We start from the raw sequence: 72,089 nt of genomic DNA, 5'->3' as shown, positions 1-72,089 counted from the left end.
TGGGGAATCCTTTTACTTTGATCATCCTTTGCATGTGCCTCATTGAATTGTAATGTGAGCTGGTATTTTTCTGCGTTGCAGCTTCTTTTTCCTGTGCTGAGTTCTTGTTACTTAGTTATGTTTAAATCAGTATATAATTCATCACTTACTCATGAGAGTCCATGCTTAATTTTTAAAACCCCTGGAAATAGCTTTTAAAACACTGCCAAAGAGATTGTTGGAGCCAGAAGATTTGATTCACTAATGCCAATTTTAAGGTCCTCACAGTGGCTTCCTTTAAAGAACTGGATTATTTTTACATTAGGCTGTCTGACCTTTAAAGATCTTCATTTAGGCACCTTATATTTCTGAATATGTGTGTATTTTGGGTAGAAGTGAGAACCCCCAAAATAAAGCTGAGCTGATATTTTGCAGGCACAAAAGGCTGAAACAAAATAATATGCATTCTCGATTGCTGCCCCAATCTTTTTGATGTCTCTTCCAAATCACATTCATAAAGGTGATTCTCTATTGCAGTTTAGGAAGCTGTTCAAAACAAACCTATTCTCTAGAAATTAATGTGTGCTCATATTCAAGCTTTTGTCGTTTTTTTACTTGAATACTTCCAATATTTTTAGTGTGTTTTTATTAGAATAGTTTTTTTAACCATATAGTGTATTGATATGTATTTTGGTATGACTTTTTCCTGTGCTTACATTAATTGTAAATCTACATCAAATAATGCAATGTTGTATGAATAATCTGTTGGTAAGGTCCTGCTATCAGCCTTCAAATCATGTTGTTTTTATTTTTCTTGAAAATTGTATTTCATGTATCCTTGGACAGAGCTCTAGTATAAATACAAATAATAATAATACTACTACTACTACTACTACTACTACTACTACTAATAATAATAATAATAATAATAATAATAATAATAATAATAATATAATAATGCTCAAATTCAGCCTGTGAATTTACATTTGTCAGAATAGGTTTTGCTAATTTCTCTTTGCTCTCTTTCAATTGCATTTTCAATAAGCCATGTGTGTAATATGAAGTATCATGAGTAAAAGTCAGACACAGTGGCATGTCAGTTGATTGTTATAAGCTTTTTTATTAAAAGAAATGGTTTGGAGAAAAGTCTATATTTCCCTAACTCTAGGAGCGGTTTCACTGTGTCAACACAAATAACTATGGTCTCTATCAAGATCTCCAATGTAAAAGACTTCCCTCCTATTTGCAAAACCCTACATTGACCCTCACATGCTAGACCTATTATAAAGTGCACAAGTTTGACTCACAGTTCCAAAAGGCTGTCAAAGAAATAAACAACTAAAGGTTCCCGCATCATTGGAATGGGGTTCCCTTCCCCTAAATTTCTTAGTTCTTTCACAGTTCACAGTCTCATAAGCGCCAAGAAGGTATGTTCCTCCTCTCAGCCTATCCTCAACTTTTAAGTATGTGGTAAGGATTTCGTATAAAGAGATTGGGCCTCATTACACGGTAGGCGGTAACCATGGCGCTATTAGCGCCATGGTTGCCGCCGGTATTTTACCGTGTCTGCCTTGGTGGATGGCGGAATTACCGCCTTACTCCAAGGTGAGCGGGGGCGGTAATTCCCCATTCACCAAGGCACTCCCCCATTCCCATGTTTGCCCCCATAGGGCTCAATGGGAATGGGGAAGGCGCTAATTACGGTACCGCAAATTGCGGTACCGTAATTAGCATCAAGGTCCCTTTGCGGCACCCTACTTTAACGGCTGGTAAAACCAGCCGTTAAGGTCGGGTCCCGCAAAGGGAACTCGTAGTAAGGCGGTAAGGGTTTACCGGTACCGGTGCCCTTACCGGTAAACCCTTACTGCCTACCATGTAATGAGGCCCATTGTCTTTTCTTCTCCTTACAATCTCTTCCTTCCAAGGGACTTGTGCTCCACCCCCCAGGTATCACACAATTGCAATGTTCTTTACTTTCTCCTCTTGCTTGTTTTCAGGACAGTGGTTTACAAGTTTAACCCAAAAATGTCAAGAAAGTATTTCTATCCTTTTGGTCTTTCAATTACTTTTACATGATTGGAAATGGCTTGCCTTGTGGAGAGATTTCCCCCCTCTCTTGGTAGAACGAGTTTCTCTCTCTCCAAGTTCACAACAAAGAAAAACAGACCAAGAAGTTGCTTCTTCCCTGCTTGGTCTTTCCAATCCTTCACATGACTTGCTTTCTTGCCTAGTTTGTATTAAATAAAACACGGGTGTGTCTACTGACTCACAAACAAAAGTGGTCTTGTGTACTCTCCTGCAAGGACAAGGTTAAGACTTGACTACTTGTATTTTGGGTGTGGGTACAAGACTCGCATTCAAATTCTCTGGTATACTTTCCTGCCAGGACTTTATCCGACTTATTTATTTTCCTTATTTGGGTTTGTGTCCCAGACTCGCATTCTGGTTGCCTGGTATACTCTCCTCCAATGTTGTAACACTCTAGTATTCTCATATTACTTTCCATTTGCGTACTTGGCCTTTACCCACCTTTCATTCACAACTTCACATGCTTGCCAGGTTCCCCCAGCAACACTTCTGGGGTTCGGCAAGGCTTTCCAGTTACTATCAATTGGTGTATGGTGTACGGCTCGAAGTGCCCCTGTGCCCCAATCTCCTTGTGTGGACTCACCAGTCTCTCCTGGCTGCTTCGGCATTCTCCACGGTCTGCACTTTGCCCAGCAGTAAGCTTTGTCTTCTGGCCAGCGTTGCACAGAATGCCCGGTACTTGCACTGCAGCGGCTCTCCTAGTAGAGTGTCTCTTTCTCAGTACTTCTGTGCAGCAGACCTCTGGTCTTCGAGCCTCCTCTTCCGACACTGCCATGATCTCACCTGCTCTCCAGTCTGCTTGGCATCCCTCCGGTTTCCCAATCAGCCTTGAGTATGGTGCATGTCCATCTTCCTGGCTTGTTGGGTGTTTTAAAGTTCACAGCATTGGTCAGCTGGACAACTGGACTGCATTGAGTGGTTCTCGGTGTACATGATCTTCATTACTCGGGCCTTCTTCCTCGTCCTAATAGGCCCATAGGAACAAGTATGTGTTTGTCTTTGGGACATGGCGGTATGACAGTTCTTCTTCTAGTGAGCCATCTTCACCCCACCCAGGTTGATCTCCCTCATGTGGTCCTCCAGCTGATAGCCACCCTTGGGGTCAGAGACGGGTAGCTTTTGCCTTTCCCTGGCCACATGAGGGGAGATTGTCCTTGGGTCTCTGTGACGACTTTGCTAGATTCATCAACATAGGCAATGGCTATGACTATGATTAGGTTCTAAATGTTAGTATTCTTGGCTTTGCTTGGCTTCTCTGCACACTTTCAGTTTGTATTACACTATGGGGTTTCTCTAATAACTCTTTCTTGGTATTTGATTATTTTATCTCCTTCATATGATGATCCCTAGTTTTCTGCATGAGTACCAAATTCTGATGAGGTCTTTTGAGCATTTTTTGTAGCATATGCAAGATTTCAGCCACCAGACTAAGGTGAAAGAAGGTATTGGCAGAAAAGCTCATAATTATTTGTTTCTCCTCATTAGCTACAGAGGTTAGGTACAATTTTTGTAAGTCATCATCTAGCGGACCTTCTGGTTCACAAATATATATTTCCACATTTTGCACAATTCCTTACATTTTGTTTTAAAACCAATCGATTGTGGTATTTTAGTAAGAATACCATGTAAGCATAACACAAATTCAGTTCAGATATTATGATTAAGAGCCAACAGACCACAATACCAAATATATAGTGTAAATAACACAGTTCATGTTACAATGTTATTTGTTCCTATAAAAATTCATGACACATCATATAACAAGTCCTAAGAAAACAGCACTTTGTTTAGCCTTTTCTCAACATCTGATGCAGAAAACATGTGGTCAAGGCATGGTCAAAAGTCACGTTCAACTAAGCCCTAATGCCCTGTGATGAAGTATGGCTTAATTCATATGAAAATTAGCAATCCTGTAACCAAATAAACAATCTATCTGAAATATATATCTCCCTTCAATAATCCACTACTTTTCAACTTACATTTCAAACACATTTCAATTTGCAATCACAACATATATACTCAAATAAGACCATACAACAGGCAAAACATAATTCCACTCACTGATGCAACTTCACACACACCTGTGATCTTGGTCACATTCTGTGGTACTTAATGCTCGAGTGTGCCAACATCAGTGATGCCACCTACTTAATGGCACTCATTCCGAGGTTGGTGCTAGTCATGGCACTATTAGCGCTATGACTAGCACCAATACCGGTACCGCCACCGACTTGGTTGTATGGGGATTTACCGATCTATTCCGACCATTGCGGGACCAGTAAGTCCCCATTTGAAAAGCCATTCCCCATTCCCATTTGAGCCCCCATAGGGCTCAATGGGAAGGGTGAAGGTGTTAATAACGGTACCGCAAATTGCTGTACCGTTATTGACCCCGGTATCCCTTTGCGGGTCCCGTCCATAACGCCTGGTAAAACCAGGCATTAAGGGAGGGACCCGCAAAGGGACCTTGGAATAGGGCACAAAGTGATTACCGGCACCAGTGTCATTACCGGTGCCCGGTATCCCTTTGCGCCCAGGTCGTAATGACCCCCAATGTTTTAGCAATTGACCCCCATTATTGTTGAAGATATTAACAAATATGCATTGGTTTGTTTCACTAAAAGGGCACCCCAATATAATGCCCCCTGACGTACAATCCCACCCCACTCTTCCAAAAAAAGAAGCATGCTATTTTAGGGATCAACCTTTCGTTTTATTAAAGTAAAAGCAATGCAAAGATGGTCCCCATGCTTTATGCCACAATATTACACCATCAAAGGCAGCTTGTCTAAATGAACAAAAATAACCTGCCTTCGTGAATCTCACTATTTCTTAAGCATTTATTTCCATAATCAAATATATATATATATATTAGCTTAACTACCCGGCTTCAACCCAGGATATCCATTCTCAGATTTGTTTTCATATTCCACCAAAAACGATGAACAAATGTTGTTGTTTGCCACAAAGGAAAAATGTGATACATGTTAATTTCACTTATTAATTGAACACCACATTTTCATTTTTCTCACATGAATATCATATTTGTATGCTTACTCTGATTATTTGCAGTGTTGTTCGCAGTGGTGGCCATTTTCACTGCTAAACACACACTGCAAATAATCAGAGTAGGCATACAAAAATGATATTCATGTGACATATTTAAATCAGAGGTAAATAAAAATGTGGTATTCAATTAATTAGTGAAATTATCATGTATCAAATTTATTGCAAAACAAATCAATGAAAAGAAAGACACACTAACTTTCTTTAAAAAAATGTGAAAACAAAAAAAACACAAGAACAGTTTAGCACAGACAGCGCGATCATGAGCACGTTCTACAACTGACCTGTAAATGGCACGCAGAACACCACAAAACATAATGCTGAAAATCCCAAAAAATAATTATCTCGGTAATGGGATGACCTATCGAGCTAGAAATAGTTGCATTAATCTGGCAATGAAATAAAGAATATGCCATGCAAAACTCATGATGCCAGACCTCACCATTCATGAGGCGTTACGTCCCCAATATCAATGCCATATACAAACCCAAAAACAAACACAACTTTGTTTTATATATATATAGATAAACATATATATAATTCTGACTACCAATATGAATTCTCCTTGTAATTATGCTGTTTGTCGGACACTGTATCAACATTCTCTATACTTCAAAAATGTATAAATAATAAATGAAGTTACTTTACAATCCCATGTAAATATGGTGCTGTGGGTTGCTAGTATGTGTGCACAATTTCAAAGTATGTTTACACTGAGTTGCCTCAGAATTTTGGGTTATGGATGCAGTGTTATTGATTCAGAATACACAGAGGTTTTGTTCCCCCACCTCACCTAGGAGAATACTTTTAGGATATTCTGATAGAAGTATGAGTGCCCCTCCCCTTCATTAGGATATTAATCCCATGGGTGTGGCATCATTTTATCTACTGTATAAAGTCAAGAGTGAGTGGTTGCATGGGATTTACATTTGCAATGTTGTCTATGGGAGTTAACTTAATTCCGAACTTCAGTTTGAATCTAGGGCCTTCACAGATTAAAAAAAAGAAAATCTAGCTAATCTTCATTGGGCTATGGTACAGATGTCTTCAAATGATAACCCAATGTTAACTACCTCTTTAAAAATGCTTTGAGTACAATTTAGTGAGATGATTATTTACAAAAATCACAGGAAATTCAAATGTAACTCCTCAGATAAAGAGAAGTCTCACAATTGCAACAACCCTGTTCATTTGTTTGTAAGTATTATGATTGTGGACCTCTGTTAAACAATGTTTCTAAATACTGATTTTAATGGCCCATGGATTCCTAAGGAGTTCTAGCCTTAGTTGTGTTTCTGGGGTAATGAAACCAATGCTAGGAGGCCTCTCAGATGATAATTAAACTGGACCTAACTGACACAGGGACTTCATTGTTTGGGTTTCCATTAATTAAGCTGTATCTGGTCAGCATGATTTCCTTCAATAATATGAAAAGTTGAACATTAATGGCAGTAATATCTTTTTGAAGCTTGGACTTGGGATACCTGGCCTGATGGTTATCAGCCAGTAGACCGTAGGAAGTCCATTTTTAAAAAAAATTAAGCTGTGTTAGTACGTGGTGGGGGTTGGGGTGGGAGGTGGCAGTTTCTCAGCCAATAATGAGGCTCAGAACAGGGGAATTACCAGTGGTAATCCCCCGCTCCATTCCACCTCATGACAGGAGGCCACCATCTTCCCCTGCCGGGGGAGCGAGGTAAGTGTGATAGCCATGTCTCCTCCCCATCCACAGAATTCCCTCCCTGACCCACAACCCCACTTACCTTCTTTTCAGTCCATTTCCGGAACGGACGTGCTGGGAACACTTCTGTCCCCAGTGTGTTCACTCCCGATCTGTGACAGGTGGTCATGGAAAGGAAAAAGAGACTACACATAGTCCCTTCTCTCCTTTCCATGTCAGCCATCTTTTGTTTAATTTTTTTAATGGATGTCATGGAAAGAGAGAAGGGACTACCTGTAGTCCCTTCTCCCATTTCCATTTTGGTCATTTTTTGTTGTTGACTTTTTTCTATTATTTTCAATTGCCATCACGGAAAGGGAAAACTGACTTTGCTCGGGTCTGTAACTATGGGCCCCTAGAGTGGCAATGCCCCCTCCCTGCTCAGGGCTTATTGCTTAATTCCTAATTGTATGTTCTCCCTTGTGATAAATTCACAAAGGTGCAGGGCTTCTCTCTAACTCAAAGGGCTTGTTTACTGAGCCTTTTCTTGTGGAAGTCTAATGGGCAAACAGAGGTTATTCATTTCAGAAATTAAAGGCAGGGCACATGGGAGTCTGAACCTGACCCATGTGGGACCCGGCATGCAGGGCTGAAGAGATTAATTGAGTTTCTCAGTGATTTCACTAGAACACTAACCAGCATTGCCCCAACCAGGTGAATGGTATCTTATATTTCTGTAGGCCAGAACAGCCTAGTAACTTCTACTATTATGACAAAGGGTGCGCCAATATAAAAGACATTATTTGCCATTTACATACAAGGTATTTTTAACTCTAATCACATCCAAAGTTGCTGGTTTAAATAAAACATCATCTTTTACGCATATGTTCAATGGTGTAACATTTAGAATGTTCATTTGGGGTTAATTCTTCATATTCAGCAAAAATGTGCTTCTTTAGAAAACAAGGCAACATCCTATAACATTGCATGTTAATTAACTAGAATTGTATGTACAGTTCCATGATTTGTAGGGAATGAATCATCATTTGATGAAATGTAATGCTTTTACGTATCTCACCAATACTTTGGGTTCCACTTCTCGAGGGCTAATTATTCCATAAATACAGAGAGTGTGTTCCTTCTGTTAATTTCAAGTTATTCAAAATGTAGTGTTTGGTCATTGTGAAACTTCCATGAGAGACTGACTGCATCTGTCAAAGTACACTTAAGTCATTTGAACTGAAAAAAACATATTTATACATATGGGAGTACGCTTCTGGTGCCTCTCAACTTTACATTCAGGCCGTCTCCATTTAATTTTTTATCCCTGCAGAAGACAACCTCACACAGGTGGAGGTTTCTGAAATAATTAAGTAGTGTTTTTACCCTGGGAACATCAACAAGTAATTTCGAACACTTTACCGAAGAGGGAAGAGGTTTGTTCATCTCAAATGGTGGCACTCATACCATAAGTGAAATTTCCATGGCAAGATCTTTTGTTTTTAACCATCAAATCCACTAACAGTTGGGAAGCCCAACTCTGTATGTATACTATATATAAATGATATGCAGCTCAATCAGTTATTAATAATCTTTAACACCTGGCTGTTCATGCAATGGACATTTTTATATAAGAACAGTATCCAGTGACTAAACAGAAAATTCTGACAATTTGATAATACCCTTGTTGGGGTCATGAGGATTTAGTTCACAATTGTATGTATCAATATGTCAACTTTCTAACCATTATTCACTATGAGAAAGCACTTGAGTTGATGGAATACATGTGTGTTTAAGTGTTCAACACTTCTAAACATAAAGCAACCATCTAGGTCCTCACCACACGCATGGCCATTGATTCAACAGTACTGCAGTGGTTCACTCCCTACCTCTAAATACGAGACCACCTCATCCAGTTTGGCAGAGACCCATCCCAGTGCTGCCCGCTAACCTTCAGAGTTCCACCAGGCTTTTATGCCACCTTTGGGCTTCAATATCTACGTGAACATCCTCTCAGAACTCTGCTTCCTCCTCAAGTTCAAGATACACCAATACACACATGACATGCATCTTTACCTAAAGATTATTTGCATCATTTGGGCAGATGGGAGCAGGTGCAAGTGGATCTAGGTCACCTTGTCTAAGCATCACCCACCTGGTGCCTTCCTGCCTGCCACTCTTTTTCACCACTTAGCAAGCCCCGCCCACCTGGTGCCTTCCTGCTTGCTGCTCTTTTTCCCTACTTAAGGAGCCAACCAGCTTCTTTTCCTTTGCAGATGGGGAACAGGTGCAAGTGGATCTAGGTCACCTGGCCTAAGCCCCGGCCACCTGGTGCCTTCCTGCCTGCCGCTCTTTTTCACCACTTAAAAAGCCCCGCCCACCTGCTGCCTTCCTGCTTGCCGCTCTTTTTCACCAGTTAGTAAACCCCACCCACCTGGTACCTTCCTGTTTGTCGCTCTTTTTCACCACATAGCAAGCCCCGCCCACCTGGTCTGGAGCCTTCCTGCTTGCCGCTCTTTTTCACCACTTAGCAAGCCCCGCCCACCTGGTACCTTCCTGTGTGTCACTCTTTTTCACTACATAGCAAGCCCCTCCCACCTGGTCTGGTGCCTTCCTGCTTGCCGCTCTTTTTCACCACTTCCGCCCACCTGGTGCCTTCCTACTTGTTGCTCTTTTTCCCTACTTAAGGAGCCCTTCAGCCTCTTTTCCTTTGCAGATGGGGAGCATGTGCAAGTGGATCTAGGTCACCTAGCCTAAGCCCCGCCTACCTGGTGCCTTCCTGCCTGCCGCTCTTTTTCAGCACTTAGCAAGCCCCGCCCACCTGGTGCCTTCCTGCTTGCTTCTCTTTTTCCTTACTTAAGGAGCCCTTCAGCCTCTTTTCCTTTGCAGATGGGGAGCATGTGCAAGTGGATCTAGGTCACCTGGCCTAAGCCCCGCCCACTTGGTGCCTTCCTGCCTGCTGCTTTTTTTCACCACTTAGCAAGTCCCGCCCACCTGGTGCATTCCTGCTTACCGCTCTTTTTCCCTACTTAAGGAGCCCTCCAGCCTCTTTTCCTGCTCTTAACTATTAGATCAAGGGCGCCTCTCGCCCCGGGCATCCTAAGCGAAGGGAAGGCAAAGAAAAGGGCAATTCCTGTTTGGACCTGTTCGAAAAAAGCAGGAGGAGCCAGGGCCCGACCCCCTGCTCAGACAGCAGGTAAGAATGCACCAACATGTGTTACTCCCTCTCCCCACCCCCTCTGGTCCCGCGTGATGTTCCCTTGTGACCCCACCATTCTTGCACACAGGTGTTGCCTGTTTTGCGTGATTCTTCTATCCTGCTCCGAGCTCACCCCCATCATGCCTACTTCTGCAGGCGTATGTCCTGATAAGTTCTGGTTTCACCATCACCGTCTTGTGGCCAATGCTGGATTTGACTTTTATGGACTTCATTCATTCACGGTGCGTCACCCTTTCTCAACTCTTATTCTGGACTTCCTTTGCATCTTGTACTTATGGTGGCCCTGAATCATGCTGTTCCCATCTTCATCTTGTATCCTGGCTTGCAACATCATGTTTTACTACTGACTTCTGCAATTGTATTCACTCTCCCCTCTTGCTTCCCCACTCTTTTGACTGCTAACTCTCTGTTCTCTCCTCCATTCCCTTCTCCCTTTTCCTATTTCCTCCCCTTACTTTCTTCTATGCACTTACCCTATCAGAATTGCCCCTGGACCTAGTATGATAGCAACCTCGTCTGTCTCCTCCCCCTCCCCTTACTTGTTTTTTCCTCCCCATACCCACCCAGCACTATCTGAAAGGTCGTCAGGCCTAGTATGATAGTTGCTTGTTTTGTTCCTCCCCTACCTTTCTGCACCCCTCTCCCTCACCTCTTGTTTTTCTCCAGCTCTACCAGAAATGTCATCAGGCCTAGTACGGTAGTCTCTTGTCTGTTTCCATTTCTTTCCCACTCTCCCCCTCCCTTCCTTATCTACGTCTAAGCTCTTGCACTATCTGAAATGTCGTCAGGCTGAGTACGGTAGTTAATTTCACATCTTTACTGTTCATGGCCGGTAAGAATGTCATTGTATTTTCCCTTGTTCCCTCCCTTGCCTTAAGGTGCTTTGAAACGCATTGTGTATAGGCGCTATATAAATAATCTATCATATCATATATCAGTGATGTTCATTGGCACAAGCACTGTCTGTCCACACCCAAGCCTGAATCTGAACTGCTTACCCGAAGTTCAACCTGACAAAAAGTGAGTTAATTCACCTAGGAAACCCGAACAATCAAGCCGAAGACCAGAATTGGCACACATAGACAAGAAGACTCTAAGAACATGATCCCTACTCACAATACCTTCAAAATCAATTGTTTAATACTTGCACCAAGATAATTTCAGAAAAAAGTGTCCAAGATCTGGTCATCTGTTATTCGGATGGTGGCAACACCCTCCTTACAGGTGTCTGAGGTGCCACCTTGGCAGTTCTGGAAGCCATCCCATATGCCACAGCATGCCTCATCATAAGTCTAAGAAAATACAACCAATGCATACCCATCCTAAATGCAATGAGGCAAAAAGAGAGGAAATAGGCATTTTCCTTATGCACACCCTGGGCCTGATTTACAAAGCATTTTTCAATGATATTGCACAATTGTAAAACACTATTGTACATCAGACCCCCTGTCTCTGGAACAAATTACCAAACGAGATAAGACTGAGCCTGTTTGTCCCACATCACTACGGGAAGGACCTGAAGACCTTACTCTTCACAGAAACTCTAGCTAATAAATTAAATTCCACTCAACCCTAATTCTTTCCTTACTGTACTTCTCCCCCTCAGGGACTTGCCCCCACCTCCCTGTACAAACTCCAGCTACGTCAGTCAGCTCCCTCGCCCCTGCCTACTGTAACCTAATGAGTGTGTGTCCTTTTTCTTTTTGGGTTCCAGGCAGGTTAGTGCTTCATATATCTCATGTATACATCCCATACATGCATAGATTACATTATCAGCAATGCACATGAAATTACAAGAAAACTTTAAATAATGGGCAAGATTGTATGAATAAAGTGAATATATATTTTTGAAGTACATTGCTAGAAAAGCAACATCACACTCTTTTACTTCTTACAAATGGTGAACTATTCATTTCTAAGTGCTCTGCCTCAATATACACTTCTAAATGTGGGTTAGTTAACCACAATGGACTGTGCTGTGAAGTAGAAATATGGGAATTTGTTGCTATTGAAAATCTTCATATATTTAATGTAATTATAACAAGTTTCACTAAAGAAAATGTGACATGGTGGGGGTGTTATACGACTCGATACATTGTTATATGAAGACATTATAAAAGAAATCAGAGATGATTATTCTGATATGGATTATGGGTAATTTGACTTTTTAAATGGGTTTGCAAGATAGAAGATTACCTAGACAAAGAATGTGTTGTAAAAACAGAGATTGGTGTTAAGTATTTTAGCAGCATCCTGAATTAAGCTGTTCTTTTGTTTCTGAAATATACTTTTTTGGGACATCACCTCCATGGTATGTGAGGGTGTTTTATTGAATATTTGCAAATTGTGTTCCTGTAGTAGTTGCTGCTATCTTGTTTTCTGTTATATACATTGTTCCTGGAAGGCAGGTGATGATGATTTTGGATATAGAAGCTGCTCAGACAAAATTTGGCAGTGAGATGTCAATGCAGAATCTGTCTGGATTTTCAGGAATCATGGACACCAACCATCCGGCACATTTTTAGGATTCCTTGGAAAATGTGCTATGCCACCTGTTGCTTATCATGTATGTAAGACCACTGGGGTTGTCATCTTAGGACACACGGCTATTGTTTTATTAGCATGCGTATGACACACAATATACACATGTCTTGTTCAGAAAACGTTGAGCATAGCTTCCAACAGCCTTACTGGGTTCATCATTTTGATGCAAAGACAATGGCCCAATCTGTGTCAAGATAAGAAATGCAATAGTATGATCTGACCTCTGAGCTGAAATGCACCAGGGTAATTGTTATATTCTACTGCTGTAGTCTGACCCTGTACGTTTGGCATCCTAGAAGGAATTGTACTGCATTCCTAATATACCATCATAGAGTGCCATTATGGACACATTAGGCTATCAGCCTCTTAGTGCACCCAAAACTCTAAACATATCTCATATTGTAAATTGATTTATGAAACACCTATATCTCCTGTTGGTCTAGTTCTGGTTTCTTAGGTAGAGGAGTGACCGTGGCTGTTTTGATTATGGTGGGTACAGTTTGGTCCCTAAAGGATGCGTTAACCATTCTTCTAAAAAATGGAGCAAAAGATGTCTGGGTTTTCTAGGATGAGTTTTGGTGACAATACGTTTTCTAAGCATGAAGTGCATTTTATGTTTGAGAGCGTTTTCTTCATTTCTTCTAGTGTTATGGGCCTGAATTGAAATTTGGAATTTACTAAATCAGGCTTCTTTTGAGAAAATGGCCTAATGTTTAGAGGTTTAGGAAATTACTTAAAACTGTACTATAGCTAACACCCACACATTGGAGGGTGTACAGGGCCAGTAACGGTCTACCAGTTGAAGCCTAGGTAGGCTCAAGCGAAGTGAAGGCCTCAGCAAGAGCTCATAGCCCTCACCAGCCCCTATACACCCCCCACAACAAGGAGTTTCTAACTATTCAACATTCTGGACCTTTGTCCGTGGTATGAACAGGTTTTTTTTGGGATGGGAGATGGACTGCCCATGTCTTGCACATGCCCAGTCGCCCATAGAAAAAGGAAAACACAATGGCTGTCCACATAGAAAATAGAAAAGGGACTAACTCCCGTTTCTATTTCTATTGCAGCACCATTAATCCGCGTTCACCCTTTTGGGCTGCCTCCACGATATTCTCTGCATTAACTATTGGGTATTTTATCTACATGCGGCACCTTATAAAAGACTGAATAATAAATCCCTTCTCAGCTTCAGACTCTGAATTATTGGCGTGTGCCTCTTTATGGATGTGACTAGACCATGGAAACTGTTGTCTGCAGAGCTGTTTTGTCTTAAAAAAGAGACCCTAGTCTGTGAATAGCAATGCTGATTTGCGTATTTCCCATAGATTACTGTGAAATTATGTGAAAAAAATGACCTGCTGAGAAATGACTGCATTTTTAAAATATTTTTTTTACAGTAATGCTAGCGGAAACACCCCACACCCCACCCACTACCCCCTACATGAACCTATCCTCTTACCCCACCCCCATCTATTTTTAATAAAAATTAACAAAAATCCCTAATGAATTCGACCCAGAAAATTAGGTCATTTTTCATTAGACATTTTTGTATTCGATCATTTCTGCAGATATCATTTCGCATAGAGCCTATTATCGCCTGCTCCTCACCCACATTTATTTATTTATTTTATGTATATAGTGTAGAACAACAGCCCAGAGGCATGGAGGCGCTAAAACAGGCTGGACACACAATCAACATAAATAAGAAGCAACAGTTAAACTGGAAGGCAACAAAGAGAATGAAACATAATTGTTTCCAGCCCTCATTTGATGATGGATAACAATGCACAAGGTTTTAGGTCAGGCGGCAGGGCATTCCAGAGTTTGGGGGCTGCATATGGTTAGGAATCCTGCGCCACACAAGCAAGTTTGGTCCGTGGGGTTGCCAGGAGGAAGGTGTTATTAGATTGCCGTGACATGTAAACTGTGTAAACCTAATGAGATTCAAGTAAAGTTCTATTGGCTATTATAGGTTTCACAGTTCTCTAGACCAAGGCAAGTACACATTTGGTTTCTATTTCCAAGGGCAGTAATATGCTTGTCTATATCAGCATACTCCATCATACTCCATCCACCTAGTCTTTCTGAGGATTCCATATCCTGATCATGGAGTTTAAGTACTCTGGAAGCTACAAGATGTTGCGCCTTGCATTAAGAGCATTTTTAAAAATATTATTTTGATTTTGTTGGAAAGTGCATCATCTTCACATTGAGACGTATATCAATGAATTCATTGAATAAGGACAGTATACTCTGTAGGCGTGATCTAAACTGCACATACTTTGCTGTATACAACACCATCATGTTCTTTAAAGGGGGTCCTGTTTGTATTGGAACGTTGGAGATGTGTATGGTTAAAAGCAACTGATGCTAAAATAATGGTGCCTAAATGTATGATAAAAGTAAACACAATGATATTTTCATGAAGGGCAAAGTCTGAAATATTTGCTTATTATTCACATTTTGCATTTCATGCTAAAAATTTTAAAAAGATGTAGACAGGCAAAGAACTACTTTTGAGTGAGCCAACTGATGAGAGCAGTCCTCGGTTCAGAATAACAGCGTAAAACCACTATTTTGCGCATTTCCATGATATTGCTGTTTCAAATTGACTGAGATTATTTATCAGACGTTCTGAGTTGTGCGGGAGGAGTGGGGTTGTTCTGGATTTCTGAAGCAAATTACGGTCGATTCTTTACCGCTTCAGAAAGTCAAGGCAGATTGCAGATGCTTAGCCCTTTCACTGGAATAATTGTAAATGCATTATTCAAATATCTTTTGTGCTGAATACATGATATACATATCATGAATACATATAATCACAGGCCAGCCTTTTGCAGAAGTTCTGAATATAGAAACACAGAATCGGCTGTGATTTCCTCCCACTGTACACACATTTCTGTAAAATGGGAACTCCACAGAGGTAGCTCCGCAAACATTAGGACTTGATTCAAAATTGAGCGCAAAGAGCCCCACCACACGAATGTAGGGATACATTCATGCAAAATGTCGGATGCAGGGGGTGTCGGGGTATTTACAAGTGAACTGTTAGCGCCTGTCAACAATACAGGGAAACGATTGAGATCAAGCAAATGTTTATATTTGGTGATTTTGTAGAGCTCTTGGATGTCATAGGGCTTCTTAGCGCTACATGAATAACAGGAAAATAATTGATTAAAGGATTTTGAAAAAAAATATTTCAGCAGAGCAGTACCTTTATTTCATGTAAAACCAAGTGATTGCTAATTAGGCGATTGGACAATTAGAGAGTCAAAGTCAAAATCCATTCGCCTAGATCAGGGATCTGCAATCTTTGGCGCTCAACATGTTTTTAATGGCAACTCCCATCAGCCCTACCCAGCATAGTCAAAGGTGAGGGATCATGGGAATTGTAGTTTCAAACATCTGGAAAGCCAGAGGTTGCAGACCCCTGGCCTAGACATTGGACCTCATTATAAATATGGTGATTATTTCAAGATATTTCTGTGGAATTAATATCACTTTTGATTACTGTCACCACCACTTGGTTCGCGAATTTACCACAGGATTATGAGTGGGGTAATGGCAGTGTGATTTCCTCCTTTTTGCGGGCATAGGCCTCCACAGTGATTTTTGAGTGTTCACCACAACCGTAAATTCTGTCACTGTGAATCTACCAAATATGGAGAGTAAAATGGAGGATTTCCCTCCAGATATATGCTGCAGGTAAATCATCCACCTCACCTCCAAACTCAGAGATCGGCTGTGTGAGAAAGCGACAGTAAATTGGTGGTAATTCCGACACCATCCTTTTACCACAGTTCTTTCCCATACCACCGATCTTGGAATGATGCCCCATTGTCTTTTTCTTACAGAAGTAGGGTACTGCCAGAAAAGTCTTACAAATAGCCAGAAAAAATTGATTTGGAACATAGTTACACCTTTTACAGAACAAGAGAAGTTCAAATTGATGGGATGCACTATTGGCGATAGACATCTCAAACTGTATTTGCTCGCCAATGGGCAACCAATGTAACTCCCACTGGCTTTATCGCTATTGAATGCCTGCCAACTACATTCTGGGTAAGCTGTTCTCTCCTGGAGTGGTTGACTAACATCCCTAGGTATAGTGAGTTGTCTAAATGTAATCTCAAATATATTGTTGCTGTAATTTGTGATAGGTAGAGGACACGAGTCAGACAATGTTGACACTGAGAATGCAAAAAAAGAAACTTGATTTGGTGCCCAGCCATTGCTAAAGAGGCAAAGCAGGGACCAATTTTAAGTATATGTTCCAAACCCAGAAAGATGGCGATATACAGATGTTTATCACATCCAGCTAATAGAAGGAATCACAGTGTTGTTTACTACCATCAAACAAGAAATTGTGGGCCACATTTGCATAGTGTTTTTCAATTGGATTGCGCCATTGTGAAAGGCTTCAGTAAATCATGCCCGTGTGTTTTATTGGAACTGGTTTTTAGTCAATGAACAAATATGCATTTATCAATGGCGCCTTGACAGTCTTTGAAGTTACTGCTTGAGGACGCAGGGTAATTAGTTTGAAGCACTTTCTGGGTTTAATCGCGTATAATTAGAATCGGGGGAAAAGAGTGGATTCAATATTGTAACGGCCATGCTTAAAGGTTCTCAAAGGTTTACAGTGAGGAACCTGGATGTGACTGCTAAGAAAGACGAGAATTGAGGAGGATAAGAGGGGCAGAGGGAGGCACCATGGTACCTCTCAAGCAGGAACGGAAGAATGCAGACCAGTGCCCTATCATCGAATCTTGGTCCAAAAGGTCAGTGAACGAAATTGCAGTTCATATTTCATTTAATTTTATTGTATCTGTTACATGTTTTTTGTAAACGTGAATTGCTTAATTATCCCAATGATATATATTGGTTTAAATAAAAACAGAAAAATCAACAAGAAGGTGAATCTTTAAAAAACATTTTTTTGGTAGAAAGGCAAGAAGTGAGTACACACCGAGCCAAAATCAACATTAATTTCGGAGTTATAAAGCACTAGGGGCCAGATTACAAAGACATTCCACCGTTGCAAGTCCAAGGTTGCATGGTATTAGCACTAGGGCAAGGTTTGCCTTAGTGCAAAACACATTGGGGCCATAACAGAAAACATTTACACCATGACAAGTGACATTTTTCATAGGGCAATAAAATGTCCCTTCTGCAAAAAACATGCACTTTCAATACATTTTTTTTAACCAGGGCACAGGGACGTCATTTCACCAAAATGCCAGGGATAGCAGAAGTGATGCCACACGACCCTTGACCTCTGTTGACATCACAGGAAGTGATGTAAATTTACCCAACCCCAAAGTGACATCAGGGGAAGCGATGGAACAGAACATTTCACCCCTTGACAAAACAGGAAGTGGCATCACATAGCATTGGGCCTAAGTACACTGACAAATATGGTTATGATATCAATGTAATGGGATATACATTTCATGCAAGAATGGATCACCATACGTATTGTTAATATCACTGTGTAAAGACCCATATTACTAAATTTCTGTGAATGCAAGCAGACGTCCAAGGCTAAATGATAATGTGTTACTATATAGTACTTAGCTTAAGTGTTTTATATAGAAAAAATATAATATACATGCAATATCACCCAAACTGTGTTGGTACTCATTTATCAAACTCAGAAGGATGAAAGGCTGAGTTGGCCTTGCCGGGATTCGAACCTGCAGATCACGAACACACTTCACAGCAGGAGCACCCACTGAGCTTTCTTATTGCCTATATCTATTTTATCGCCTTTAGTAAATTGAGCAATTACATGTCTCAATGTTCTCAAAGTCAGATAGCAAATTACACTCTGTAGTGGATACCATTAAACTGGTAACTGAGATTTAACCGCAGGCCAGTTCATCTGCATGTCTGGTGCAACGTTGGCCACATGTCAAGCCTGCGTGGATCTACTTTTCAGGCTTCAGAGGTTGGCAAACTACATGCCATTGGGAGGGTTCATAACTGTTTATTGAAGCATTTGGAGTAGCGCAAGAAAAGCAGCGTGCAGCGCACCCACACGGAATCCCGTACTCCGGGCACTCTTTACCTCTTACATGCAAACAAACATTCTGAACAGCATTCCGGGGAGACACATTACAACCAGGCATTCACTGTAGCACAATGAAATCAAGTGCCACTTGATTTGCTATGGTCCAATATTTCTACACTGTGCACAAACTTTAAGGCATAAGGATTTTGCCTACTGACCGAGGACACCGAGATGGAATGTCTTGTGATGATCGTAACAGAGACAACGGTAGAAAAAAAACATGCTATAACTGCAACTTGTGAAAAGCAAAATAGATAGTCCGTAATGGATGTTTATTCTATTCTGAGTGCTTTCTGGAGGGTTTTGTCTACATTGTGAATTTTAGGTGTTTAGGAACAGACTAAATCAGCGACTCACCCCCTAAAGTGTGCCTGAAATAAGCCTTTAATTAGTCTAGCAATTATTGTATAGAATTCCAGAAAGACAAAATATTTGTTATTCCTATTCTTTCTTATTTAGGGTCACTGCTTAAAGTGTTAAACTTGTGGAACCTCCTATTTTTTTATTTTCTTTTAAGAGGAATGAAACAAGAAAGCCAGCCACCTAGAAACAAAGAGCCACATGGTGCTGGCCAAAGCCCAGGAGCTTCCATCAAGGGTCGCAAGGGAGACCACAGCGGTAACAAGGGAGACCTCTGGGGTAACAAGGCAGATCCCTGGCATCCCCCAATGACATCCCTGAGGGAAAAGTTTGCACCAGTGCAAATATGGAGGTATTAGCACTAGGGCAAAGTTTGCCCAAGTTGAAAAAAAATGCTAGTGGTTATTCCATGAAAAACTGCGCTTGTCATGATGCAAATGATTTCTAATATGGCCCCATTTATTTTACGCTAGGACAAACTTTGCCCTAGTGATACAGTTCAACTTTGCACTTGAAACGGTGCAAAGTTTCTGTAATCTGACCCCAGGTGTAAAAAAAAAAAGAAAAATGGGTATCAGCGCAAGAAAGGCAATGGACAATTAGAAGATTTGTCATCGCAAGGTAAGAATAGACAGTAACCAACTGGAGTGGACACTGGTGAGGAGCTCACATAATTAATATGTCTAAAATAAAATCAAAAGTACCAAAACTATAGCCTTGCTGGGAAGGACAGTCACAGTTAAAAATACATTGAAGAGAATACATGCATAATGGAAACATGTTTGAAAAGAAGAAAAAATAGGAATGGAAGATCAATAGTCAAAGTGGCACCATGAAAACAAGAGGTGAATGGATTGTACAGGTGTTTCTGAGGTGAAATCTCTAGGTGCAATTGACCATGACATTTAAAAGAGGGACTGAGTATCACTTCCTACATTCCACAGAGAGTTTGGGGGAAACAGAATATAGAATTGGAGACAGGGACAGGTCCAGGAATAAGGATCATGAATAAACAGCTGTAGAGGAGGTCTGATGAACGGTGTGATTACGCATCCATTGCTGGTTTGGTGACTAAGACTTCGACATGGTGCAGTGATATCTTCACAAAAAGGAGAACGTGGGACACTGATTTGAGAAAGTAACAGTAGACCCCAGTGCAATATATAATTGAAAGGATTGCTGATGTTTTTATATAGCAAACCCAAGGTGATTGAGTACAATTCTCTAAGGCATGCTATAGCAAAAAAGAAGAAGGGCTAAGGATTTGACAGCTGCGAGGAAACAGCATAGAATCGAATCTTCGACCGTGTTCAATACCACCAACAAGTCTAGGAAGATTATGATAGCTTTTATACATGTTGAAAAATAAAATAGTGATATGGAAAAGCATAGATTCCCTGAAACATGCAGAAAGGACAACAATATGAGCTGAGAGAGTGGTGAAGGCTAAGTATAGAGGCTCTGATTCTGAACCTCATGTGCAAGAAGCTTATTTGAAAAGGGAAAAATAGGAATTGGACAGTGAAAAGCAGACAAAGAAAGATTAATAGAGGGTTTGTTTTTAGTAAGTAGTACAGCTTTATAGAATATATCAGATGAGAGGGATAGTTTGAAGCTATGAGTTAAAGAGTTGACTTGAAGAGCATAGACTGTTGGGTATTAATGCAAGGGGCTCAGTATCAAGACTGAGAGAATACAGCAGAGGGCACCCTGAATCACCCACATTTATTATGTATTCATGTGATTCAGATTCATCTGAACTTTTAAGAGATTCAGGTGACAGATTTAGGATAAGTTCATGAAAATATCATGTTTATGAAATGTTGCTGTAAACATTGAGTTGAAGTGGTCAGACCTTTTCCTTCCAGCACACGTTCAAAGCAAAAAGTACAAAGGTAATGGAATAGATCAAAACATTTCCTTCCAGTGACTCTCAAAAAAATAATATCTACATAATGCCTTGCACCTGGCCATTCCTTTAAATATTGAAGCAAACATTAACTCTGTTTGCAGCTGATAGAAAAATTGGAATCTTAAAAAAAAATTATTAGGGCCTCATTATGAGTTTGGCAGTGTGGCCAAAAACGCTCTCTTGTACCTACGTGGGTTTAACTTGGTGATTATGGTTTTCTTCGCAGACAAAACTAGGTCTTTAATATACAATGCTTCTCCAACAGGGTTTCTGACAATTGGGTCAATTGCAAAGCACGCCCATGCGCCCTATGTTGAGTGGAAGGTACCTCAGGTTCCCTTGATCTGTGATACTGGTTCTCAAATATACACCTTGTCTGTACTTTTTTGACACACTCTACTGCCTGAATGGTCTCCTCTCAGAGCAAAGAATTTATTGTATGTGACAACGTTCACCTAAATGTTTTCATAATCGCCATAGCTACGTTATCCATTTCTGTTAATCAGGTCAGGGGAATCTCTACATTTAGGATGTTTATTTTTGTAAATAAATGGATGCTTCTTTTATATTACAATATGGATTTTAACATATCATTAATCTTTATCTTTCTTTTCTATAGGAAATTCATTGAAGGTTATATCCCTAATAAAGGGACTAGTACACCAAAACGAGTAGGGTTTTGATTGCCCTCTGGTGAATGACCCTTACTTTATAAACATGTGGTACTACATGATAACTCAGGTTTCACTCTTCGTTTGAATTGTTCATGTATTTGGACTTCACATTTTTTTTATTCTTGATGTAGAGTGAATTTTCTAGATGTAACTGGCTGAATTTTGCCAGATTGGGTTATAGTTTTTGACATTAGTTAGTTCTATTTAATCCATATTTCTTTATGTTTTTAAGTATTGTTATTATAATTATTTTGTAACATGCTTCATTACATTTTTGGAATCTTTTTGGGTCCACTGTTATTCAGTGGGTGATTGGGTTCTAGGCAAGGTGTCGTACCTAGACAAATTCTCTATGTTGTCAATTTAGGAGGTCTGGGGCAGACATCTTCAAACATCGCACCTGACCTTAGTGTTTTGAAATTCTGAGTTAATATAATTTGGTGACAGCAAATGAGTGCAGTCGCCACTTCCCTTTTTTTAAAAAAAATGGTTGTAATGCAGTGGTAACAGACTTACCACTGCATTACTGTGGCATTAATTCACCACTGAACTATGGGTTTGGAGATATGGTGGAGGAAAAACATCCAGCAAAATGCTGGAAGTAATTCCACCACCTTACTGCCAAAGAAATGCCAATTTGAGCAAATTGACTGCCTGTGGTAATTCTGGCGAAATCCCCATGGAGTCCCATGGACTCAATAAATGGAGACTAACACGGCTATACCACCACTTGTAATCTGGCAGTAATTCCATCGGACCAACTGATGGTAACGGTAAATCCATTTGGCGGTATCTAAGCAGATTTACTGCCAAGGTACCACCATACTTGTAATGAGGCCCGCAGTGCCAAATTCACAAAAAAGTAAAGCAAAAAAAACAACAAAATGAATGGATGCATTTTTATATTTGCATTATTTTGAGAAATGTGAAGGTCATCATATTCACAACAGTGGCTACACATATCCAGGGGTATGAGCTGCAGGAAAGACTATGATGGTCAGTATGGGCCTCATTCCGACCCAGGCGGTAAGGGGTTTACGGCAGCGTAAACAGCGCCGACCCTTACCGCCTGATTCCGAGGTCCCTTAGCGCCATGGAGGATTTAACACCTGCTTTTAGCAGGTGTTAAAATCCATGGCGCTAAGGGACCTTGTTGGTAATTACGCCACCGTAATTTACGGTGGCGTAATTAACTCCTTCCCCACTCCCATTATGCCCTATGGGGCAAAAATGGGAATGGGGAAGGGTAAATGGGGATTGGGGACTTACCGCCCCGCCAACCTCGGAATGGGGCGGTAAGTCCGCCAACCACCATGGCGTAAACGTAGTTTACGCCATGGTGGTAAAGGTACGACCCAGGCGGTAACTTACCGCCTGGGTCGGAATGAGGCCCTATGAGTTTGGAGGCAGCCATGGTGCTATTAGCACCATGGCTGCCTCCAAAGTCGTGTCCGGGTTTGGGTTCTCTGAATGGGGACTTACCGAGTCATTCCAACCTTGGAGGACCGGGTAAATCCCCATTCAAAAAACACTTCCTCATTCCCATTCCAGCCCCCATAGGGCTCAATGGGAATGGGGAGGGAACTAACAACGGGCCCGTAAATTACATGCCCGTCATTAGCTCCCTGGTAATTAGCGGCTCCCGCTAAGGACGGCTGGTTATACCACCCGGCCTTAGTGGGACCCGCTAAGGGACCTCGGAATGCGGTGGTAAGGGGATAACGGCACCGGCATCCTTACCGGTGCTGTTAACCCCTTACCACCATACTCATAATGACCCCCTATGACTTGGTCATGTGTCGGCACTTGTAGGGCACCCTCACCAGTAACATGGATGCTGGGAGTGGAATTGATCATGATAGTCCTGTGGCAATGGAGATGAGAGTTGCACCAGTACTGTCTACACCCCAACAGCCCCACCTGTTCCACATCAAAATCACAATCAGAAATACAAGCTGAGAAAGGCAGACATGAAAAATACTTGCAAAGAGACATGAAGAACACTTGTATATAGACATGAAGAATATTTGCACATGGAAACGAAGAACACATATTTGAAGACACAAAGTAAATCAACCTGTAAGAGACAAAGGGCACACATGGCGGAAAGTGAACCGAGATAATGCGTCACTAAATTCAAAAAGCCCTCAATTATGGAATACTACATCTTGAGACAGAATTACTTAACACACAGTTTTCAGGCCTTACATAGCTCCGACAGTAGCCCCGAGCAACCAAGGTCAATGCGCTGAAGGGAGTTCGGCATTGCAAGCTGAAACCTCACCAGATTGTTTTTCCCAGGGCACACAGCCCAATAATTAAAAGTCAATTAGTTTCAGTTAGTAGCAGTGAGAAACACGCATTTCCTTGGAGGCCAGGTGCAAGTAGCTACTGTGCCAATTACTCACATAATGAATGAATACACAGAGCCCCGAGTGGCTGTCAAAGGAAAGCACAAATACGACAGAATAATAGAAAATCCAATAAATAGACAAAATTGAGCTTCAAATAGTGGTCCCCTATCAGGTGACTGAAACAATGGTAATTTATCCAAGAGCACCTGGCATTTTCTTAGTACATCCAGAGAAAGAAGTAGCATGCCAAAGCCATGAACAAGACAGGCAGTGAAATTCTATAACTGGGAACAAGTGCGGAGTATCTTCTTTAACAAGATTATACCGGTACACCCATCTCTCACCAGAAATTGGCACTGCTTGAAGGTGGCCAAGCCAATGGGCTAAGACCTGTCTAATCACCTTGGGTTTTTCTTTTTGACCAATGTAGTATAGTGCCAACCAATTAGATGTTAAGAAGAAATGTGTCATTGTAGGAGGTTGAGCTTAGGAGGAGCCACTAGATATAGAAGAACCAATTATAATGAGGTTTGCTTATAGATAACCATGTATCCTATATTCCACCCTCCAATACGGGACTAGAATATAAGTTTTATTATAATAGCTAATTGTGACATTATTTATGACGAGTTTTGAATATAATCAATAGGTTAATGAATCATTTCATCACAATGAAGACTTCAATCACATAGTATTTATACACAATTAATAACAGCAATTTGTCCTAAAGATAATTGGTTACAATATGCCTAACCACAGCCGACACATGTTTTGACCTTCTCAGTCTTTCTCAAGGCCAATATTTGACATAGAACACTCAACAATTTACAAAATTCCTGTGAAAAATAGTTCCAAGCTCATCAATTCTAGAGATGCACGTCTAACACAGCATTCATTGTATACATGAACACAAAATAAGGAAGCAAGAAAGATAACAAAGAAAACAAAGAGAAATAACAATGACACATTATTAGTTGAGATATATCATCACATATAATCATCATAACAAATCTTTTACCACAACCTTGATCACCTCTTGTGATTATTGGTCATGCTTAATTGCTCTACAACATTCCCTGATGCAGTGAACTTAATCACCTGTGGATGCACTGCTTGTGCTCTAAAGTTCTTTACTCTGTTACTAGTATGTGCGCAAACCATGCATTGTACCAGTGTGTGATGGGAACTGTTTAATAAGGCACTCACCACAGTGCTTTCTTATTCTCATTGGTATAGTAGTATAGCCTGAAATTGGCCAATCTACTGAATGTATCATCTGAAAATAATTGGATGGTTGAATTGTTACTAATCCTATTATTTGGATCACTAGGCTTGAATCTGAGATTGCAATGTGTACTTATTACTCACCAATATTATAGTACCATTGAGTACATATCGTTTGTTGCTTTAAGTGCTAAAAGAAATAGAAAAAAGGTAGCAGGCGCCCCTCTCTCAAAAGAACACGGCATGAGAACCTGTTCAGTGGTTTTTAACCACTCTCATCTCAGAACAGGTTATCATGCCATGTTCTTTCTGGAGAGGAGCGCCTGTTAACTTTTTTGAAATATTTGCTTTAAGTGCTGTAGTTGTATATGCTCTTTCACACTAGAAATGAAAATCCAAATGTAATGTTTATTATATTGTATTCAGTAATTCTGCATAAGCTAGCTTTAAGTATGCATCTTGTCATGAGTTATTAATAAATTGGATAAGCTTACCAAATAATGAGGATGTCCTGTATGGAATCATCCTGCTGTGGTCGCCGTTCCACGTGTTGGCAGAGTGATGCCATGCGCACGTAGCATGTGAAGTCGCTTCCTTCCAATTATAAACAAAAATGGATTGATGTACGTGCATTGCGATAATGTATTCACTTGTTATAACACCAATGTAACTTCAATTTTGTTGACTATTGTGTAAGGTGCTTCCAAATTTACCTGCGCTCAATTCAACTGTATCCAGTTCATACTAAGAGATTAATGTGTTCTCTCTATTCAGAAGTATTTGCAGTCCTTGTGCTACACTTGCTCTGGAATCACCAACTTTAGCAGTCATTATTGCCTAACATGAGTCATTATGATGTCACTCGAATTACTCAATGATGCTATTACATTGATCCCATATTCAAGTTCAATATATCTGATACTTCTTTCAGTTGTTTATATGTAACACATGGTCAATTCAATCGTGCATGGACTTTATATTGTTCTTCCCACACTTACTATGAATTTCAGTATCCCAGTTCACTCATTGCATTCACTAATGTATTATATATTATCCGGATCTGAGTAATCTAAGAGTCCTTCAGTTTTATATCAAATCTACATCATACAGTTTCCACAGAAAACAATTTAACCACATAAGCATTCCATGAACAGTTTGGCAAATGACAAGTGACAATAGTTATTATACAAGGTCTTTATCCCATTTTAAAATCTTATTGCTGTCACTTTGTGTACATTAGTCCATCTACTAAAGAAACACATTCATTCAGACACTCTGCCCACTTCTCCCAAGAAGCCACCATCTGGATTACATCCTTTCTGGAAGGCCGGGTCATGAGGGTTTTCTCAGACCAGGCCTCAGCCAACCCATCCCCTATTGGGTGTGGAGTGCCACATTCTCGTGCACCTCTTCCACACTCTACAACCTCTTTACTCTACCACTATTCAAGGACCTAGACGAATTCGGCATAACTTTCACCAATTATGCTGACGATACACAAATTCTTCTCCCTCTTACCGGTGACTATGAGCAAGACTTGAAAACCCTACAGCATATCCACGCTATCATCCAGGCTTGGATGGCAGCTAATGGCCTCTGTCTCAACGGGGACACAACTGAAATCTTACTAGTTGGCCCCAAGGAGACTTTAAAAAAACTAGACACCAAATACTGTAACTTCCAAATTGAAACTGCTATAATCCCTGCTTCAACCACGGTAAAAACTCTAGGCATCTTCCTGGACTCCACCCTCTCCATGGACAGACAAGTTAGCTATATCGCGTCCTCAGCAGCATTCACAACTAAAATCATCAATGCCATCAAACCTCACCTCTCATCCAAAAACTGCCTCAATATTGCAAGAGCTACTATAGGGGCAACATTGGATTACTGCAATGTCCTCCTCCTAGGTACTTCCTCCAAAAACATTAATAAACTACAGATATCCCAAAACAATGCCCTCAGAGCTGCGCTCAGTATCCCTAAGAGAGAGCATATCTGTCAGGCTAGACAAGACGCCCACTGGCTCCCCATCAAAGAGCACATTCTTTTCAAGGTTCTCACTATCACCCACAAATGCCTATCACAAGCTGCACCCCCTTATCTTACCCAATGAATACACCAAGCACCTTCCATCAAACCCAAACGTGACCTATACTCACACCAACTCATAATCCCCGCCTTTAACAGAGCCAAAGCAGGAGTGCTCGCACCTAAATCATGGAATGCACTCCCGCTTAGACTTAGGAAAGAATCTTCTCTCATGGCCTTCAGAAAGGCCTTGAAGACCATTCTTTTTAAGTAGACCATACTCTCTCAGCTGCTATGCCTTATAACCTTACCTTACTGTTTATCTACTTACCTTACTATGTACCGTATAACTACCGCCTTACTGTATAACATGTATGCCAACCAACAATGTACCCAACACGTAACTGCATGTATGTAACAACTACACTGTAACTTAACACCAAGACTTTCTCCTATGTAACCAGAACCTAAGCAAATATTCTTGTAACAGCTCCACGTTGCCTTAGGGCCGCTGTGCGCTTTATAAATGGAAATAAATAAATAAATAAATAAATAAATACATTTGATGTTCCTTGTTAAGGCCAACAATTTTGCTCTGTAATTTGCAAATAATTCAGGATTCAAGCTGTTGTAGCAAAAATCTCTGATCTCCACCAATTTTGCTGAACCTAGAGTTACTCTGATTATTGAGTTATTTCTGTTAGTGGTAAATTTCGGGCCTATCTTAACATTTGGCGGTACCTCTGAGATCCCCAGTGTCCGCAGGTGGGTCAAGGACTTCTCGCCACAGCTTCCTTGGACAGCCGAGTTAGCCTGCAGGGAGTGGTTCGAGTGTGCATCTAAGTTAGCAGTAGCCCGGTTTCAGTGTAATATTTGCCTGGTCTCACAGTTGAAACGCTGGGCCAAGAGGGGGGAAGTAGGCAGAGAAGGTTCGACGCCGGCGGACCTCGGGTATGGTAAGAGTGTGAGTATGTCTGTGTACAAAAACACCTATGGGTATTGTTTTGTTGTTTGTTGTTTAAGTTGGAAAAGGTAATCAAGAATCCAACAGTAGTTGAGGAGGGCTGTGCTGCAGGGAGTGAAGGCAGCCTTCTTCGGAGGGTGGAGAAATACGTAAATAAGGGTATATACCACATGTAGAGCAAAGGCAGCTGGGTAGAATAGATTCTATGGGTGATATTGTTGTTGATTATATTTGGCATATGATAGAAAGTTCTATGTGATATTTTGAGGTATTGGTAGATAACCAGTTAGGATTATTGGAAGTAAGTATGGAGTAGGTTGAAATTGTGCATTGTTGGTCTGAGCTAGGAGGGAAATTGCATTGATATTGTGGGGAATTGTGAGGGAGGGAGAGGAAAAAAGAGAAAGAAGAGTGGAAGCATGTTGAAATTGAGATTGTTGAAAAAATTGTTAAGTTGAGTTTTTTTATTGTTATAATGGCGGGCACCCCCATTGTGCATTTGTGCAAGTCGCTTTCCCAATATAAAAGAAACATCTTGAAATAGTATGTACAGTGGGTCGAAGACATGGCTGGCAAAATGTTCCAGCCGTGGCCTCAAGAAGGGACACATTCAAAGCATCTGCTGCAACATATTCACACATATCTTTAGGACAAACATAAGGGGAAGAATTTACAGAGCAGACTAAGTATACTTAACTTAAGGAAAAGCAAAAGGGAAGTGGTACAAAAGGCACCCTAGCAGAACGTGTAGAATATGATAAATGACACCGTTTAGAAGCACAGCCAAAGGAGGCAAAAGAAAAGTTAAAACGTTTGAAAATGATGAAATGATAGGAACAAGGAGCAGCAGTTAGTTACACTGGAAAAATGGGTAGGAGTACAAATAGTATTTAAATAAGATGGACCGGGAACTAACAATGATAATGGAAAGACTCTAGAGACATTAAAGGAGCAGGAAAAATGAAGAGAACAATATCAAAGGGAAGTTAATTCCAGCATTAGCAGAAGATTGACTAAGGACAGAGAAAGAGAAGAAAGCGTGAAAGGAGTTGCAGGTAGCATTAGCAGAAACATGATTGTCAAAATAGAAAGAGGAGTGTATGTGAGTGGAGGTCTTCGCAATGAAGAACTGGAAGAGGTAGAGGGAGAGGAAGTTTAGTGGGAAGATGAAGAGGAGGAAGAAGAAGAAGCGGCAAAGGCCCCACAGATAGGAACTCTTGAAATAATAGAGTATCACTTAATAGATTTGCGGGATGACAAGCAACATAGAGAGAGCCCATCACTTCCGTGGCTCCTCCCAATAAATTCTGGAAGGAAAACAACATATGTGAACAGATTAATAAATTAGCAAGGTCGCTGAGCAAGCCACATGATGGTGTCTTCGAAACTGGATGAAGGGCATGGCTGTACCTGCATGCAAAGCAGGGATGACACAGTTATAATTGCTCCAAAATAGTAGGGCATTGACTCAATGTGTACCGTGGCCACAAACAGATAAACAAAATGGGATAGCTACATTACCATCGTTGACAGCAGGGACAGGGAAGGGGATTTATGAGTTGTAGAAAAAGACGAAAGAAATTACGTTAGCAGTAGGGGACATGAAGCACTGACTTGCTCCGACAATAGGAGAGCACTCAGATGATGTATGGAAAAGAGTAGGGTATCCCGTGGTGACAAACAAATCAGTGCACATGATGGTTCACCATTTAATAAATGCAGAGAGAACTTTTGAGGGCATTAAGGGCACAATACCTGTACATCAGACATGAGGGCAATCATGACACATAAAATGAAGATAGACGAGGGTCCAGCCGCATATGTACATGAAATACAAGACAATTTGCATTTAGACACAAGAGAAGGGTGGGACAAAAATATACCATATTTTATCACATTTTATGTCAAGGTCTTCCCCATGAAGTGCAGAAACAGCTAACAGAAATTGTAGGGATTGAAATGAAACAATGCCCCAAAATACAACTGAATATTGTAGATTACTGTCGACTGAGGCAAAAGAATGAGAGATATAAGATAGAAGAGAGGCAATGAGTGGAAGCCAATTTTTTACAAAAGAAATTGTCAAAAGTAACAATGGAAGGAGCAGTGAAAACAATGTTGGGGGAGAACATTATGAGTAGGAATATCAACAGAAAGGGATGAGTGGATATATCAGTGGAAGAGGAGAAAGCAATTATTATCCCAGGGGAAGGGGATATATGCAAAGGGGAAGAGGGTATGGATTTGGAGGCAGATATGGAGGAGGATTTGGAAGAATAAGACCATGATGTGGAGGAGCACAGAGACGTTTTGGAGCACAGTGTTGGACATGCAGAAGATAGGGCATTATGCACGGGCATGCAGGAGGACAGTGAACAGAGTGTGGCAACAACCAGGACCAAGAGGGGGATATTATTTCCCCAGAAATATGTTGAGCAAACAAAGCAAGAACAGTGTATATTTCAATGTGTTCAGCAGCAACCACAGACACTGCCACAAGTGTAACCACAGATGCAACTGAAGATGCAGCAAGCACCACAGCAACATAGCCAGAGATATAGCACACACAACAACCGCAGCAAGCACTGAATCCATTACACATTCAAACACAACAACCCAGACCGCAAAATATAGTATCGACCACAAGTGGGGTGAAAGTGGTAGGAGGAAACCCCTTTACAGGAATAAGGAAGAACAGTTTTCCATAATAGGACAGCCCACAGAGAATCTTAATGTGTGCAGTGCTTTCATTAACTCCTGACCTAGAAGAGGAGCCTCGTATGAGGGTGACAATAGGGGGTAGGATGTTTTCATTTTTGGTTGTCACCAGGGTGACAAGATTTTGTGTCAGGGAAGGAGGATTTCCACTTTCAGAAATAAAGATTGATGCACAAGGGTTGTCTGGGGCTATGATAAAGGTTCCATTAACAGAACAGTTATCTTTAACAGTGGGAGAAGATCCAATAGCAGTGCCGTTATTATAATCCTAAAAGAAACCGGTCAACTTATTTGGAAGAGACTTGATGGCCAAGTTCCATTTACTGAGGAAGGCATAATTTGTTCGACACCGGGCATGCATTATGCAAATGCAACAGAGTTTTTAATGAGCATGTTATGGCTGGAAAGCATTCAAAGGGATACACTTAAATTCAGAGTTATTCCTTTATGGAGTACAAGTGCTGGTAGGATGGTTTCCATGAATACAAGACAAGTTGCTACGATTACCCACACAGTTGTTCTTCAGAGCAGAAGTATGGAGAAGTCATAATGACATATTAAGATGCAGCAATAGTGCAAGAGGGTAGAACAGTGTTATATGGGACAGACAAAGAAGGTGTTTGTTGGCATACAGCCATAGCATTAGACTCAACATTATGACTGAGCGACATGACTGATGATGATTTATTTGAGGATAACGACATAGATGATGAAGTCATTTTTTAAATATCTGTCCCAGATCAATTGCAAATACAGTGCAGAGAGAAACCTCAAATAATATTTTTAGCTAAAATTGTAACATCATTTGTTCAACAAGATTTAGAAAAAGTACTAAGTGTACTAGGGACTAGTGGACTGTATAATTTAGGTCTGCTGAAAGGAACTGGAGCAGTATGAATACAATTGAAAAGAAGGAGCAGTTTTACTACGAGTTAAACAGTATCCCATGTCAACAGAGGCATATAAAAGCATTTAAGCGATGATTGCCACCTTGATGCGACAAGGTATCATTGCACCATCTGAATTCCCATGAAACACAGCGGTGTTCCCAGCGAGAAAGGCAAAAGGAGGGTTTTGGAGATTTATAAAAGATTTACATACTTTAAACAGTATTGTAGAGGCAGAGTTTAACGTTGCGCTTAACCTGGCTACAGTTTTGGGCAACATTACACCCACCATGACACATTTTACAGGGATCGATTTTAAAAAAAACACTTTCTTTTCTATTCCACTGCATAAAGATTATCATTATCTCACAACATTTACTTACAGCAGGATCCCTGTTCCAACACACAGGACTTCCACATGTGTACTGTGAGTCCTCAAGTATTTTCAACCCAGTGCTGCAGATGGAAACGTACAGACAGCAAGTACCATTATACAGTATGTTGATGATTTGTTAGTGTGCAGCACCACTCAGGAAGAATGCAGGACAGACATACAGGGTAATTCATAGAATTTCGCAGAAAAGTGTTGCAAGCGGCTGGCGCAGAGTGTCCGCGTGCGATTGTCTGCGCCCGGCACGTGCGCTAAAACCGATTTCCGCGCACAGCGTATTCATGGATTTTAGGCTCCCAAACCAGCCGTGGCGCAGAGAATCGCAGCGACCCTGCAGCAGCGCCAGTAACGCCCCGAAGAACGCCCTCGCGCAAGGAAAAGCCATCAAAATCGCTAAATCATCGCAAAGGGCTGCGCTAACCCTGGACCATTTCACCGGGCTGGCAAACAGCAAACGCCAAGCGGGGAACGTGTATTTCAGGGGTGCGCAGGAAGTTCCACACGCGATTGGCCCAGTGCGAGCAAGGTATGTGTATTTCAGGGGTGCGCGGGAAGTTCCACACGCGATCGGACCTGGGGGAGCGGGCTACGTGTATTACAGGGGTTCGCGTGAACTTCCTCACGCGATCGGGCCTGGGGGAGCGGGCTACGTGTATTGCAGGGGTTTGTGTGAAGTTTCTCACGCGATCGGGCCTGGGGGAGCGGGCTACGTGTATTTCAGGGGTTCGCGTGAAGTCTCTCACGCGATTGGCCCCGTGCAAGCAGGGTACGTGTATTCCAGGGGTGCGCGGGAAGTTCCACACGCGATTGGCCCCGTGCAAGCAGGGTACGTGTATTCCAGGGGTGCGCGGGAAGTTCCACACGCGATTTCAGCAGGGTACGTGTATTCCAGGGGTGCGCGGGAAGTTCCACACGCGATTTCAGCAGGGTATGTGTATCCCAGGGGTGCGCGGGAAGTTCCACACGCGATTCCAGCAGGGTACGTGTATTTCAGGGGTGCGTCGGAAGTTCCACACGCGATTGGCCCCGTGCAAGCAGGGTACGTGTATTCCAGGGGTGCGCGGGAAGTTCCACATGCGATTTCAGCAGGGTATGTGTATTCCAGGGGTGCGCGGGAAGTTCCACACGCGATTTCAGCAGGGTATGTGTATCCCAGGGGTGCGCGGGAAGTTCCACACGCGATTCCAGCAGGGTACGTGTATTTCAGGGGTGCGCGGGAAGTTCCACACGCGATTGGCCCAGTGCGAGCAAGGTATGTGTATTTCAGGGGTGCGCGGGAAGTTCCACACGCGATCGGGCCTGGGGGAGCGGGCTACGTGTATTACAGGGGTTCGCGTGAACTTCCTCACGCGATCGGGCCTGGGGGAGCGGGCTACGTGTATTGCAGGGGTTCGCATGAAGTTTCTCACGCGATCGGGCCTGGGCGAGCGGGCTACGTGTATTTCAGGGGTTCGCGTGAAGTCTCTCACGCGATTGGCCCCGTGCAAGCAGGGTACGTGTATTCCAGGGGTGCGCGGGAAGTTCCACACGCGATTGGCCCCGTGCAAGCAGGGTACGTGTATTCCAGGGGTGCGCGGGAAGTTCCACACGCGATTTCAGCAGGGTACGTGTATTCCAGGGGTGCGCGGGAAGTTCCACACGCGTTTTCAGCAGGGTATGTGTATCCCAGGGGTGCGCGGGAAGTTCCACACGCGATTCGAGCAGGGTACATGTATTTCAGGGGTGCGTGGGAAGTTCCACACGCGATTGGCCTCATGCAAGCAGGGTACGTGTATTCCAGGGGTGCGCGGGAAGTTCCACATGCGATTTCAGCAGGGTATGTGTATCCCAGGGGTGCGCGGGAAGTTCCACACGCGAATGGCCCAGTGCGAGCAGGGTACGTGTATTCCGCGGGAAGTTCCACACGCGATTTCAGCAGGGTATGTGTATTTCAGGGGCTCTGGGGAGTACTACACGTGAATTGGCCGTGTGGGTCCTCCCAGGTGTACGCTCCACAACCTCCACGGACCCTGCAGGCAGCCCACACCACGGGGGACTACCCTGTACCCCTGCTCATGTCCCGCAGGCAGCCCATCCACCATGGGCATGCCCCCCAGCCAACCCACATGTCACCTTGCACTACTGATCAACAATGCATGTCTCCCACCACCCCCACCCCCCAGCAGTGCAGGGGTAGCCTCCACCAGGCCCCCACTCATGTCTCCCACCACCCCCACCCCCCAGCCACCAGGGGCACCCTCCACCAGGCCCCCACTCATGTCTCCCACCACCCCCACCCCCCAGCCACCAGGGGCAGCCTCCACCAGGCCCCCACTCATGTCTCCCACCACCCCCACCCCCAGCCACCAGGGGCACCCTCCACCAGGCCCCCACTCATGTCTCCCACCACCCCCACCCCCCAGCCACCAGGGGCACCCTCCACCAGGCCCCCACTCATGTCTCCCACCACCCCCACCTCCCAGCCACCAGGGGCACCCTCCACCAGGCCCCCACTAATGTCTCCCACCACCCCCACCCCCCAGCCACCATGGGCAGCCCCCACCAGGCCCCCACTCATGTCCCCCTGCACCCCCACCCCCCAGCAGTGCATGGGCACCCTCCACCAGGCCCCACTCATGTCTCCCACCACCCCCACCCCCAAGCAGTACAGGGGCACCCTCCACCAGGCCCCCACTCATGTCCCCCTGCACCCCCACCCCCCAGCATCCAGGGTCACCCTCCACCAGGCCCCCACTCATGTCTCCCACCACCCCCACCCCCCAGCCACCATGGGCAGCCCCCACCAGGCCCCCACTCATGTCCCCCTGCACCCCCACCCCCCCAGCAGTGCATGGGCACCCTCCACCAGGCCCCCACTCATGTCTCCCACCACCCCCACCCCCATGCCACCAGGGGCATCCTCCACCAGGCCCCCACTCATGTCTCCCACCACCCCCACCCCCCTGCCACCATGGGCACCCTCCACCAGGCCCCCACTCATGTCCCCCTGCACCCCCACTCCCCAGCAGTGCAGGGGCATCCTCCACCAGGCCCCCACTCATGTCTCCCACCACCCCCACCCCCCTGCCACCATGGGCACCCTCCACCAGGCCCCCACTCATGTCCCCCTGCACCCCCACCCCCCAGCAGTGCATGGGCACCCTCCACCAGGCCCCCACTCATGTCTCCCACCACCCCCACCCCCAAGCAGTGCAGGGGCAGCCTCCACCAGACCCCTACTCATGTCTCCCACCACCCCCACCCCCCAGCCACCAGGGACAGCCTCCACCAGGCCCCCACTCATGTCCCCCTGCACCCCCACCCCCCAGCATCCAGGGTCACCCTCCACCAGGCCCCCACTCATGTCTCCCACCACCCCCACCCCCCAGCCACCATGGGCAGCCCCCACCAGGCCCCCACTCATGTCCCCCTGCACCCCCACCCCCCAGCAGTGCATGGGCACCCTCCACCAGGCCCCCACTCATGTCTCCCACCACCCCCACCCCCAAGCAGTGCAGGGGCACCCTCCACCAGGCCCCCACTCATGTCCCCCTGCACCCCCACCCCCCAGCAGTGCATGGGCACCCTCGACCAGGCCCCCACTCATGTCTCCCACCACCCCCACCCCCAAGCAGTGCAGGGGCAGCCTCCACCAGGCCCCTACTCATGTCTCCCACCAGCCCCACCCCCCAGCCACCAGGGGCAGCCTCCACCAGGCCCCCACTCATGTCCCCCTGCACCCCCACCCCCAGCATCCAGGGTCACCCTCCACCAGGCCCCCACTCATGTCTCCCACCACCCCCACCCCCCAGCCACCATGGGCAGCCCCCACCAGGCCCCCACTCATGTCCCCCTGCACCCCCACCCCCCAGCAGTGCATGGGCACCCTCCAGCAGGCCCCACTCATGTCTTCCACCACCCCCACCCCCAAGCAGTGCAGGGGCACCCTCCACCAGGCCCCCACTCATGTCCCCCTGCACCCCCACCCCCCAGCAGTGCATGGGCACCCTCCACCAGGCCCCCACTCATGTCTCCCACCACCCCCACCCCCAAGCAGTGCAGGGGCAGCCTCCACTAGGCCCCTACTCATGTCTCCCACCACCCCCACCCCCCAGCCACCAGGGGCAGCCCCCACCAGGCCCCCACTCATGTCCCCCTGCACCCCCACCCCCCAGCATCCAGGGTCACCCTCCACCAGGCCCCCACTCATGTCTCCCACCACCCCCACCCCCCAGCCACCAGGGGCAGCCTCCACCAGGCCCCCACTCATGTCCCCCTGCACCCCCACCCCCCAGCATCCATGGTCACCCTCCACCAGGCCCCCACTCATGTCTCCCACCACCCCCACCCCCCAGCCACCATGGGCAGACCCCACCAGGCCCCCACTCATGTCCCCCTGCACCCCCACCCCCCAGCAGTGCATGGGCACCCTCCACCAGGCCCCCACTCATGTCTCCCACCACCCCCACCCCCCAGCCACCATGGGCAGCCCCCACCAGGCCCCCACTCATGTCCCCCTGCACCCCCACCCCCCAGCAGTGCATGGGCACCCTCCAGCAGGCCCCCACTCATGTCTTCCACCACCCCCACCCCCAAGCAGTGCAGGGGCACCCTCCACCAGGCCCCCACTCATGTCTCCCACCACCCCCACCCCCAAGCAGTGCAGGGGCACCCTCCACCAGGCCCCCACTCATGTCCCCCTGCACCCCCACCCCCCAGCAGTGCATGGGCACCCTCCACCAGGCCCCCACTCATGTCTCCCACCACCCCCACCCCCAAGCAGTGCAGGGGCAGCCTCCACCAGGCCCCTACTCATGTCTCCCACCACCCCCACCCCCCAGCCACCAGGGGCAGCCTCCACCAGGCCCCCACTCATGTCCCCCTGCACCCCCACCCCCCAGCATCCAGGGTCACCCTCCACCAGGCCCCCACTCATGTCTCCCACCACCCCCACCCCCCAGCCACCATGGGCAGCCCCCACCAGGCCCCCACTCATGTCCCCCTGCACCCCCACCCCCCAGCTTTGCATGGGCACCCTCCACCAGGCCCCCACTCATGTCTCCCACCACCCCCACCCCCAAGCAGTGCAGGGGCACCCTCCACCAGGCCCCCACTCATGTCCCCCTGCACCCCCACCCCCCAGTAGTGCATGGGCACCCTCCACCAGGCCCCCACTCATGTCTCCCACCACCCCCACCCCCAGGCAGTGCAGGGGCAGCCTCCACCAGGCCCCTACTCATGTCTCCCACCACCCCCACCCCCAGCCACCAGGGGCAGCCTCCACCAGGCCCCCACTCATGTCCCCCTGCAACCCCCACCCCCCAGCATCCAGGGTCACCCTCCACCAGGCCCCCACTCATGTCTCCCACCACCCCCACCCCCCAGCCACCATGGGCAGCCCCCACCAGGCCCCCACTCATGTCCCCCTGCACCCCCACCCCCCAGCCACCAGGGGCAGCCTCCACCAGGCCCCCACTCATGTCTCCCACCACCCCACCCCCAAGCAGTGCATGGGCACCCTCCACCAGGCCCCCACTCATGTCTCCCACCACCCCCACCCCCCAGCCACCAGGGGCATCCTCCACCAGGCCCCCACTCATGTCTCCCACCACCCCCACCCCCTGCCACCATGGGCACCCTCCACCAGGCCCCCACTCATGTCTCCCACCACCCCCACCCCCCAGCCACCAGGGGCATCCTCCACCAGGCCCCCACTCATGTCTCCCACCACCCCCACCCCCCTGCCACCATGGGCACCCTCCACCAGGCCCCCACTCATGTCTCCCATCACCCCCACCCCCCTGCCACCATGGGCAGCCCCCACCAGGTCCTCACAATCCCCAATCATGTGCGTAATGGTCAGCCTCCACAGCCAAAAAGCCCTACCAAGTAACCCATTCACCCACATGGAAATGGAAATCACATGTTACACCCCCAATGTTCATGAAGCTAATGAAGCCATGTCCGTCACACACAATGGTTGCAATTGAATGGAAAAACACACAACATGACATGCATGAAACCAATGAGATGATACCACACAGTGAAGTATGCAAACAAAATTGCATTGAAAAAAAATAAGAATGCTAAAGAAAGAAAACAAACTACAATGTGAATGACCAAAAATAAGCTGCATGTCCGTATGAAAAAATAAAACATGAAATCCAAATCGAAAAACATTTTGTCCAAAGTCAAATGTAAAAAAATCTCCATGCAATAAAGAACTATGTACAAAAATAACAAGGGTCCATGAGCCCAACTGAACAAAGGAAACCTACTAAAAAACCTACCTAAAAATCAACTATATACAAAAAGTGGAGCAGTGTCCGTCGACTCCAAATCATAATACGAAAGAAAGGAAACCTAAAACTAAAGAACTATATACAAAGGCGGCGGGCAAGTCCAGCGGCTCACTCTGTGGTGTCCCGGGCCAGGGCATCATCGAACTCCTGTTCGATGTCCCGGAGGCGGTCCAGTTCCATGGCCCTGAGGGTCCGCAGGGACGACGCTGTGTCCTCCTCCAACCCCCTGCGGATTGCCTCGAGGCACTCGGCCCGCCTCAGGGCCCTCCGCATGGAGTTCTCCGCCCTGACCATTGTGAGCCGCGCCTCTTCCGCCTGCCGCCGCTCCGCACCTATGGCGTGGCCCAACCGCTGCCACACGGAAGACACTCTCTGTCCTGGGTCCCCCTGCCCTCCGGCCGATGCCTGCCCCTCCGATGTCGAAAGCCCCGAGCCTTCATGGCTCCCACCATGTTGCTGCTGCTGCTGCTCTGCCTCTGCCCGTGCACTGCCTCCTGCTGCCTGCACATCCTCCGCCGGCTGGGGTGCACTTGTTGATGTGGCCACCCCTGCTGGACCACCGACTCCCGACTGTGGCAAGGATGCCTCCTCCACCAGCCTGGCCGCACCGTCAGAGGCAGCTCCACAGGGCACCCAGGTGACTGATGGGTGGGAAGATGGCACAGAGGACGACTGGCGCGTAGGGGGTCCAGTTGAGGAGGGGGTCGGAGCAAGCCCCATCAGACAGCGGAATCCGGCCTGGGTGACCTGTCCCAGCAGGCTGACGTGGTCAACGAGCCATCCGAGATGACGTGCAGTCTCTCCATTATAAGACTGCAGGTCACCTCGCATGGCCCGTTGACGCAACGCCACACCAGCCAGGACAGGCTCAACCCGGACCTGGATGGCCACGTCCGCAGGCAGAGGAAGGCCAGTTGACGTCAGCTCATCCCCTGCCTGAAAACGGGTCTGGACGTAGGCATCCCTGCTGGTGCAAGATGATGCAGGGACAGGATCGGGGACAGGATTGCACACAGGCACCTCCGCGGCCGCCTGTGCTGCCTCCTGTCCCTGGTCCTGCACTGCACCACTAGCACCAGTGGGATCCCCACCTCCAGACCCCGTCTCTGGTGCTTGCGCGGCCCCCTCATCCACCAAACCCCCCACCAACCTGGATGACTCCGTGCCATCTTCCCCCGTTGGGCCCTGTGGGTCCCAGCTGCCCCTTCTGCTGCCGAGGAGTCCAACTGCAATCTCCGCCTCTTGGACCTCCCCCCGGCAGCTGCGGCCTGGGACGCTGCACCGGACTCCTCACTCCCCGACGAGATGACAACACGGGAGGGTAGCCGGGCCTTGCGTCTCCGGCTGACGGTCGGATCCCCGCCGCTGTGCTCCACAGCACCTTCTCCGCCCTCTTCATCAGTTGACGCTGCAGACAGGGAGAAACAAAACACAGGCATCAGGGCACTGTACAATGGACACATACACGCATGACAGTTGCACAGGAGTGGTATTGGCAAACCTCAGACATGTCATCACAATCCCCAACACACATGTCATTGCAACTGGCACACATGAGCCATACCACAGCCATATCGCAACTGCCACCACCATCCCTACACATACAACAGCATCAGCAGCCAAAGGGGAGCCAGACATCACATGCAACACAGGAAGTGCACCACACATGTACACACACCACCACACTTGCATGCATGTCCACACCTCTGCCAAGTGTCGCACTGTTCAGACGGCCATCCATGTCACATCAGCCAATCAGGCTTCCACATACCGCTGTCACATGCATCCATGTTGCATCACTTTTGCACCCTTGTTAAATACACACACATGCACATGTACACAGTGCTCATACATGCAGCCGAAAACAACATACATGCCTGACATCACGGACATGTCTACTTACATACACATTCATCCAAACATGTGTGCACGCACAACTGCATTTGCCATGCAAGCCCACACACACAAGCACCATCCATGTCTCACACATTACAGCCCTCGCATGTGTCAGCCCCACGGCCCAGTACACCCCCACCCATACTCGACCCCATACAAACAGATGTGCAACCGGCACAATGGCGAATGATCACCACACGCACTGCTCACAATCAGGATGCATGTACACTCACCGCTCGACTCCAGACGGATCTGCTTCTCTAGGACCTGGACGTGGAGCGCTGGGGATATGCGTTCCAGGACCCCCATCTGTTCTTCCGACAAGTGGCCCCGGCGCCCCTTGGCATCCGCTGCCTTCAAGAGGCGCCGGGCCTTGTTCAGGATCCTGGACCTTAAGTCCTCCCAGCGCTTCCTGACATGTTGTAAGTCCCGGATTGCCACCCCCTCCGCGTTGATGGCAGTCACGATGTCAGTCCAGATCCGAGTCTGTCCTTCCTTGTGGGCGCGGGAACCTCCGAAGAGGGCATCATACTGCCCCAGGACTTGCTCCACCAGGACACCAACCTCGGTGGCACTGAAGCTGGTGCCCCTCTGCCTCTCTGGCCGGGGGTTGTCAGTGGTCACAGATGGTGTTTGCCCCGACATGACAACCCCAGAGGCAGGAATGGGTGTGCAACTGGGTCCTGGGGCTGGGCTGTGGAGCGATGGAATCCCAGTCGTGAGTCTTCGGTTCCAGCAGGGGTGGTCACAGCAACAGCACCCCTGGCTGATGTGCAGGCAGCAAATGGCAGTGCACGTGGGCAGCAGGCAGTCAGGCAGCAGCAGATGGCAGGTGGGAGCGTGCTCGGGGCTCTGGGGGGCAGTAGTTCGGCCTTCTGGGCAGGAGCGTGGTCTTCCGTGTGCTTACGCCTGGCCAGCTTGGTACGGAGTGATTTGGCACGTGAAAATCCTGCACGTCAGCGTGAAAACCGAGGAAAGGCCCTTAGCGCGTAAGCGCGTCAGCACGCATACGCGATTCTATTGGACCAAAGGCCCTCAGCGCGTAAGCGCGTCTGTGACGTGAGCCGCACGGGTGTTTCCCACACAGCACGTGATGACAGAGCACACGTGGAAAGACTGCACGTCAGAGTCTCATCGCGTGTGATTGGTGTAAATGGCCGTACACGCAGAAGTGACAAAGCGTGTAATTGGTGGAAATGGCCATACACCCATAAGTCACAAAGCGTGTAATTGGTGGAAATGGCCCTAGCGCGTACACGCCGCGTAAGTGACGCTGGACGTGTGGGCCTGTATAAAAGGTACGCGTAGAACACCATTTCCTTGTGCGTGCTTTTCGTGGAGAGCGAGTGGGTGAATTCTGTACTTCTTGTCGGTTCACACGCGATTTACTTCACGGCGTTTCAAGTTCGGATTCCCTGTTACCTCTGACAGATTTTTCTCCTTTTACTCTTTTACTGGTTTACCTGGGCCTGTTCCCTCAAACAGTGTTCCCTTCTACTGTTGTCCTGTCTCCTCAGACAGCGTACAAATCTTCTTTTGGCGGGGGTGTTGCCAACCAAACGCGCTCCTTTTACACGCTCGTTTACCAGGCAGACGGTGAGTCACGCACGTATCTAACATCTGTGCTTGCCCTGTGTGTAGCCTACCCCTTCAGAGGTCATTCTAGGCTGCGTGTGACACGCATACGTTCATTCTTGTGTTACTGGGTGCCACAGCGTAGTGCAGGTTTTTCTTTCTGCACACGTGGTCTAGGAGGGGTTGCGTGCACGTCATCTCCCTTTTTTGGGGCTCCTGTGCGTAGCGTGACCCGTCATCTTTCCCCAGGGGTTACAATCAGCCTTGCAAGAGCACTAGGGTACAATTACCATCTGGTACCCAACCCCTTTGACCCCCAATTGCCCAGGACTATATTTTACTGCCACTCCCATACGCACATTAACATCAGTGCCATGGCTGGGAGGCGAGGATTCCGTAAGGGTGGCAAAGGTGGAAGAGCCACAAGTGGTGGCCGTGGTGGACCAGTCAAGGGCACCCATAATCCCCCCCCCCTCCCGTTGAGGCTGATGTGGCTGACACCATCCATGCTCAGCCCTTGTTGGACCAGCCCATTGTGGCACCAGACCTGGCTGACTCCATGGCTGAATTCCAGGTCAGCAGGCCTATGACACGTGCGCTGGTGCACGTTGATGTCACCATGCCACGTGCATCTGGGGCAGCAAGGTCATCTGCTGCACCAAGTAGGCAGGGCGGAGAGGCTGCAGGGGCAGCTGCGGCTCCATCCACCCCAGCCCTCACACACCCAGCCCGGACAGTGTCGGTCCTAGTCCATGCTGGCGATATACCCCCTGACACCATCACACTAGAGCCAATGCCTGCACCAACTCCCATGCTGAGTGTGCAATCCCACACTCCTGATACAGAATCCACCAGGGCTCCTGCCCCTAGTGTCCAGAGCGGCGCAGGACACTCAGGATCACCACCACCTTCCAAGCGGAAGAGGGAGAGTGCTCGTCCGGCACAGGCTGATGCCCCAGACACGGCTACACAGTCCGGCCCGTCCAGGAAGCCCAGCTTCACGGATGACGAACTGAATGCACTTGTCGAGTATGTGTCCGCACATGACAACGAGATGGTCATTGTTGCAGGATCCAAGACCACACCTGCACAACGCCAGGCACACTGGCAGACCGTTGCGGACATCGTAAGTGCCCTTGGAATCGTGAGGCGCACAGCCAATGATTGCTATAAGCGCTGGAATGACCTAAAGCGCAGGGCAAAGAGTAAGCTGGCCTCAAGTCATGCCGCAACTCTAGTGACTGGAGGTGGGTCTCCAGTAGCAGACATGGAACTCACTCCACATGAGTCAGTCGCTGGGACCTACGTCACGGAGGAACAGATCCAAGGCGTGGGAGATTTGGCTGATTACGAGGCATTGTCCTGTGAGTGCACATGCATGTTTGTGTCATCCATGTGCATGGTGTGTGTGAGGGCTTCTGTTTGTGTGCCAGGTGAGAGTGTGTGCGCCTGAGTCGTATGGGTCAGCCATGTGCTTCATGCAATACATCCAGCACATCTGCATTTGCCCATAGCTGTATCCCTTCTGCCAACAGTAGACATCTAGTCCAACTGCACGCCAGTTGCCCTTGAAGTGTCACCTTGCCACAACATAGTTGCTAAATTTTCCACTGTTCATTTAGTCAGATTTTTTACATTCCACCACTTTTACTAGGCATGTCGCAGTCCTCTAGTCACATGTCCGACATGGCAATGGTAAAGTGGAGTGACTTTGTTACCTGGATATCATTTGTTCAAACATGTCCGTGTGCAATTGGACCATTTCGGACTGGCAGCTCCAGGTGAAGAATCTGACCTGTTTGAATTAGAAAAGCTATTACATGCGGGAACTGGACAGAATGAATAGGTGCTGCCCTCCTCTCCATCTTCACTCAATAGCAATGGTACATGCCATCTGTGTGATGGCATGTGTGTTTCACCTGCCAATCACAGGCCAATGTGTGATGCCACTGCCAGGCAGCATGCATAAAATTTGTTCATCTTCAATCTTGGTGTCATCAGTGTGTGCCATTAGCATGCCCTTCATACGCAGTGAGGGTGCATGCATGGGAGGGTTTTAGTCATGTGGGACATGTGTCAAACAAGTACTGGTTCTCTTGCTTCTCAGCCCTCATTGTGTGCCATGGTGCTAATGCCTGTTTCCATTTCTTTGTTTTTATGTCTTTGCAGGGGAAGACGCACCTGATACTGCTGGGGTTCTGGAGATGGTGCAGACCCAGGAGGAGTCCGAGGGCCGACCAACCACCAGTGAGGGACGTGGTGTGGTGGTGGGTGAGAACCCACAAGTGCTGCAGGTCCTGCTCTCAAGGGGTGTCTCTGGCTGCACCTCCCCCGAGCTGTACTCAGGTGTTGATTCGGATGAGACCTATGTGCCGTCGCAGGTGAGTGTTCCAGGGAGGGATTCTGTTCTGTCTCACCCACCTGCACCAGGGTCATAACCCTCAATGGGGATGTCAGTGTTGGCAGCTACGCCTTTGGTGGTTACGGATGCAGGGTCACACTCTGCGACATCTGATCCTGTTCCTGGGCCAGCAGATCAGAGGGGGAATGCAGTCCTGCAGCCTCAGGCAGTGCCGGCACAGCAAGGCGCAGTTCGCCTTGCCCCAGACAGGTGTGGTGCCCGCCGACGTGGTGGCCGTACGCCACCTGGCAATACCGCTTGGGAGCAATCCATTTACGGTATGGCAACCCAACAGGCAGCATCATCCGAGATGATGGCTCAGGCCATGGATAGGGTGGCCACTTCCATTGTCCCCCCTGAAAGGCTGATGGAGCGACTAGAGCAGGCAACCGACTCCATCTGCCAGTCACACAGGGAGGACATGTTGGGGTCCAACAGGGACAGGCGGGCGGCACTGGCGACTCTGCAGGAGGCCATCTCCATTGAGTCCCAGGGCCACAGGGAAGCCCTGAGGCAGGAGCTCCTTCACCTCAGGACGACTCTTGTTGAGCTTGAGGCTTCTACACACCAAAGGACAGAACAGCAGCTGGAGCGTCTCACCCGTACGCTCTCAGCTGAGATGCAGGCAACGAGGGCGGAGGTCCGGGCATCCCGTGAGTTGTTGCATGGGGACCTCCGCACACTCATCCTCCAGAACCAGACCTACCACACCCGCATGCTTGCAGCCATGGAGGAGCAGACTAGGGCCTTGCGTGGGCTGCCTCCCATAGTGCAACCACCTCCCGATGCAGCTGCACAGGGTGATAATAGCGACAGCAGTGATACTCCCACAGTAGGGTAGCCGTGTGGGCCATGAGCCCATGGAGGTGTTTTTTTTTCCCAGGATCCACGCAGGTGGGTTCTGGTGTGCATCCTGTCCTCGGACATCCTGGGTGGCCTCCCCAACCCCCCCGGGCCCTTCAATGGCCATTTTTATTTTTTTTTTATTTTTGTTTTTATTTTTATTTTTATTTCTTTTATTCCCAATTTTTTTGGGACGATTTGTTGGCTTCCGTGGTTCCTGTGGGCATACGCTGCATTGTGGCTGGGCACATGCAGGCTTGTAATGTATTTGGTTCAGATGCTTGGGTTTGAGTCACACACACCCCTCCTGCTTCCCGTTTCCATGGGCTTGCAAAGGGTGTGCCCAAGTGACAGTGAATTACACAGTGACGTTGGACTCCCATGAGCTGTGTGGGCAGTCTGTAGTCAATACTGTGTATACATTCCTAGTGCATATTGCTGTTGTGTTGTACACTGCATGTTGCATTGATGTGTAACTCATCTTCTGTGTCTACCTCCCAATTTGCAGGTACCTTCCTCATGTCTACACAAGGACCTCTAGTCTGGAGATGTGGTCCATGTTGGCAGCAGTGCACCTACAACTCTACAGGCGCCAACACTGCACAGTTGGTAGTGGTGGGAGTGCAGGCATTTCCAGGTGGTGAGACTACTAATATTAAACATTAGTGATGTCAAGTCAATGGTAGTATGTGCTCAAGTTTGTTGTTGGTCCGCCATTACTGTGAGCATTTCACGTGTTGCAAGTTTCTAATAGGGACACTGTACATTGTGACAGTAGTGTCATGTTGTGGGGATTACTTTGTTTACCTGCAAATAGCATGACATGGCACGGTGTGTCGTGTGGCGGTGCTGGGGTTGGGTTGGCTGACATGGCACTGTCCTCTTGTTGCATTTTGCAAGTGGGTATTAATTTGAGCTGCTTGAATGTGTAACTTCACAAAACTGCATTGGTGGTGTCAATGTGGGTAGGGATGCACACATTGTGACACTTCCAGGTGAACAATCTCAGGCTGATATGGTTTTCACGGTTCTTTCTCCAGACATTCAGGATCAGTGTCAGGTTGAGTCATCATTGATTGTCAGATGGAATGTGCCAGGGCAGTGTGCACTCCACAGGGGTGTGATTTCTATGTGAAGTAATTAGCCACTAGCTGTGTACGGGCTGCCTCCCCCCGTGCCCTTTCACCTCCCATGCGCAGCGGCTGTGCATGTGGTTGGGGATGGGGGGGCACCACCATGTCCACGGCCAGGCCCCGGCGTGTTGCAACGTTGTGCAGGACACATGCTGCCACTATGATCCTGCACACTACTGGGGGAGCGTACAACAGCTGCCCGCCAGAACGGTCAAGGGAGCGAAAGCGTGACTTCAGCACTCCGAATGTGCGCTCCACTATGCCCCGGGTTGTAATGTGGGCAGCGTTATATCTTACCTGGGGTGACGTGGTGGGGTTCCGAATTGGCGTCATCATGTGGGGGCTGAGAGGGTAGGCACTGTCCCCTGTGGAGGTGGTGATTGGTATCATTGGTGGGGTTGTGACCTAGCTCAGTATCTGACATGCATGCATGTGCAGTGGCATTCATACTCAATAAAGCAGCCATGTATCGCCATGCCGGCCAGCTTCTAGGTCCCGGCTTAGGGTGGACATTCGGTAAATGAAGCTGTCGTGGGTTGACCCGGGATAGTTGGCATATATTGAGGTGATGATTCCCTTGGCATTACATACTACCTGCACGTTGATGGAATGCCAGTGCTTGCGGTTCCTATAGATGTGCTCAGATGCCCTGGGGGGACGTAGAGCCTCATGGGTGCAGTCGATGGCACCTAGCACTTTGGGGAATCGTGCCACAGCGTAAAAATCCAGGGCGGCAGCATGCCTTTCTGCAGGGGTTCTGGGCAGGTATATGTGCCTGCGGACTGATGGGCGTGCAGTGATGATGTTCAAGACCTGCTGTAGGCAGCGTGACTGGGTGGCCTGTGATACACCACCCACAATGGCACTTGTCCGCTGAAATGATCCAGTGGCTAAGAAGTGCAGTACATTGAGGACCTTCTCCAGGGGGCTGAGTGCTTGGGAGCACAGGGTGGGTGATGTGAGGTCGTCCTCCCACTCACTCACCAGGTTCAGTATGATGTGTGGTGGAAACCTGTACCTCCCATGCACCTGGTCATCAGGCATCCCGAAAAGGCTGGTTCTGGGTGTGAATATTCTGGCCCTGACTATCCTCCTCCTCCTCCTTTGGTAGGCCACGGCCACTGCTGCTAGGAACGGTATGTTCATCCTGGGTCTGAGCTAGTTATTTTGTTAGCGCGCAAATTAATGCGTTGCGCGTGTTGTAGGCGAGCGTGTGACCCGCACACCCCAGAAATCCAGTGCACAGTCCAATAGCGTGTGGAAATTGCCCGCACGCCGGGATACAGGTGCGCTGACGTACTTGCGTGTGTAAGTGTCTGCGCACACCTGATATACACGTACATAGGCCAATCGCGTGTACGCGCACTTTTGTCCAATTACACGCGATGAGACTCTGACGTGCTGTCCAATTACACGCGATGAGACTCTGACGTGCAGTCTTTCCATGTGTGCTCTGTCATCACGTGCTGTGTGGGAAACACCCGTGCGGCTCACGTCACAAACGCGCTTACGCGCTGAGGGCCTTTGGTCCAATAGAATCGCGTATGCGTGCTGACGCGCTTACGCGCTAAGGGCCTTTCCTCGGTTTTCACGCTGACGTGCAGGATTTTCACGTGCCAAATCACTCCGTACCAAGCTGGCCACGCGTAAGCACACGGAAGACCACGCTCCTGCCCAGAAGGCCAAACTACTGCCCCCCAGAGCCCCGAGCACGCTCCCACCTGCCATCTGCTGCTGCCTGACTGCCTGCTGCCCACGTGCACTGCCATTTGCTGCCTGCACATCAGCCAGGGGTGCTGTTGCTGTGACCACCCCTGCTGGAACCGAAGACTCCCGACTGGGATTCCATCGCTCCACAGCCCAGCCCCAGCACCCAGTTGCACACCCACTCCTGCCTCTGGGGTTGTCATGTCGGGGCAAACACCATCTGTGACCACTGACAACCCCCGGCCAGAGAGGCAGAGGGGCACCAGCTTCAGTGCCACCGAAGTTGGTGTCCTGGTGGAGCAAGTCCTGGGGCAGTATGATGCCCTCTTCGGAGGTTCCCGCGCCGACAAGGAAGGACGGACTCGGATCTGGACTGACATCGTGACTGCCACCAACGCGGAGGGGGTGGCAGTCCGGGACTTACAACATGTCAGGAAGCGCTGGGAGGACTTCAGGTCCAGGACCCTGAACAAGGCCCGGCGCCTCTTGAAGGCAGCGGATGCCAAGGGGCGCCGGGGCCACTTGTCGGAAGAACAGATGGGGGTCCTGGAACGCACATCCCCAGCGCTCCACGTCCAGGTCCTAGAGAAGCAGACCCGTCTGGAGTCAAGCGGTGAGTGTACATGCATCCTGATTGTGAGCAGTGCGTGTGGTGATCATTCACCATTGTGCCGGTTGCACATCTGTTTGTATGGGGTCGAGTATGGGTGAGGGTGTACTGGGCCATGGGGCTGACACATGCGAGGGCTGTAATGTGTGAGACATGGATGGTGCTTGTGTGTGTGGGCTTGCATGGCAAATGCAGTTGTGCGTGCACACATGTTTGGATGAATGTGTATGTAAGTAGACATGTCCGTGATGTCAGGCATGTATGTTGTTTTCGGCTGCATGTATGAGCACTGTGTACATGTGCATGTGTGTGTATTTGACAAGGGTGCAAAAGTGATGCAACATGGATGCATGTGACAGCGGTATGTGGAAGCCTGATTGGCAGATGTGACATGGATGGCGGTCTGAACAGTGCGACACTTGGCAGAGGTGTGGACATGCATGCAAGTGTGGTGGTGTGTGTACATGTGTGGTGCACTTCCTGTGTTGCATGTGATGTCTGGCTCCCCTTTGGCTGCTGATGCTGTTGTATGTGTAGGGATGGTGGTGGCAGTTGCGATATGGCTGTGGTATGGCTCATGTGTGCCAGTTGCAATGACATGTGTGTTGGGGATTGTGATGACATGTCTGAGGTTTGCCAATGCCACTCCTGTGCAACTGTCATGCGTGTATGTGTCCATTGTACAGTGCCCTGATGCCTGTGTTTTGTTTCTCCCTGTCTGCAGCGTCAACTGATGAAGAGGGCGGAGAAGGTGCTGTGGAGCACAGCGGCGGGGATCCGACCGCCAGCCGGAGACGCAAGGCCCGGCTCCCCTCCCGTGTTGTCATCTCGTCGGGGAGTGAGGAGTCTGGTGCCGCGTCCCAGGCCGCAGCTGCCGGGGGGAGGTCCAAGAGGCGGAGGTTGCAGTTGGACTCCTCGGCAGCAGAAGGGGCAGCTGGGACCCCACAGGGCCCAACGGGGGAAGATGGCACGGAGTCATCCAGGTCGGTGGGGGTTTGGTGGAGGAGGGGGCCGCGCAAGCACCAGAGACGGGGTCTGGAGGTGGGGATCCCACTGGTGCTAGTGGTGCAGTGCAGGACCAGGGACAGGAGGCAGCACAGGCGGCCGCGGAGGTGCCTGTGTGCAATCCTGTCCCCGATCCTGTCCCTGCATCATCTTGCACCAGCAGGGATGCCTACGTCCAGACCCGTTTTCAGGCAGGGGATGAGCTGACGTCAACTGGCCTTCCTCTGCCTGCGGACGTGGCCATCCAGGTCCGGGTTGAGCCTGTCCTGGCTGGTGTGGCGTTGTGTCAACGGGCCATGCGAGGTGACCTGCAGTCTTTTCATGGAGGGACTGCACGTCATCTCGAATGGCTCGTTGGCCACGTCAGCCTGCTAGGACAGGTCACCCAGGCCGGATTCCTCCGTCTGATGGGGCTTGCTCCGACCCCCTCCTCAACTGGACCCCCTACGCGCCAGTCGTCCTCTGTGCCATCTTCCCACCCATCAGTCACCTGGGTGCCCTGTGGAGCTGCCTCTGACGGTGCGGCCAGGCTGGTGGAGGAGGCATCCCTGCCACAGTCGGGAGTCGGTGGTCCAGCAGGGGTGGCCACATCAACAAGTGCACCCCAGCCAGCGGAGGATGTGCAGGCAGCAGGAGGCAGTGCACGGGCAGAGGCAGAGCAGCAGCAGCAGCAACATGGTGGGAGCCATGAAGGCTCGGGGCTTTCGACATCGGAGGGGCAGGCATCGGCCGGAGGGCAGGGGGACCCAGGACAGAGAGTGTCTTCCGTGTGGCAGCGGTTGGGCCACGCCATAGGTGCGGAGCGGCGGCGGGCGGAAGAGGCGCGGCTCACAATGGTCAGGGCGGAGAACTCCATGCGGAGGGCCCTGAGGCGGGCCGAGTGCCTCGAGGCAATCTGCAGGGGGTTGGAGGAGGACACAGCGTCGTCCCTGCGGACCCTCGGGGCCATGGAACTGGACCGCCTCCGGGACATCGAACAGGAGTTCGATGATCCCCTGGCCCGGGACACCACAGAGTGAGCCGCTGGACTTGCCCGCCGCCTTTGTATATAGTTCTTTAGTTTTAGGTTTCCTTTCTTTCGTATTATGATTTGGAGTCGACGGACACTGCTCCACTTTTTGTATATAGTTGATTTTTAGGTAGGTTTTTTAGTAGGTTTCCTTTGTTCAGTTGGGCTCATGGACCCTTGTTATTTTTGTACATAGTTCTTTATTGCATGGAGATTTTTTTACATTTGACTTTGGACAAAATTTTTTTTGATTTGGATTTCAAGTTTTATTTTTTCCTACGGACATGCAGCTTATTTTTTGTCATTCACATTGTAGTTTGTTTTCTTTCTTTAGCATTCTTATTTTTTTTCAATACAATTTTGTTTGCATACTTCACTGTGTGGTATCATCTCATTGGTTTCATGCATGTCATGTTGTGTGTTTTCCCATTCAATTGCAACCATTGTGTGTGACGGACATGGCTTCATTAGCTTCATGAACATTGGGGGTGTAACATGTGATTTCCATTTCCATGTGGAAGAATGGGTTACTTGGTAGGGCTTTTTGGCTGTGGAGGCTGACCATTACGCACATGATTGGGGATTGTGAGGACCTGGTGGGGGCTGCCCATGGTGGCAGGGGGGTGGTGGGAGACATGAGTGGGGGCCTGGTGGAGGCTGCCCCTGGCGGCTGGGGGGTGGGGGTGGTGGGAGACATGAGTGGGGGCCTGGTGGAGTGTGCACCTGCACTGCTTGGGGGTGGGGGTGGTGGGAGACATGAGTGGGGGCCTGGTGGAGGCTGCCCCTGGTGGCTGGGGGGTGGGGGTGGTGGGAGACATGAGTGGGGGCCTGGTAGAGGCTGCCCCTGGTGGCTGGGGGGTGGGGGTGGTGGGAGACATGAGTGGGGGCCTGGTGGAGGGTGACCCTGGATGCTGGGGGGTGGGGTACAGGGGGACATGAGTGGGGGCCTGGTGGAGGCTGCCCCTGGTGGCTGGGGGGTGGGGGTGGTGGGAGACATGAGTGGGGGCCTGGTGGAGGGTGACCCTGGATGCTGGGGGGTGGGGGTGCAGGGGGACATGAGTGGGGGCCTGGTGGAGGGTGACCCTGGATGCTGGGGGTTGGGGGTGGTGGGAGACATGATTGGGGGCCTGGTGGAGGATGCCCCTGGTGGCTGGGGGGTGGGGGTGGTGGGAGACATGAGTGGGGGCCTGGTGGAGGGTGACCCTGGATGCTGGGGGGTGGTGGGAGACATGAGTGGGGGCCTGGTGGAGGCTGCCCATGGTGGCAGGGGGGTGGGGGTGGTGGGAGAGACATGAGTGGGGGCCTGGTGGAGGCTGCCCCTGGTGGCTGGGGGGTGGGGGTGGTGGGAGACATGAGTGGGGGCCTGGTGGAGGCTGCCCCTGGTGGCTGGGGGGTTGGGGTGGTGGGAGACATGAGTGGGGGCCTGGTGGAGGCTGCCCCTGGTGGCTGGGGGGTGGGGGTGGTGGGAGACATGAGTGGGGGCCTGGTGGAGGGTGACCCTGGATGCTGGGGGGTGGGGGTGGTGGGAGACATGAGTGGGGACCAAGTGGAGGGGACCCCTGCACTGCTGGGTGGTGGGGGTGCAGGGGGACATGAGTGGGGGCCTGGTGGAGGGTGCCCCTGCACTGCTGGGGGGTGGGGGTGCAGGGGGACATGAGTGGGGGCCTGGTGGAGGCTGCCCATGGTGGCAGGGGGGTGGGGGTGGTGGGAGACATGAGTGGGGGCCTGGTGGAGGGTGACCCTGGATGCTGGGGGGTGGGGGTGGTGGGAGACATGAGTGGGGGCCTGGTGGAGGCTGCCCATGGTGGCAGGGGGGTGGGGGTGGTGGGAGACATGAGTGGGGGCCTGGTGGAGGCTGCCCCTGGTGGCTGGGGGGTGGGGGTGGTGGGAGACATGAGTGGGGGCCTGGTGGAGGCTGCCCCTGGTGGCTGGGGGGCGGGGGTGGTGGGAGACATGAGTGGGGGCCTGGTGGAGGCTGCCCCTGGTGGCTGTGGGGTGGGGGTGCAGGGGGACATGAGTGGGGGCCTGGTGGAGGCTGCCCATGATGGAAGGGGGGTGGGGGTGGTGGGAGACATGAGTGGGGGCCTGGTGGAGGCTGCCCCTGGTGGCTGGGGGGTGGGGGTGGTGGGAGACATGAGTGGGGGCCTGGTGGAGGCTGCCCCTGGTGGCTGGGGGGTGAGGGTGGTGGGAGACATGAGTGGGGGCCTGCTGGAGGCTTCCCCTGGTGGCTGGGGGGTGGGGGTGGTGGGAGACATGAGTGGGGGCCTGGTGGAGGGTGACCCTGAATGCTGGGGGGTGGGGGTGGTGGGAGACATGAGTGGGGGCCTGGTGGAGGGTGCCCCTGCACTGCTGGGGGGTGGGGGTGCAGGGGGACATGAGTGGGGGCCTGGTGGAGGGTGCCCCTGCACTGCTGGGGGGTGGGGGTGCTGCCCATGGTGGCAGGGGGGTGGGGGTGGTGGGAGACATGAGTGGGGGCCTGGTGGAGGCTACCCCTGGTGGCTGGGGGGTGGGGGTTGTGGGAGACATGAGTGGGGGCCTGGTGGAGGCTGCCCCTGGTGGCTGGGGGGTGGGGGTGGTGGGAGACATGAGTGGGGGCCTGGTGGAGGCTGCCCCTGGTGGCTGGGGGGTGGGGGTGGTGGGAGACATGAGTGGGGGCCTGGTGGTGGGTGACCCTGGATGCTGGGGGGTGGGGGTGCAGGGGGACATGAGTGGGGGCCTGGTGGAGGCTGCCCCTGGTGGCTCTGGGGTGGGGGTGGTGGGAGACATGAGTGGGGGCCTGGTGGAGGGTGACCCTGGATGCTGGGGGGTGGGGGTGCAGGGGGACATGAGTGGGGGCCTGGTGGAGGGTGACCCTGGATGCTGGGGGTTAGGGGTGGTGGGAGACATGATTGGGGGCCTGGTGGAGGATGCCCCTGGTGGCTGGGGGGTGGGGGTGGTGGGAGACATGAGTGGGGGCCTGGTGGAGGGTGACCCTGGATGCTGGGGGGTGGGGGTGGTGGGAGACATGAGTGGAGGCCTGGTGGAGGGTGCCCCTGCACTGCTGGGGGGTGGGGGTGCAGGGGGACATGAGTGGGGGCCTGGTGGAGGGTGCCCCTGCACTGCTGGGGGGTGGGGGTGCAGGGGGACGTGAGTGGGGGCCTGGTGGAGGCTGCCCATGGTGGCAGGGGGGTGGGGGTGGTGGGAGACATGAGTGGGGGCCTGGTGGAGGCTGCCCCTGGTGGCTGGGGGGTGGGGGTGTTGGGAGACATGAGTGGGGGCCTGGTGGAGGCTGCCCCTGGTGGTTGGGGGGTGGGGGTGGTGGGAGACATGAGTGGGGGCCTGGTGGAGGCTGCCCCTGGTGGCTGGGGGGTGGGGGTGATGGGAGACATGAGTGGGGGCCTGGTGGAGGGTGACCCTGGATGCTGGGGGGTGGGGGTGCAGGGGGACATGAGTGGGGGCCTGGTGGAGGGTGACCCTGGATGCTGGGGGTTGGGGGTGGTGGGAGACATGATTGGGGGCCTGGTGGAGGATGCCCCTGGTGGCTGGGGGGTGGGGGTGGTGGGAGACATGAGTGGGGGCCTGGTGGAGGGTGACCCTGGGATGCTGGGGGGTGGGGGTGGTGGGAGACATGAGTGGGGGCCTGGTGGAGGGTGCCCCTGCACTGCTGGGGGGTGGGGGTGCAGGGGGACATGAGTGGGGGCCTGGTGGAGGGTGCCCCTGCACTGCTGGGGGGTGGGGGTGCAGGGGGACATGAGTGGGGGCCTGGTGGAGGCTGCCCATGGTGGCAGGGGGGCGGGGGTAGTGGGAGACATGAGTGGGGGCCTGGTGGAGGCTGCCCCTGGTGGCTGGGGAGTGGGGGTGGTGTGAGACATGAGTGGGGGCCTGGTGGAGGGTGCCCCTGCACTGCTGGGGGGTGGGGGTGCAGGGGGACAGGAGTGGGGGCCTGGTGGAGGGTGCCCCTGCACTACTGGGGGTGGGGGTGCAGGGGGACATGAGTGGGGGCCTGGTGGAGGCTGCCCACGGTGGCAGGGGGGTGGGGGTGGTGGGAGACATGAGTGGGGGCCTGGTGGAGGCTGCCCCTGGTGGCTGGGGGGTGGGGGTGGTGGGAGACATGAGTGGGGGCCTGGTGGAGGCTGCCCCTGGTGGCTGGGGGGTGGGGGTGGTGGGAGACATGATTTGGGGCCTGGTGGAGGGTGACCCTGGATGCTGGGGGGTGGGGGTGCAGGGGGAAATGAGTGGGGGCCTGGTGGAGGGTGACCCTGGATGCTGGGGGTTGGGGGTGGTGGGAGACATGATTGGGGGCCTGGTGGAGGATGCCCCTGGTGGCTGGGGGGTGGGGGTGGTGGGAGACATGAGTGGGGCCTGGTGGAGGGTGACCCTGGATGCTGGGGGGTGGGGGTGGTGGGAGACATGAGTGGGGGCCTGGTGCAGGGTGCCCCTGCACTGCTGGTGGGTGTAGGTGCAGGGGGACATGAGTGGGGGCCTGGTGGAGGGTGCCCCTGCACTGCTGGGGGGTGGGTGTGCAGGGGGACATGAGTGGGGGCCTGGTGGAGGCTGCCCATGGTGGCAGGGGCGTGGGGTTGGTGTTTGACATGAGTGGGGGCCTGGTGGAGGCTGCCCCTGGTGGCTGGGGGTTGGGGGTGGTGAAAGACATGAGTGGGGGCCTGGTGGAGGCTGCCCCTGGTGGCTGGGGGGTGGGGGTGGTGGGAGACATGAGTGGGGGCCTGGTGGAGGATGCCCCTGGTGGCTGGGGGGTGGGGGTGGTGAGAGACATGAGTGGGGGCCTGGTGGAGGGTGACCCTGGATGCTGGGGGGTGGGGTTGGTGGGAGACATGAGTGGGGGCCTGGTGGAGGGTGCCCCTGCACTGCTGGGGGGTGGGGGAGCAGGGGGACATGAGTGGGAGCTTGGTGGAGGCTGCCGATGGTGGCAGGGGGGTGGGGGTGGTGGGAGACATGAGTGGGGGCCTGGTGGAGGCTGCCCCTGGTGGCTGGGGGGTGGGGGTGGTGGGAGACATGAGTGGGGGCCTGGTGGAGGCTGCCCCTGGTGGCTGGGGGGTGGGGTGGTGGGAGACATGAGTGGGGGCCTGGTGGAGGCTGCCCCTGGTGGCTGGGGGGTGGGGGTGGTGGGAGACATGAGTGGGGGCCTGGTGGAGGGTGACCCTGGATGCTGGGGCGTGGGGGTGGTGGGAGACATGAGTGGGGGCCTGGTGGAGGGTGCCCCTGCACTGCTGGGGGGTGGGGGTGCAGGGGGACATGAGTGGGGGCCTGGTGGAGGGTGCCCCTGCACTGCTGGGGGGTGGGGGTGCAGGGGGACATGAGTGGGGGCCTGGTGGAGGCTGCCCATGGTGGCAGGGGGGCGGGGGTAGTGGGAGACATGAGTGGGGGCCTGGTGGAGGCTGCCCCTGGTGGCTGGGGAGTGGGGGTGGTGTGAGACATGAGTGGGGGCCTGGTGGAGGGTGCCCCTGCACTGCTGGGGGGTGGGGGTGCAGGGGGACAGGAGTGGGGGCCTGGTGGAGGGTGCCCCTGCACTGCTGGGGGTGGGGGTGCAGGGGGACATGAGTGGGGGCCTGGTGGAGGCTGCCCACGGTGGCAGGGGGGTGGGGGTGGTGGGAGACATGAGTGGGGGCCTGGTGGAGGCTGCCCCTGGTGGCTGGGGGGTGGGGGTGGTGGGAGACATGAGTGGGGGCCTGGTGGAGGCTGCCCCTGGTGGCTGGGGGGTGGGGGTGGTGGGAGACATGATTTGGGGCCTGGTGGAGGGTGACCCTGGATGCTGGGGGGTGGGGGTGCAGGGGGAAATGAGTGGGGGCCTGGTGGAGGGTGACCCTGGATGCTGGGGGTTGGGGGTGGTGGGAGACATGATTGGGGGCCTGGTGGAGGATGCCCCTGGTGGCTGGGGGGTGGGGGTGGTGGGAGACATGAGTGGGGCCTGGTGGAGGGTGACCCTGGATGCTGGGGGGTGGGGGTGGTGGGAGACATGAGTGGGGGCCTGGTGCAGGGTGCCCCTGCACTGCTGGTGGGTGTAGGTGCAGGGGGACATGAGTGGGGGCCTGGTGGAGGGTGCCCCTGCACTGCTGGGGGGTGGGTGTGCAGGGGGACATGAGTGGGGGCCTGGTGGAGGCTGCCCATGGTGGCAGGGGCGTGGGGTTGGTGTTTGACATGAGTGGGGGCCTGGTGGAGGCTGCCCCTGGTGGCTGGGGGTTGGGGGTGGTGAAAGACATGAGTGGGGGCCTGGTGGAGGCTGCCCCTGGTGGCTGGGGGGTGGGGGTGGTGGGAGACATGAGTGGGGGCCTGGTGGAGGATGCCCCTGGTGGCTGGGGGGTGGGGGTGGTGAGAGACATGAGTGGGGGCCTGGTGGAGGGTGACCCTGGATGCTGGGGGGTGGGGTTGGTGGGAGACATGAGTGGGGGCCTGGTGGAGGGTGACCCTGCACTGCTGGGGGGTGGGGGAGCAGGGGGACATGAGTGGGAGCTTGGTGGAGGCTGCCGATGGTGGCAGGGGGGTGGGGGTGGTGGGAGACATGAGTGGGGGCCTGGTGGAGGCTGCCCCTGGTGGCTGGGGGGTGGGGGTGGTGGGAGACATGAGTGGGGGCCTGGTGGAGGCTGCCCCTGGTGGCTGGGGGGTGGGGTGGTGGGAGACATGAGTGGGGGCCTGGTGGAGGCTGCCCCTGGTGGCTGGGGGGTGGGGGTGGTGGGAGACATGAGTGGGGGCCTGGTGGAGGGTGACCCTGGATGCTGGGGCGTGGGGGTGGTGGGAGACATGAGTGGGGGCCTGGTGGAGGGTGCCCCTGCACTGCTGGGGGGTGGGGGTGCAGGGGGACATCAGTGGGGGCCTGGTGGAGGCTGACCATGGTGGCAGGGGGGTGGGGGTGGTGGGAGACATGAGTGGGGGCCTGGTGGAGGCTGCCCCTGGTGGCTGGGGGGTGGGGGTGGTGGGAGACATGAGTGGGGGCCTGGTGGAGGATGCCCCTGCACTGCTGGGGGGTGGGGGTGCAGGGGGACATGAGTGGGGGCCTGGTGGAGGCTGCCCATGGTGGCAGGGGGGTGGGGGTGGTGGGAGACATGAGTGGGGGCCTGGTGGAGGATGCCCCTGCACTGCTGGGGGGTGGGGGTGCAGGGGGACATGAGTGGGGGCCTGGTGGAGGCTGCCCATGGTGGCAGGGGGGTGGGGGTGGTGGGAGACATGAGTGGGGGCCTGGTGGAGGGTGCCCCTGCACTGCTAGGGGGTGGGGGTGGTGGGAGACATGAGTGGGGGCCTGGTGAAGGCTGCCCCTGGTGGCAGGGGGGTGGGGGTGGTGGGAGACATGCATTGTTGATCAGTAGTGCAAGGTGACATGTGGGTTGGCTGGGGGCATGCCCATGGTGAATGGGCTGCCTGCGGGACATGGGCAGGGGTGCAGGGTAGTCCCCCGTGGTGTGGGCTGGCTGCAGGGTCCGTGGAGGTTGTGGAGCATACACCTGGGAGGGCCCACACGGCCAATTCACGTGTGGTACTCCCCAGAACCCCTGAAATACACATACCCTGCTGAAATCGCGTGTGGAACTTCCGGCTCACCCCTGAAATACACATACCTTGCTGGAATCGCATTTGTAACTTCCCGCGCATCCCTGAAATACGCGTACCCTGCTCGCACTGGGCCAATCGTGTGTGGAACTGCACGCGCACACCTGAAATACACGTACCCTGCTGAAATCGCGTGTGTGACTTCCCGCGCACCCCTGAAATACACATACCTTGCTGGAATCGCGTGTGTAACTTCCCGCGCACCCCTGAAATACACGTACCCTGCTCGCACTGGGCCAATCGTGTGTGGAACTGCGCGCGCACACCTGAAATACACGTACCCTGCTGGAATTGCGTGTGTAACTTCCCACGCACCCCTGAAATACACGTACCCTGCTCGCACTGGGCCAATCGTGTGTGTGACTTCTCGCGCACCCCTGAAATACACGTACCCTGCTGAAATCGCGTGTGAGACTTCCCGCACACCCCGGTATACACGCACACGTATTTTTTGTCAGCGGGTGTCCGTGTTTGTGGGTACCCCTTTGCACGTCATTTGTCCTGGAGGGCCACAGTATAGGACATTCATCATGGCAGTATATAGGTGCTATTTGTTGGCGCACCTTTTTGCGCACATTTCTTACAGTCGCAGAGACGCTACCGCCTGCTTTCTTGTGCCGGTCGTGTTTGTGCCTGTGCGCTGGTTTGAGCGTGCGCTTTTTTCCCCTATTCTATTCCATGAATACGTGTTGTAGGCGAGCGTGTGGGCGTTCCGCGCACTTGTGCCCTGTACTTCCCCCGTGACGCCCACGTTTTGGCAAGTTGTTCCCCATTCCGAGTGTTACGCCCGTGTTCCGCCTACTTTTGTTGCGTGCGCCGCGCTATGTGCGAATTTCGCTGTGGCCTGTGCGATTTTCGCTGTGACCTGGCGCACGCTGTTAGATGGCCTGTGCGCCAACGTGCGCCGCGCACTGTTTTATCGCACACCCGCTGGTTTTCTCGCGCACGGCCTTCCATGAATTGATGTGCGCTGCTTTTGGTGCGATTTTCGCACTTGCACTGCGATTTTCGCTATTCCACTGCGAATCGCACGTTTTTGCCCACTTGCGCCGCGCTAATTATTCCATGAATCGGCCTCTTAGTGACATTGTTTATGCTATAGGCAGACAAAGGCTACAAGGTGGACAAAGGAAGATTGCAGTATTGTCAGTAAGAAGTGTTGTATTTGGCCCAGAATATATCAAAGGAAGTGAGGAGAGTGAAGCCTGACAGAACAGAAGCATAATGCATTTGCCTCATCCAGAGATGGTGAACGACTTACAGCAATATCTGGGGCTATATAATTACTGTCACGTGTGGGTCTATTACTATAGCATGTATGTCCGACTTCTTTTAGAAGAACTGAAGAAAGCATAGAAAGAGAAAAAGCCCCATAATGTGGCCAGACAGAATTATCAATGTATTTGAGGCCCTAACAAAAAAAAAGCAAAACGCACAGCTCCCTTGCTAGATATACCCGATTATACGGAAGAATGTTATCTTTTCTCATTCAAAGGGATACATGATGATGGCTGTCCTCATACAGGAATCTTCAGTGGGAGACAAGCCGCTGGCATATTACAGCAGGATTCTAGACCCAGTAATGGAAGGGCACTTTCCATCTGAATAGGGATTGGTTTCTGCAGCCTTTGCAATACAAAAAAAACATCTGCAATAACGATGAGCTGTGCAGTAACATTGTATGTGGAGCAGGCCCTGTTTGCTGTCCCTGAGAAACCAAAAACCACAATGACTACACAGCTGGCATCTGCATATAATTGTTCTTTTATAATGTGCGTAATACCAGATATTGGTTTCTAAGCCTGGGATTCCAACCTGTGTTGCTTCTAAGACAAATGCATTGCCCCTGAGCCATCCCCCTCACCAAATGAGATAATAGTGTCCAAATCATCAATAAACATTGTCAGATGTTGCACAGTGAATACTGTTAAATGGATTGCCAAACCAGTAGAAGAAGGAGCTGAATTGATGAATGTTCTACATGTACAGACATATATGCCGCTATAACCCTGGTAAAAGAAACCAAGTTAGAAGGGTGCGAGGTGGTCTTGATATGGTTCAGAGATGATTGATCAGAGCATAGGATTGAGGCATTCGGGAGCAGCAGTGATAAGTAGCAAGGGTGATGATTTTGAGATTGTGGAATGCATCAGATTACCAGCACACTTTTCTGTGCAGGCAGCCGAGTTAGAAGCAATGATATTGGCATTTGAAATTCATGAGGAACAGGTAGTGGTGATTTATTATGACTCTGCCTATGTGATGTCAACAGTACGTGCAGGACTGTCATGGTGGAGAAGTCTAGGCTTCCAGTGCAAAAACGGCACATCAGTACAATTATTAGGAAGATTAGTAGATGCACTGGTGTTTCCCACAGTGGCTGCCATTGTGAAATGCACACTGCATACAAAGGGGACATACTTAGTTTCTTGTGGCAATAATACGGCAGATGCTGAAGCAAAAAGAGCAGCATATTTTCCACAAATAGCAGAACTTACAATTGCCCCACACAAATATATGCTCAACATGAAAATAACTGAGAAATATAATGCATTATCATTAATAAAATTAGTGGAATTGTAGGGTTTCACACCACAGAGAGAGCAGGATCTGTGAATAAAAAGGGGGTACTCATTAGCCCCCCGTGATCTGGTGTGGTGACAACACAGCACAAGAAAGCCTGTCATGTCACTTAAATTACCATAGCATTAGAACAGCTGCACTATCCAGCACACACCACACCAGAATATGTAGCTGTCATACATGCTGGACGTGGTTCTACCTCTTACGCTCATAGAACAGCTAGACCGTTCTATTCCAAATGGCGGTTGTTCGATACGTTGCCGGGAAAACGATGTCTGCACTTTTCACGTCGCTAACTTCACGTGTATTCTGCTTCGTCACGTGAACTACGGCATTACGTATATAAGCAGCGTGGAAACTTCACTCGCTGCTTCTGATCGAATCATTTGGCGTTGTGTAGCTGAACCTCCGATCTGCGTCCTTGCAGTTTTCCTCAGCTGCTTCTTGGGCCTTCTATAGCGTGTTTTCCGCCACACGCTGATTCCTGGAGCTGTTTGTTCGCGTGTACTTCCACACGCGCACGTTGTCTTCAAACGCGGCTGGCCTGGGCTGCGTGAATCCTGTTCGCGTGCAAATCCACAAGCGCACGCTATCTTCAAGCACGGCTGGCCTGGACTGCATGAATCCTGTTCGCGTACAAATCCACAAGCGCACGCTATCTTCAAGCGCGGCTGGCCTGGACTGCATGAATCCTGTTCGCGTGTAAATCCACACGCGCACGTTGTCTTCAAACGCGGCTGGCCTGGGCTGCGTGAATCCTGTTCGCGTGCAAATCCACAAGCGCACGCTATCTTCAAGCGCGGCTGGCCTGGACTGCGTGAATCCTGTTCGCGTGTAAATCCACACGCACACGTTGTCTTCAAGCGCTGCTGGCCTGGGCTGCTTGAATCCTGTTCGCGTGCAAATCCACAAGCGCACGCTATCTTCAAGCGCGGCTGGCCTGGACTGCGTGAATCCTATTTGCGTGTAATTCCACATACGCACACTATTTTCTTCGCGGCTGTTCAGAACCGCGTGTACTTTGTTTATACCTTTAAAGGGCGCTATTTCCAACTCCTGCACCTGTGATATTAACAGGGGGATTTATTCATTTCTATACTTTTCTCTACGTGGGAAGGAAGCTTTTCAAGGACTGTTGGAAGGTGACAGTGAACAGTACTTTGGACGCTATCCTGTGGTGCATCAACCCGGTATCTAGCGTGAGCCTCGTTCCGTTCGGGATAAGTCTCCCTTACTAATCTTCCCTTCCTTGTCGTTTGTTCTACTTCTGGATTTTCCTCAAGAGACTTCTGCTGGATTCTTCTTCCCTAGACATAAGGTCAGTGTGTGCATTAATGTCAAATACTGTTCTATCATAGAGAGTCAATTTGGGGCAGTTTCTTATGATACTTTATTTTGTTCTAGGCTGACTTCCTATACCTTACCCATGCCCTTTCCAGTGATCCATCTCTCTGCCTGTTTTATCAGTCAGAGAGTTGTATCATTTGGAAGGTCTAAACTTGACTTCACAACTATCAAATCGTGTGAACAGGGATCCGGAAGACCCTACCATCTGTATCCTTTTTGAGTACCGTATCCTTTTCAGTCAATACTTTGGTACTTTATGACAGAATCAGAAGCCATGGAGGGTACGGATCCTTTAGCTGTTTTGACTCAGTTGATCAGCGATTTGAGAAATGAAATGGTTACGGCACAGGACATGTTATGGCACCGTATGGACGTTATGCAAGACGCCATGCATGCTAGTCCTCAGGGAGCACAGGTTCCAATGGCCACTGCATCTGGATCTGGGACTATGACACCCCCACAGGAAACTATTAATGTGGTTATGCCCACTCAGTTTCCCTTGGCCCCTCGAGAACGGTTCACAGGTGATCCCAAAACCTATAGAACCTTTGTTAATCAGTGCCGACTGCATTTTCTTTGTCGTCCTACATCATTTCCTGACCTAACCACAAAAGCAGCATTCGTGCTTTCCCATTTAGGGGGTACAGCTGCTGCTTGGGCTAACCCTTTGTTGGAAACAAATATCCCTTTGTTATACGACTGTGACGATCTCTTGGCTGCTATGAGTAAAGTCTTTGACATGCGTTATGCTACTCAAGCCATGGATCTGGAGTTACTTAATCTACAACAAGGCAGTCAACCTTTTTTGCCTTACATTGTCCGATTCAATCAACTAACAGCCGAAACTCAATGGCCTGAAGGCAAGAAAACGGCTGTTTTCTACAAGGGTCTTTCAGAAGAACTGAAAGATGCCTTATCTACGGTTCCGGTGGTTCCTACGGGATTCACAGAGTTGCTCGATTTGGTTCTACAAATCGATGCCCGAAGAAATGCTCGGAAAGGAGAGAAAAGACCCTTCTTACAAGTCTCGGTTCGTTCAGAGGCACCGACAGTCCCCTCGAACGACCCTGAACCAATGCAGATTGGGCCGTGAGAGGCCGGTTGTCCAATGCAGAAAGAGAGAACCGAAGAAAGAACCATTTATGTATGTATTGCGGTTCATCCGAGTATTTATTAGCGACATGTCCTAAGAAACCAGTCAAGCGTTCGGGAAACGCCAAAACTCGACAGTAGCAGGAGTCCCTGTGTCGAGTGTTTCATCGGACTCCAGTACCATTCCTAATCACGCACCCATAGCTGTTGAGGTGACGTTACGTTGTGATGACCAAGAATTGGTTTCCAAGGCCATGGTTGATTCCGGAGCCACCAACAATTACATAGACATCACATATGCCAAGAATTGTTCCATACCCCTTGTAAACAAGAACAAACCTGAAACGGTTAATACCGTGGACGGATCTGTTTTGACTTCTGGTATGGTAACCCAGGAGACGGTACCTGTTCAGATGACATTATCGAATAGTCATTCGGAAGAAATCATCTTCGATGTCATAGCTGCTCCGCAGTACGAAATCATACTTGGTCTTGCCTGGTTAACCCTTCATAATCCCGCCATTGACTGGGTTTCGGGATTGCTCCAGTATCCTTCAATTTATTGCAATGAACATTGCTTTACCAGTCAGGAGGTGTCAAACAATCAACATATATTGGCCTCTATGGGGGGAGTTTCAACTATTAGTGTGGTACATCAAAGCGATACTACCATACCATGCGAATACGCTGAGTACGCTGATGTTTTTGATAAAGGCCAGGCAGAACAATTGCCTCCACATCGACAGTATGACTGTCCGATTGAACTGATTCCTGTAGCTAAAATTCCTACAGGTCGTTTATATTCATTGACTCCAAAAGAAGACGTTGTGTTGAAAGAATACATCGACAAAGCTTTAGCGATGGGATTCATACGGCCATCGCAATCACCTTCTGCGTCTCCTCTATTCTTTGTTCCGAAGAAAGAGGGAGACTTAAGGCCTTGCATTGATTACAGGGCACTTAACGACATCACCATAAAAAACCAATATCCTTTACCGCTGATAAACGTTCTATTGGATCAATTAGGTACTTCCAGGTACTTCACTAAATTGGACTTGCGAGGAGCATACAATTTAGTTCGCATTCGTGAGGGCGATGAATGGAAGACCGCTTTCAAGACACGGTATGGTCTTTACGAATATTTGGTGATGCCTTTTGGTCTGTGCAACGCTCCCGCTACTTTTCAGTTCTTCATGAACAATATATTCAGGGATATAATGGACCAGTTCGTGGTGATTTATTTGGATGACATTCTGATCTATTCATCATCTTTTTCGGAACACGTCAAACACGTTTCTACAGTCTTACAAAGACTCAGGGAGAACCTTCTTTTTGTGAAAGCCGAGAAATGCGTCTTTCATTCACAGGAAGTGGAATTCCTGGGTTACGACATTACCAATCTAGGTGCTCGAATGAGTCGTTCCAAAGTGAAGGCCATATTGAATTGGCCTATTCCGCACAATGTCAAGTCATTACAGTCTTTCCTAGGCTTTGCGAATTTTTATCGCAGGTTTATTCGTTCCTTCTCCAAAACAGTAGCTCCTTTGACGGCTTTAACCAGTTCCAAAGTTCCTTTCTGTTGGAACCAGAATGCCCAAGCATCATTCGAAATGTTAAAGGAAGCATTTACCACTGCACCCGTGCTTCAACATCCAGCTCCAGATCGCCAGTTTATCGTTGAAGCGGATGCATCCAGTGTCGCTACTGGAGCGGTACTCTCACAAGTTTGCACAGAAACCAAGGAGGAGCACCCAGTGGCTTTCTTCTCTCGCAAATTTACCCCATATGAACGAAATTACATCGTCACTGAGCGAGAATTGCTGGCTATCAAGGATGCTTTCCGAGAATGGCGACATCATCTTCTTGGGGCCAAACATCAGGTGTTGGTGTACTCTGACCATAGAAATCTTCAAGCATTCAAATCTATGAAATGCCTTACGGCTCGACAGGCCAGATGGCATGTCTTTTTTGCCCAATACGATTTCCAGGTCACATATCGTCCTGCCAGAGAACACGTTAAGTCGGACGTGTTGTCTCGTATTGGTGAGGAGGCGAAGGATGAAGCACAGGTGCAAAATCAGTTGTTGGCAGATCATGTAATATGTAGTTGTTCTGTTCAACCATCCTTAAAAACCGAAGTACAAGAGTGGGTGAAACATCATCCACAAGTTATCCAGGATATGAATCTGGACGTACATAACGGTTTACCTTTCACACAAGGAGTGCTCTACTTACCAACGTCTTTGACGCAGAATAAGGCCCTCAAGTGGAATCATGATTCCTTGATCGCAGCCCATCCTGGACGGAAGAAAACACTAGAGCTGCTTAAAAGATGGTGCTGGTGGCCATCCATGACAAAAGATGTCATAAATCATGTATCCACTTGTTCTGTATGCATCCAATGCAAAAACACTCCTGGTAAACCAGTGGGCTTACTCCAGTCCCTACCTGTCCCTAACAAACCATGGGACATGATATCTATGGACTTTGTGGTAAAACTCCCACAAAACCAGGAATACGATACCATATGGGTTGTAGTGGATTACTTCACTAAATTGGCTCTTTATATTCCCTGTATTGGTTTACCAACAGCTGCTGTTCTGGCTGACCTATTCATTCGACATATATTCCGTTTCTTTGGTCTACCGTCAGTAATCATTATGGACAGGGGCTCACAGTTTGCGTCACGCTTTTGGAGAGCACTAACCTCAGCATTACTGATTGATGACAGAATGTCCAGTGCTTATCACCCTCAAACTGATGGGCAGACCGAAAGAGTCAATAGCACTATGGAACAATATCTGCGGTGTTTGTGTCTGCAGTTTCAATCAGATTGGCTCAAGGTCCTGCCGGCAGCAATTCGCCTACAACAACTCCTATCATGGTGCCATAGGCACTTCTCCTTTCTATGCTCTTTATGGACAACACCCCCGATCAATACCTTTGGATTCCACCTTGTCTTTGGATACTCCTGCCGCAGGCCATACTTTTCGTAATCTGAAGAATCTACAGAGGAAAGTGAAGCAGCAATTGGAGCAAGCTAAAAGACGTGACAAGTTCTATGCCGATACTCATAGAGTACCTGCACCTGTCTACAAAGCTGGTATGAAAGTATGGTTGTCCACTAAGAACTTGAGGATACCAGGCAAAAAGAAATTGTTGCCTAAATACATTCGTCCGTATGCAGTACTCCAAGTAATTAATCCGGCTGCTGTCCGTCTGGCTTTACCACAACGATGGCGAGTGCATCCCGTATTCCACGTATCACTCATTAAGCCGTGTTCTGAAGCTACCAGATTGCCTGTACGGCCTGTTGCTATTTCTGTGAGGGGGTCAGATGAATACGAGGTACAGGACATACTGGATATGAGGCTACGTTCTGGCAGGCCGTATTATCTGGTGGATTGGAAGGGCTATGGTCCCGAAGATAGGTCCTGGGAACCTCTTTCTAATATACATGCTCCTGCTTTATTGAAGCGTTTTCACTCGAGAAGGGGAGAGGTTGCCCCTTTGGGGGATGGCACTGTCATGCATGCTGGACGTGGTTCTACCTCTTACGCTCATAGAACAGCTAGACCGTTCTATTCCAAATGGCGGTTGTTCGATACGTTGCCGGGACAACGACGTCTGCACTTTTCACGTCGCTAACTTCACGTGTATTCTGCTTCGTCACGTGAACTACGGCATTACGTATATAAGCAGTGTGGAAACTTCACTCGCTGCTTATGATCGAATCATTTGGCGTTGTGTAGCTGAACCTCCGATCTGCGTCCTTGCAGTTTTCCTCAGCTGCTTCTTGGGCCTTCTATAGCGTGTTTTCCACCACACGCTGATTCCTGGAGCTGTTTGTTCGTGTGTACTTCCACATACGCACGTTGTCTTCAAACGCGGCTGGCCTGGGCTGCGTGAATCCTGTTCGCATTCAAATCCACAAGCGCACGCTATCTTCAAGCGCGGCTGGCCTGGACTGCGTGAATCCTGGTCTGCGTGAATCCTGTTCGCGTGTAAATCCACACGCGCACGTTGTCTTCAAACGCGGCTGGCCTTGGCTGCGTGAATCCTGTTCGCGTGCAAATCCACAAGCGCACGCTATCTTCAAGCGCGGCTGGCCTGGACTGCGTGAATCCTGTTCGCGTGCAAATCCACAAGCGCACGCTATCTTCAAGCGCAGCTGGCCTGGACTGCGTGAATCCTGTTCGCGTGTAAATCCACACGCGCACGTTGTCTTCAAACGCGGCTGGCCTGGGCTGTGTGAATCCTGTTCGCGTGCAAATCCACAAGCGCACGCTATCTTCAAGCGCGGCTGGCCTGGACTGCGTGAATCCTGTTCGCGTGTAAATCCACACGCACACATTGTCTTCAAGCGCTGCTGGCCTGGGCTGCGTGAATCCTGTTCGCGTGCAAATCCACAAGCGCACGCTATCTTCAAGCGCGGCTGGCCTGGACTGCGTGAATCCTATTCGCGTGTAATTCCACCCGCGCACACTATTTTCTTCGCGGCTGTTCAGGACCGCGTGTACTTTGTTTATACCTTAAAAGGGCGCTATTTCCAACTCCTGCACCTGTGAAATTAACAGGGGGATTTATTAATTTCCATACTTTTCTCTACGTGGGAAGGAAGCTTTTCAAGGACTGTTGGAAGGTGACAGTGAACAGTACTTTGGACGCTATCCTGTGGTGCATCAACCCGGTATCTAGCGTGAGCCTCGTTCCGTTCGGGATAAGTCTCCCTTACTAATCTTCCCTTCCTTGTCGTTTGTTCTACTTCTGGATTTTCCTCAAGAGACTTCTGCTGGATTCTTCTGCCCTAGACATAAGGTCAGTGTGTGCATTAATGTCAAATACTGTTCTATCATAGAGAGTCAATTTGGGGCAGTTTCTTATGATACTTTATTTTGTTCTAGGCTGACTTCCTATACCTTACCCACGCCCTTTCCAGTGATCCATCTCTCTGCCTGTTTTATCAGTCAGAGAGTTGTATCATTTGGAAGGTCTAAACTTGACTTCACAACTATCAAATCGTGTGAACAGGGATCCGGAAGACCCTACCATCTGTATCCTTTTTGAGTACCGTATCCTTTTCAGTCAATACTTTGGTACTTTATGACAGTAGCAGCAGACGTTTCAGAACTCTTGTTTGTTACAAACCTTAATTAGCTTGTTCATTTTTTTATCAACTGTGCCACGTGTCAACAATATACTTCTGGACATACCCTGAGAATGATGAGAGGACAAATACCCCGCCCAACAGGCCCATTTTAGAATTTGCAAATCAACTATGTTGACATGCTCCAAAATTGTAATGAATACCAATGCATGATTGTGGTTATGGTGTGCACCTTTTCTCATTGGATAGACGCAGGTCCATGTACCCATACTGATGGCAAGTCAGCTGCTAAATTCCTTGTACAAGAGGTGTTTCCCCAATGAGGGTTGTGCGAAGTGCTGCAGTCAGACAATGGACCAAATTTTATCAAATAATTATTTTCTGAATTAACATCCCTGTTTGGCATCAAGCTCCAGCTTTGTACTGTTTATCACCCAATGGCCAATGGTGCTGTTGTGCACCTCAATGGCCTCTTGAAGGGGTGTATTGTAAAATTAAAGAATGCCATGAAGATTAATTGGTTGCATTGCCTTCCAATGGCTCTTTTTCTTTAAGCAATCAGCCAGGTACGGACCCCAACCTCACGCCCCATGAAATAGTAATGGGCAGACATATGCATGTTCTTCTTGCTCCTCCCATACAGGCTTTATTGGATGTAGAAAACTCTGCCACAGTGCTAGGTGATTAAATGCATGATTATTTAACCTCCATGACTAAGGGCCTCATTACACGGTAGGCGGAGGACCAAGGTGCTATTAGCACCTTGGTCCATGCCAGTAAAATACCAGCACCGCCTTGGTGGAAAGGGGAATTACCGCCCTATTCCAAGGTTGGCGGGCGGTAATTCCCCCTTCGCCCATTGCCCTTTCCCATACCCATTTTTGCCCCATAGGGCTCTATGGGAATTGGGAATTGCGGTACCGTAATTAGCACCCTGGTCCCTTTGCGGGTTGGTTTTTAACACCTGCAAAAAGCAGGCATTAAAGTCTCCATCCCACAAAGGGACCTCGTAGTAAGGCGGTAAGGGTTAACGGTCACCGGTACCATTAATGGTGACCGTTAACCCTTACCGCCGTCCGTGTAATGAGGCCCTTAAATGTCTGAAATGTATCTCTTGAAAGATTGAGGTGCGATGGGGGGCCAAGAAGCAAACCATGACAAAGAATGATTGAAGTGAATTCTGTAATATCCCATTGTCCCTATTTGCAGGGCAACCTCATCTATATAAGGAACTTTATCAGAAAATGGAGCAGAGCCACTATTTGAAGACACATTTATAGTCCAGTTTACAACGCCCAATGCAGTAAAGCTGCATGGCAAAAAGGCATGGGTGGTTATAGGTGACGTCTGAATATTTATAGTCACAGCGTCCCTGACAAATGAAGAGGAGTCAGAAGAAGAAGCAGCAGAAATGACCAAACCCCAGATGAGAGCGAACATGAGAACTGATCAGCAATACGAAAGTGACACTATATGAAGGGACAGTGTACTTTTCCTGAGTGCAAAAGAGAGCATCCTTGATATCTGAGAATATGAGAAGAAGGAGAAGCCTACAAATGATGGACTCGCTTGCCATAATGATTGGCACATTTTATTTTGCTTTTGTTTTTTCTGGATGGCCTATTCAATGGAAACAAGAATTCTTTAGTGATGGTACTACTAATGTAGTTGCTAACATAAGTGAAGTAATAAATAGAGTGAGAAGTTATGTGATAGACGAGGGATATCACCTAAGTGAACATTTCCAGTGTTTTACTCATAATGCTAATAACATGTGTTATCGCTACATGACTAAAGTGGGAAGAGAGAAATCAGATGAAAACTCTTTTGTGTTCCCCCTCCTTCCTTACACCTTGAGTGTTTCAAAATTGTGACTGAGGAAATACCAGTAGGAGGGAACACTGTTTGACTCAAATTGCTTATGCAAAGCAAGGGGATGGTTCCAGGGAAGTTCAACTGTCATAAAATGGATGACAAAAGCCATGTCCCCTTATGAAGATAGATTTATCAAAGCAGAAACAATGGACAACAAAGTCATAAAATATATATTACCAGGACACTGAGCAGGAGAAAGGACAGTGAGAGACCATCCCTTGTTGAAATGTATGGACAAAAGAGGGAGAGAGACACTGGGCCTCATTACAACCCCGGCGTTAAGGGCTTTACGGCGCCGTAAACGGCGCCGACCCTTAACGCCGGATTCCGAGGTCCCTTAGCGCCATGGAGATTTTAACGGCTGCTTTTTGCAGCCGTTAAGATCCATGGCGCTAAGGGACCTTGTCGTTAATTACGCCACCGTAATTTACGGTGGCGTAATTAACGCCTTCCCCACTCTCATTATGCCCTAAGGGGCAAAAATGGGAATGGGGAAGGGTAAATGGGGATTGGGGACTTACCGCCCCGCCGACCTCGGAATGGGGCGGTAAGTCCGCCAACCACCATGGCGTAAACATAGTTTACGCCATGGTGGTAAAGGTACGACCCAGGCGGTAACTTACCGCCTGGGTCGTAATGAGGCCCACTGTGTTGTTGGGACAGACATCAGCTATTCATTACAGGAGAAGTGTACAACCCTCGGGGTTGGGTAGAAGGGATAACCTGATGTATAATACTGACACTTATAGGATTCTTATGGCTTCCTATTGAACCTGCAAATAGAGAGTGCCTGGAAGTATGTAGCAAAAATACCAGAGTATTGACATGGAGGATGAAGAAGGAGCAGCACACATAACAAAGCTAAAGAATGTACCAATGTGCTTCAGATACAATGGCACAGTACAGATAGGAAAGAATGAAAGGTGGAAACGCTTTATGGACCTGCCAGGCATGAACTCAGATACAGCAGTGTTGATGGACCATAATTAGGGCTGTGGATCACAGGCCTATATGCAGCTCCCACCAAACTGGGTGGCATCTGCTTGATAGTAGTGCTACATGTACCAGCACTGGTAGTGCCTTAAAGTGATTTGGTGCAAATACTAGACTACCCCCTACTAAACAGTGGCAAGAATAAGAAAACGTTGCAATGCACAAAAAGAGAAAATTATTTCTTGAGAGAATCAGTAGACAATATCCCATTTGAGCGCAAACTATTTAGAAAGACATTTACGTTCTTTGTGACTATTCTCGCGTCTGGTTTACAGATGGTACCAAATACCAAATGATTGCAGATAACCAGATGGGAGTTACTTTAGACCATAAATGCCACGGAAAAGGGGTTCAATGCAATTAAAGAAGATCTGAGAGCAATCAGATTAATGACTCTCCAGAACAGATATGTCCTCAACATCCTCACTGCCATGGAGGGAGGTGTGCTCACAAAAATTGGCTCAAGTTTCTGCATGTTTACTCCTGCACACGATGAGCAGAATGTTATCTTGACTGAGGCAATAACGACCCTGCAAAATTTGCACACAAACATGTTTAAAGCAACCAGTGAAGTTAAGGATGAGGGCTGGTTTATGGTACTGCTCCTGGGTGCCCACCTGGCTAGCTAACACATTTAAATTACTACTGGTAGTCCTAGTATTGGTAATAACAGGTCTGTGAATTTTGCAATTAATACTGTCACAGTGCAAAAAGGCTGTGAAAAAAGCCGTAGAACAGCACATGATGACAATAATACTGGTTAAAGATAGCGTGGTACATATTCACACCCAAACAGATAAGCCACATGAAATGCACCTTACTAAGAGACCAATAGGGCCACCAGGCACTATGTTTGAGACCCCCCCACCCTGAAAACTACACGGAACACTAGGTCAATTTTGAAGAAGATGGAGAGGGCCGCTTCATGACATGTGGGTCAGAAGAATACCT

The sequence above is a fragment of the Ambystoma mexicanum genome, chromosome 4q, assembly GCF_040938575.1.
Source record: "Ambystoma mexicanum isolate Mex_15411 chromosome 4q, UKY_AmexF1_1, whole genome shotgun sequence".
NCBI classification, from domain to species: domain Eukaryota; kingdom Metazoa; phylum Chordata; class Amphibia; order Caudata; family Ambystomatidae; genus Ambystoma; species Ambystoma mexicanum.
This window is presented reverse-complemented; position numbering follows the sequence as displayed.